This window comes from Carex rostrata, chromosome 11 (assembly GCF_964058835.1).
Source record: "Carex rostrata chromosome 11, lpCarRost1.2, whole genome shotgun sequence".
Classification (NCBI taxonomy): Eukaryota; Viridiplantae; Streptophyta; class Magnoliopsida; order Poales; family Cyperaceae; genus Carex; species Carex rostrata.
Window position 1 is genome coordinate 12,869,225 of NC_135928.1, and position 72,089 is coordinate 12,941,313.

Consider the following 72,089-nt stretch of genomic DNA (forward strand, 5'->3'; position numbering starts at 1 on the left):
TGAGCCAAAATTGACAATCCGAATACCTACAAGAAATAAGATAGGAAATTTCATCAAAATCGGGACAGCTGAACTGATCCTAAGGGTTTTCTCCACAAATTAAAAGATAAGGAAAGAGAAGTGAAGGGGATGGAAGGAGTAAACGGAAGAACTATCTTCCAAATCGGGGGTAAAGACTAGAGAGAGACTATTCATTTTGTATCTTGGTTTCTTTTTTCTCTTTGGATCTCCTTTAAAATTTTAGTTTGTGAAACTAATAAATTTGTTTGAACAATCCGATCAGCCCTTCTCTCCTTCTCCTCCCCTTCTCTCACACCCTAAATAGATCGAAGAGTAAAACTGACCATTTTTTTAAAATATATCTAGGCATAGGGATTTAAACAGTCAATCCTTGGCGTATTGTGACTATTATCCATCGTTTAATAGATTTACACTCGTCTGATAAAAAAGAAAAAGAAATGTTGTTCTTCTAACCAAAAAATAGAAAGAAATTTATATGCAATTTCAAACTGCGGATATTCAATTTTAGTCTGTCGTTTGAAACTGCAGACATAGTGAAAATATATAAAATTGCAGATACTTAATTTGGTCCTTAGTTTGAAACTGTGAACATACTGAAAATAGAAATTTTTGACAAAATCGTGATTATTTGATTTATCTTATTTTTTTAATATACAATAAAAATAAAAATTTCGGTGATGTATACCCGAAACCCAAATTAAGGATGTACTTATATGATTTGAGGACGTACATATATGATGATTGTGAAGTTGACGCTACGTAGGAATGCATTGATGACAAAGGAGAAAGGATGAGATGCCTTGATTCGCTCCAAGCCTGTATCTTATACTTCCTTTGTAAAGGTTAAAAGGTACATGGGCAAAAGCTGAAGAGCATAACGTGCCAAAAAAATTAAAGATTCTCCTCCTTTTTAAGTTCCCATATCCCCATGAATATGAATCGGCTATTCTTAGGAGTTTCTTACTTTCTTGTAATGGTTTTCCGTCCTTGGTTCGAGTTTTGCCTGAAACTTCGATTCGATCTGTTGGTTTGAAAAAATTCGAACGGGTCAGGCCCGACCCGTTCCGACTCTAGTTAGATGACTTAGATCTCTGGATCGATCCGGACTAACTTTAGGGTTGAGTCTAGCAAGAATTTGGATCAGTTTTTTAAACTAGATCCCTGTAAACCCGATCCGCACAAACTCCTGATCGGACTAGCCCTAGCTCAGATCAAATCTGACCCGCCCTAGCTCAGATCAGATCAAATCAGTATAAAGTACTTTGTGATTTACCTCAGATGCATATAATTATTGGATAAAATTATCTGGTCCCAAAGTTTTAGGGTCATATATATTATTCTTATAAATTTAGACATAAGTAGGTGGAAACAATTAATATGCTTGATCAATATGTCGTGGCACAAATTTTCAAGCTAAGAGCTGTGGTCAGACCTAATTTAATTAGGCGTAGGTTGTTCAGGGTTAGGCACAGCAGCTCAAATGCTGTATTAAATAATCTCTACTTGAGTAGTACGGTAGTACCATTAGCTGCTGAGAAATTGTTTTGTTAGTGGTCCATCCGACAAAACAATGCAATACTTGTTGCATTTTACATGGAATTTTTTTATAAACCATAATTAGAAAAAAGATTCTTATGGAGATAAAATCAATAGAGAACATATGAATCTATATATGATTATTATTTTTTTTTTTTAAATCGTAAGGGCTGAAATGTCATTTCAGTTATGAATTTTTTTCTTTTTTTGGACTGAAATGGCAATTCAGTCCTAATTGTTTTTACAAATTTTCAACGTATTTTTTTCTCGAAATATGTGAGAATTCCACGTTCCTCCATCGGAGAGCTACTTTTTATCATAAAAGGTTGAAGAAAAAAGAAAGCATGAGAAGAGTTAAACATTTTTTATTTGCAATTATCAATTTTTTAATTGCGAGAAAAACAAAAGGTCAAACTGTGAAGGATAAATCTAACACATTAAAAATTTTATGTGCATTATATTATGTCATAACATGTATTCTGGCTAAACTTCAATTTTGAATTTTTTTATACAATTAGTGACTTTTCTTTAGTTTGCATTTAGTTTTTGTTCTCTACTTGTACAATTTATACAAGTACAAAAATATATCAATATCTGTGATGGTAAAAAGTGATTATTGCCGAATGATACATCTAGTGGTGGATGTAGGTTGAATGATATTTTTTTTATTTTATATATAATTTTATATTAATTTATAGTAAAACATCACGAATACTATAAAATTGACTCTCATCTTAACATGAATATTATATATATTTAATCTCCATATTTTGAAAGTATGACTCTGCCCTGAGCACACCTACAAAAATTACTATTTTTGAGTGTATCAATTTCACTGATAGAAGTATCTGCGAAGATACTGTCACTAAAAAGCGCTCTTATCTTTGCAGATAGTAATTGATTTTTTTGTAGTATACTACTATTGATACCAAGTACCAACAGACCAATGTTCTTGTAAAACTCTCTTGGTTCAGTTAATTAGGTGAGTTTTCCCGCTTTTATACAAAAAAAGTTGCGAACAAGAAAATGCAATGTTATCAGAACCGGACCGGACGTCAACCCGGTAAAGCTTCGGGTCAAAGGTTCATTGGTCGAACCGGTGGGTCAATCGGTTCGACCGCTGGTTTTTTAAAACATATATAACTTATTATCCGAGAGCTAAAATAGCTATTTACTTTTATCTCTATGTATATATTTGATTAAACAAAACATATATATAATTCTAACAAAGAATAACATCTCTAAAACAATAGATAAAAATCATAAAATAGAAAAAAAAAAAAATAATAGAAGTTTAATATTTTGATAGCACTGTTGACACATTCCATATTAAAAAGAAATTCATATTCATGATTCTGTTGATGAGTAAAAGGAATTCAAAATTCAACTTTAGCTATATTGCTTTATTTAAAATAATTATAAATATCAATAAAGAAAGTGTTATCTATTTCACAATTCAATTTTGAACGGGGTATGATACATTAGTCTAATTGATCATGCTTGAACAATGATGTACCAGTACCATCACATGATATTTTTTTTCCAGTATATGCTTCTTTTTTATTTCTCATACAAATTTACCAAACCCATACCTTCACTGTCCTTATCTCTATCTAATCTACTGTCAAGTTCACAAATCAATTTGGTACTAACCGAGTGCAATTTGGTACTGGACCAAAATGCTCTTTGGTTTGAGCATTTCATCAAACATCTTATATGCATGAAACTATTCAATAAAATTGACTCAAAGTTTTTCATAAAATTACTTACTGTTCTTGATTGCAGCAGCTTCTTTGTGATTCGGATTCAATCGAAGTCTGGAAAACAATATTAATCCACCACCAAATTGACAATAGAGAGGAGGTCAAAGTAGAAGGAGATTTGAATGAGATTTCAGAAAAATAACTTTCCATCTCTATCAACGAGAGAAGGCAAGAAATCATAGGAGAATTAGAGAAAGATTTGAGAAATCACAAGAGAAAAGAAGTAGGCAAGAAAGATTTCAAAAATCACACGAGAAGATACGAAGAAGAAATATGTTTTGAACCGGGGTTTTACGCTGGTTGAAATCAATGATCTTATTGACGAACCGGGCAGTTTAACCTCTTATTAACGATTCACTGCCTAAAACGATCCAATTGACGAACCGAACCGGACAGGTGACCGGGTCCAACTTTTTCCGGTTGAACTGCCCGGTCCGGTCCGGTTCTGATAACACTGAGAAAACGAGTTCATAAAAATTATTTAATATATCTCTAAATTTATGGTGCATTAATTTGATATTTTGAAATTACTAAAAAAAATTATATTATTAGAAATTGAAATCGTTAGCCTTTCTCAAACAATTTTAATATTTTTTAATCGTTAGCTACTTAGCTTTTCCGATTTTTTTATATATATATCCAAAAAATAAATAAAATTTAAAAAAATAACCAACTAGCTATTAAAATTGCAAAACTATCCAAACCGGTTAACCGGTAACCGGACTCAAATCAAATTTCCGATTAACCATTTCCCGGACCTGTTGAAATAGTCCGGTTAACCATTAACCGGAAATTTGATTTGAGTCTGGTTATTGGTTAACCGGATTTGTGCATTTTGCTTCTTTTTTTTTTTGAAAACAGAATTTTTTTTTGTATTAAAATATTAGAAATGTTGAATATATTTCTTTGAAAATAGATGGAATACAATATAATTTGATTTATTAGAAAGACTGCAACAAATAACCCGGATCAATATTTTTCAGGCCGAATTTTTCGCGGCTGTAAGAAAAATTAATATATTTCTTTATGTGTTATTGGAAAAAAAATAAAAATGTTTAGATTCTGAGTTATTGATCCCGGTTCAAAAGTCACTTCTATGCTAGGTAATCCAATTAATAGTGTTGTGAAAACGGGTCGGGTCGGATTTCCCCGGTCCGAATCTATTTGGGCTACGAGTTTTGCGGTCCTTGGGTCCGGCGGGTCCCATTGGGGGGAGTTGGACCAAATCCGTGCTAGATCATTGGTCCAAAATTAACAATTGATTAAGAAAGCGCACCTAGTGAACATAGTCACAAGATGTGCGGATTATTCACGAATTAAACCGGAATAATTTGTTTTTTTGGTAATGTCAAACTGAACGCCGAATTAAACTTAAATAATTCACAAATTTTACGAATTTTTTCCAAAACAATTTTTTTTTGGTTTTTTTTTTCTCTCTTGCAGGACTGAAATTTATGATCCTAATAATTCTGAATCATTCTCAAATTATACCGGAATTATTTTCAAATCAAAAATTTTTTTCTTCGCTGAACAAAACTCAAATAATTCATTTGTAACTGTGCTAGTGAAAAAGACAAATTTCTATTCATCACCAGTGAACATTAATTGGCAATCCCAAGCCGCTGTGGCGCTGTGTTGTGCATGGCCCCATATATAAATTTATTTATATATTATGCGCACTACTACTATTGCTATTGTCCTTGTCTATTGTGAGTTGGATTCTTGCCATCATTTTTCTTTTGTTGGAACAGCTGCTTGTCTCAATCTAACCCCAAACGGGGCCCCCCAATTACTTTATTTACCCTTTTCCCAACTAATTCTTGTTTTTTTTTTTATATTCTTCCATGCTTTCTTTTTCTCATGGAGGAGAAAGGACCACAACGAAACAAGACCTTTTAGAATTGTCACTACCTATAAGCTAGGACTGCTAATGAGTCGAACCGGCTTGCGAATCAATGAGTTGAGCGGCTCAATAAATCAATGAGTTAAGCCACTTTAAAAATCGCTGATTTTATATTTTCTAGATCATTGGATCAGCGATTTTCAAAGTGACTTAATAAATAGTAAAAAAATTCCAAAAAATGTAAAATTTGGTCTCCAAGCACATCTTAATATATATATCGCATCTAACGGTTCGGATTGACTATTCAGACTTCAAAAACGGAGATAAAGAATAAGGTGCATTTGGGTGCACAAAAATTTGGATGCATTTGAACCCTTCTCATATATATATATATGAGTAAAGCTAATATGCACTTAAGTGTACCGTACACTTAACCTTAGGACCATCAGATTTCTTTAAAAGTTGTGCTACCACGACTTTTAAAGAAATCTGATGGTCATAAAGTTAAGTGTACAGTACACTTAAGTGTATATTAGCTTTACTCTCTCTCTCTCTCTCTATATATATATAGAGAGAGAAGTAAAACTAAGGTATTTCTTAAGCTCACCAAGGTGATTGATGAGTTTAACTCCAAAATATATTATATCAGTTTCAAATAACAAATGTAAGTCTTTGAAATCCATCTATTTCACAAGTGATAAATTGTCATGCAAAGATTTAAGTTTTCAAATTATTTTCATATAAAGTCAAGTGGTCAAAATTAGAAGGTTTATAAATTAATTTTACTGCATTCTTTTTTTTAACACTTTTTTACCACTTGATTTTATACAAAATTAATTTGAAATTCTAAAAACTTTACATATAAATTCATCACTCGTGGAGTAAATCGGTTTCAACAGTTTGGATTTGTTGTTTGAAGCTAATCTAATAGATTTCGGAGTTAAGCTCACTAAATACCTTGGTGAGCTTAAGAACACCCTAGTTAGGAGTGTCAATAACAACCTTTTATCCGTTTACCCAATCCGTATCGTATATGAAAAGACAAGTAAGATTTTTTTGGTCAACTTATCAGGTACGGGTAAGGGTAACAATTTTTATTTATTTATTTTACCCGTCATCTTATAAGATAATTTTTAAAAATAAAATTATATATAAATATATATTTGTATGAAAATAATACATGATACAATAAAATTGTATTTTACTAAACTTTCATTATACAAATTACTTGTATACATTGTTTTTTTTTTCTTTCTTGTTTTAAAAATGATTTATCAAAAACACAAATTGAGATGTCAATGACACTTTTTTATCCGTTTATCCGATTCGTATAATATTCGAAAAAGCGTATATGAGTAAAGATTTTTTTTTTTTCATTATCATAATGGATACATATATAAAAGTATCTTCATCCGACCCATATCATACCCGTTGACACCCCTATGTCCGATGTTCGACCCGTGCCGTTTAATTCGTGTGAAAAAATAAAACTATAAATTGTCCCACATATAAACCGAATGTGTAAATTAATTTCACTCCCATTAAATTTTTATTGGAAACATGATCATATCAGTCTATCATTGTGCTTCTATTGAGCATGTATTTTACACTGTTCACAAACTACAATACAAACTCCTCAAGATGATTACAATTATTATTTCTGCATATTTCACCCTACAATTCAAGTTACTGTTTTCAGTATTTTTTTTGTTTTTTTTTTCCCACCGTAAGTTATAAATAAGAATTTTTTTCATAAACCATAATTGAAAAATGGATTCTTAGGGAACCAATATGATTACAACTTTTTTTTCAAAAACCATAAGAACCGTGGGAACCTCACGGTCTGGCATTTTTTTTTTTTCCAGACCGTGTGCTTCTCACGGTCTTGCCAAATTTTTTTTTTTTTTTTTTTTTAAAAAAAACATATTTTTTTTTCAGACCGTGGGGTTCCCACGGTCTCAATTTTTTTTTTTTTTTTTTTTTTTATAAAACAGAATTTTTTTTAATTTTTTAATTTTTTGTATTAAAATATTAGAAATGTTGAATATGTTTCTTTGAAAATAGATGAAATACAATATAATTTGATTTATTAGAAATACTGCAATAAATAACCCGGATCAATATTTTTCGCGGCTGTAAGAAAAATTAATATATTTATTTATGTGTTATTAGAAAAAAATAAAAATGCTTAGATTCTGAGTTATTGATCCCGGTTCAAAAGTCATTTCTAGGTAATCTATAAAATATTGTGATCTTTCTAGTAAATTTAATTTATGAAAAGTTGTATATATTTTTGAAAATAATAATAACTTTTAAGTTATTTAATAATTGTTATTCAAAAAGAATTCTCAAAATAGATATAACTTTTTATAAATTAAATGTCCTAGAGGGATCACAATATTTTCTGGATTACCTAGAAGTGACTTTTGAACCGGGATCAATAACTCAGAATCTAAGCATTTTTATTTTTTTCTAATAACACATAAATAAATATATTAATTTTTCTTACAGCCGCAAAAAATCCGACCTGAAAAATATTGATCCGGGTTATTTATTGCAGTATTTCTAATAAATCAAATTATATTGTATTTCATCTATTTTCAAAGAAACATATTCAACATTTCTAATATTTTAATACAAAAAATTAAAAAATTAAAAAAAATTCTGTTTTATAAAAAAAAAAAAAAAAAACCGTGGGAACCCCACGGTCTGAAAAAAAATCTGTTTTTAAAAAAAAAAAAAAAAAATTTGGCAAGACCGTGAGAAGCACACGGTCTGGAAAAAAAAAATGCCAGACCGTGACGTTCCCACGGTTCTTATGGTTTTTGAAAAAAAAGTTGTAATCATATTGGTTCCCTAAGAATCCATTTTTCAATTATGGTTTATGAAAAAAATTCTATAAATAAGGCTTCGGCTTTTAACGAGAGAAGCCGACCTAACTGTTTATAATTCTAACTATCAAGTGAGGATTTTTTTCAGAAACCATAATTAAAAAAATAATTTTTAGGGAACCAATAAGATTACTTTTTTTTTTTTCAAAAACCATAAGAACCGTGGGAACGTCACGGTCTGGCTTTTTTTTTTTTTTCAGACCGTGTGCTTCTCACGGTCTTGCGAAATTTTTTTTTTATTTTTTTATTTTTTTTATTTGTCCACACTTGCACGAAAATTGCCACAGAAGATCCGAAATGAAATTCAAGACCGTGTGCATCGAACGGTCTTAGGAATACCAATCTCAAGACCGTGTGCATCCCACGGTCCGGCGTTAAATTCTCAAGACCGTGTGCTTCCCACGGTCTGGCCTTCAGTTTTAATCCCCCACGAGCCAGAGCCCTTTCTTCCCCACGCACCCTTCTCCATTTTTTTTCTTCCTCTTCTTTCTTCCTCTCTTCCATCAGATTTTTTTTTTTTTGTACTATCATAATTAGAGTAATTTTTATTTTAATTACATAAGTTGATATATTTTTGAGAGAGGAACAAAAAGAGCTTCAGATCTACAAATTTCGTTAGGTATGTGTTTAATTCTTTTATTTTTGATAAATAATTCATAATTATGAATAAATAAGTAGAATAGATTGTTTATGTAGTATAAATGGTTTATGTAGTAATTGTAGTATAAATAAATGGTTTAAGTATAATTTTAGTGTAGATGAATGTAGTAATTGTATGGTGATATGTCTATTTGCATATTTTATGTGCATGTAATTTTTTTTAGTTTAGATGCATGATGCATGTAGTTTTTTTTAGTGTAGATTAATGTAGTAATTTTTGGATTATTTATTTGTGGTTTATGTAGTAATTTATTTGCATGTAGGTTTTTTTAGTATGCATGTAGTAATTGTTGGATGATTTATTTATTTGCATGTTTTATGTGCATGTATTTTTTTTTAGTTTAGATGCATGATGCATGTAGTTTTTTTTAGTGTAGATTAATGTAGTAATTTTTGGATTATTTATTTGTGGTTTATGTAGTAATTTATTTGCATGTAGGTTTTTTTAGTATGCATGTAGTAATTGTTGGGTGATTTATTTATTTGCATGTTTTATGTGCATGTAATTTTTTTTAGTTTAGATGCATGATGCATGTAGTTTTTTTTAGTGTAGATGAATATAGTAATTTTTGGATTATTTATTTGTGGTTTATGTAGTAATTTATTTGCATGTAAGTTTTTTAGTATGCATGTAGTAATTGTTGGGTGATTTAATTATTTGCATGTTTTATGTGCATGTAATTTTTTTTAGTGTAGATGCATGATGCATGTAGTTTTTTTTAGTGTAGATGAATATAGTAATTTTTGGATTATTTATTTGTGGTTTATGTAGTAATTTATTTGCATGTAAGTTTTTTAGTATGCATGTAGTAATTGTTGGGTGATTTAATTATTTGCATGTTTTATGTGCATGTAATTTTTTTTAGTGTAGATGCATGATGCATGTAGTTTTTTTTAGTGTAGATGAATATAGTAATTTTTGGATTATTTATTTGTGGTTTATGTAGTAATTTATTTGCATGTAAGTTTTTTAGTATGCATGTAGTAATTGTTGGGTGATTTAATTATTTGCATGTTTTATGTAGATGCATGGTTTATGTGCATGTAATTTTTTTTAGTGTAGATGCATGGTTTATGTGCATGTAATTTTTTTTAGTGTAGATGCATGATGCATGTAGTTTTTTTTAGTGTAGATGAATGTAGTAATTTTTGGGTTATTTATTTGTGGTTTATGTAGTAATTATAGTATAAATAAATTGTTTATGTAGGAATTTTTTTGCATGTAGGTTTTTTTGAGTATGCATGTAGTGATTGAGTTTGCATGTTATGCATGTCAATATTGAATGTTAATTTTTTTTGTATGTATTTATTTATATTGCAGTGAAAAATGCAAGGAAGTGAAGAATCTTTATTGCAGTTGCCTCATGCACAACATCAATCACATGTGTCACACCCCAAATCCACCGGGTCTGACAGCCTGCCGCGTGTATAAATCAAGCGTCACACATACACGCAAGGCAGTGGATCTTTTATATGCATTGCCAATATCCTCATCTGCTGCGTCCGAGTAACAACCTGAAAATAATCGGGGAGAGGGGGTGAGAATAAATTCTCAGTGCGAAATTTGCCACAGTTGAATTATTGGACTTGCAATCAAACTCTATATTCAAAAATGAAACCCAAACCAATAACAGTTCAAACAGATATATATTCGTAAACATAAATAACAGAATGCCAATGCACGACAACAGTTAAATCAACCTGCAACACAGTTTACGGAATTTCCAAGATGAATTTCAAACACAACATATACTTTGGCTTAACTCGATTCATAACTCAGTTCATTAGGGCTTGTAGCAATTACAGATGTTCTTTCGAGCTGAACCTTTATCAAACCCACATCTGTAGGGTTACTGACACCTACAGATGGCCAACCGCTGGACCCTTTATCTGACACCCATCTGCAATCGCTTGGCTTAACAGTTTATTAAGGTCTGGTTCGAATCATATAAAGAAAATCCACTTTGGAATCATTTCCAATATTCGTCATATTCAATCGACCGTTCAAATGCATTAACACGTAGGAAAATGCCACCGAGCCATAGACGTTACACATGTCACCCACGATTTCCAATCACACATCTCATAACATAATCACCCTCCCTCGTCCCAACCGGTACTGGGAATATCGAGGGCCGTTCACCTAAGGCCATTTAGGATCCTGGGAATCCAAGTCAGCATACAGCCCGACTTGGCAAATTCATTGGATCCAAGTGCTTAACTTCGTAAATCCATTCACATACATATCAAATCAAATCAAATCAATCGTGGTGACTTTCAATCAAATCAGATCATAATAGATCGACACAACCTACAACCATACCAGCATGCAAATCACTCAAGTCATATCAATTCGAGTTTAATTTGATTGGGCTATGCAAATGCTCTACACAATTCAATGATGCAATCAATGATATTCAACATGACAAACAAATACACAGTTTAATTCCTGAAAATAAAGTATCAAACAAGTCCAAGAATCCCGCACCTGAGTATGACGAGCGTACCGCTTAATTTAAGGATCAGACGTCTCGTATTGTCTCGCAAGTTCTTGCTCGACCGAGCCTATACCTATATTATACGTATACTTGGTTTAACATTGGTTCACTATTGGAAACATTTACTCGAGTTACATCAGGCTTACACCTTAATCAATTTCCTATCCTTTGGTACCAATCCGTTCAATTCCTGATTTCTTACTTACAACCTTTCAAATCACACCATTTACCTCGGGTTCCTTCAAACCCTACACAATTATAATTAGGTAACCATTCAGTCACAGTTTCACTACTTTGGTTCTCGGTTCATTTCAATTTACCGTTTGGTTAACCCTAATTTGGTCAAAACCTCAAATCAGCCGTTAAATGTTCTAAAAATTCACGATCAAGAGGCAACCCTACCGATTACAAGTCTAATTGGTCGGGTTAAACAAATCAAATCACGATTATGCCAACTTTCATTTTTGGCACGAAACCCTAGAAATCAGATTTCACAAATCGGAGGAAATCGGGAAAAAGATTGACAAATAAACAACCAAGGAGTGTAGAGGAACTAGTCCTCGAGAAATTCGAACACAAATCTCGAGTTTAAAACGAAAACCAGAGAAATCGAGAAATCGTAGATTTTAGAGAGAAACAAAAAGAGAAAAGAATACCGAATAGGAGAGTTAGAAGAGATCCACGGGCGTTTACTTGGTTCCGGTTTCGATTTCTCGCAACAATCGGGGGTTTGAGAGGAACGGGAAACTCTCTCGCTCTTTTTCTTCTCTCTTGGCAGAAATTTCACTTAAAATTGTAAAGGAATGAAGTGGGAGAGAGAGAGAGAGCAGGAATTATGCAAATAAGCCCTTGGAATCACCCAGTGCGGATCACTCACCCGCACTGGATCTGAGTGCGGACGCACTCGACAGTTTGTAGGTCCTTCCAGCACTTTCCAGTGCAAAAATCGGTGTCGGTGCGGGTCCTCCACCCGCAGTGCGGGTCACTTCACCCGCACTCAGCACTTAGTCAGTTTTCAGCATGAATTTTAATACAGAAATCACCCGCAGTGCGGGTGGCTTCACCCGCAGTCAGAACTTAGTAGATTTTTGGAATGAATTTCAGAAAAAGTCCGAGCGTAATGCGGACGCACTGACCCGCAGTGCGGGTGGCCTCACCCGCACTCAGTACTTAGCCAATTTCAGTTCAACACAGAAAATCATGAGTGCGGCCGCACCCACCTGCAGTGCGGGTGGCCTCACCCGCACTCACAGAAATTTCAAAGGCAATTTAAGGGAAACAGAAGTCAGTGCGGGTCAGTCACCCGCAGTCACCTACCAGTGCGGACGCAGTGAGCCTGTAAAGTCTCAAATTCTCGAAATTTCGACGCGGTTTCGATTCACACTTAACTTACTTAATTAGAGGAACCTAAATTAAGGTTTTAACTTCCATTTTGTTAATACAATTCTCGATTCTTGCTTTTAAATCAATTCAAAATTAATTATTAGAATTTCGGAATGTAACAACATGCGGCATCTGTAAAGGTGTTTGTTCAATATTGGTTTGGATTTAAATTTACTTATTAAATTTTTGAATTGAAATTTAATTTTTGGTTAAACTTTTTTTGCATTAAAATTATTGTTCCAGCCTGATCATGCACTGCGTCCTGGAGCTTTGCAAATGCACATTGACTATCATGAAACTATGAAAGAAGGTTTGAAGAATCTAGGATTGTATCAGATGGTCGAAGTCCACCACTGCCAAGTTGATAGAGAGTTGATCACTGCTCTCGTGGAGAGGTGGAGGCCCGAGACAAATAGTTTTCATCTTCCGGTAGGGGAGTGCACGGTGACATTGGAAGATGTCAGCTGTTTGTTCCTGGGGTAGACATCTGGATTGCACCGAGCAAGGAAGGTAGCAGTTCGTAGGCTTTTTCCCAAGAACCAAATAAATCAGCAATAGCCAACTCCCTCCCTCTCCAAATCTTGTTGTATGAAGGCTCAACCATTTTGTATATATTTCTAACTGCAAATCGACATGCTTTAATTGACATCTCCAGGTCCTCCTTTAGACCAGGTCTGATTACATCTGCAATCATCCTGGCAGTCAGCTGACGACTGTCTACTTTACAAGCAATACTGTAACAATTGTGCTCGTCTGGGTTTGTTGTAATTGTCCAATTTCCCGTCTCAGTGGTTTTTGCGTACACCCTCCATGGACACCCCTCTGCTCTACATACAACTACATAACCAGTACGATTGGTATATTGTTGTTGTAATTCTAAGTTATTATTTAGGGCAAATGCACCCAACTGGGATTTAAGATCGGCTTTGGAGTCAAACATCTGTCCCACTGAAAATTGACCGTCAATTCTGGGTGGATAACCAAAAAATGCTTCATCCTTGTACGGCATCGGCACATCGTCATTAAATGCCGGAAAAGGATGCTGCAATCCTCGATTAATAAAGGGAATATAATTTACCCACTCCTTCATTACATCTTGCATTCTAATTTGATCCTCCATTTCAGCCATATCATCTTCCCCGACAGCTGAGCCACCAAGGTCAGAGTTTGTGTCTGAGCTAGAGTTTGTGTCTGAGCTAGTATTATTATTCATCTCGTTAAAACGAGTTACCAAATCATCCACTATCGGTATTTCGGGTGGGTCATCACAATATATGGGTGAATCAGACACCGTTGTGTCTCTACTACTTCCAGGTACACTACCCGGATATGGGTCATAATTGGTATGACTATCAACTGGTACTGACTCAACCACTAAATCAAGAAGTTTAAAATTCAGTACCGGAGTGGCATATTCAAGCATCATGTGCCATATCGTTTCCTCGTCTACGCTAAATAACTGGTATTTTTCTGCTGAGCCAGGTGGTGCCGTGTTCAAACGAGCCTTGATTGTCAGATCGAACTGACTAGGGAGCAAATGAATGCTAACATATATATGTTTTCTTAGCTCATGAAGACTGGTTGAATTAGTAACAGGAAATGTGCAGGTCGGTGCGTCTGAAATTTCGCGTCCATAATAAACATTTATTATCACTTGAGACATTATCTGAACAAAAAACATTTATAATCAATAATCGATATCATTTTCAATTTTACAACCTAAAATATGATCGTCATTGAAAAAATAAACTTACTACAATTACTTATACTACAAAAAGAAAAAAATTATATATAAACCATTTATTTATACTACAATTACTACATAAATCATAAATAAATAATCCAAAAATTACTACATTCATCTACACTAAAAAAAACTACATCCATATACACTAAAAAAAACTACATGGACATAAACCATGCATCTACATAAAACATGCAAATAAATAAATCATCCAACAATTGCTACAATTACACTAAAGAAACCTACATGCAAATAAATTACTACATAAACTATTTTTTTATACTAGAATTACAACATAAACCATTTATACTAATAAAAAAAATACACATAAACTATTTATACTACAAAAAAGAAAAAAAATATACATAAACCATTTATTTATACTACAATTACTACATAAACCATTTATACTACATAAACAATTTATTCTACTCATTTATTCATAATTGCATATTATTTATCAAAAATAAAAGAATCAAATACATACCTAACGAAATTTGTAGATCTGAAGCTCTTTTTGTTCCTCTTTCAAAAATATACAAACTTATGTAATTAAAAAAAATAAACACACTAATTATGAGAGTACAAAAAAAAATTTTAACTGAAGGAAGGAAGGAAGAAAGAAAAGAGAGAGAAGATGAAAAAAATGGGGAAGAGATGCACTGACTCGACAAGGAAGAAGCAGTGAAACAAATAGGGACCGGACCGTGGGGTTCCCACGGTCTTGAGATATATTCATCAAGACCGGACCGTTCCCACGGTCTTGATTTCAATTTAGGTGGACCGTGGGAGCCACACGGTCTGGAAATCAAAAAAGAAAAAATTGCGGATCTTCTGTGACAATTTTCGTGCAGGTGTGAAGAAATAAAAAAAAACAAAAAAAATTTTCAAGACCGTGAGAAGCACACGGTCTGGAAAAAAAAAAAATGCCAGACCGTGAGGTTCCCACGGTTCTTATGGTTTTTGAAAAAAAAAAGTAATCTTATTGGTTCCCTAAAAATTATTTTTTTAATTATGGTTTCTGAAAAAAATCCATCAAGTGAATCCGAATCCTCTGCATTAACATACTGTTTGAGTTAATTTATGTACGGTGTGATCAAAATTCGGATCAATATAATGCACGGGTGCCTTTAATAGTTGTTCGGATCTCAATCGGATGGTCTTGTTTTTAACTCAAAATTTAAGTTAACGCAGAGTATACGAATTCCTAAAAAGTGTACTCTTTTTGCATCAAACATCTCAATTTGTGTAAATTCTAATCAAACAGTCTGATTTTAAATTCAAAATTTAAAATACATTAGGTGATCCGAATTTGAGGGGTAGGGGATGAATCTCCCGGAACTTTATTTTGCAAGAGGGTCGAAATACGACATATATCAGTTAAATTATAAATTATATTACATCTATTTTATTTAACACGGATAATTTTGTAACTAATTACATATATCTGCTTTCTTCTAATTTATATATATGCGAATTACCAAATTTGAATCTAAATAAAGAAAAGGATAATATCTAGTATGTTTGCATTTTAAAAGTAATTTCGTTCTGAAATTATCACATATATATGATATTTTTGGCCCCAAAACAACTTTAACAATTATTCTCCAATTAATTTTATATTATCATAGTGTCAAAGATTTAAATAATATTTATCGTAACAGAACCTTAAAAAAAAAACGCTATACCATTAGTGTGCCGCCATAGCATGCCATAACATAATACTAAAATATATATATATTTTTTTTATCGAGAATTATTGTCTCGAAAAAAACAGCAAGATATGATAAAATGTTGACGAAAATATAATTTTTACGAAAGAGCACAAATTAAATCATGTACTAGAAAATATCGCTATATCTAGGGGTGGCAACGAATTGAACCGAATCGAACTTATTCTAAGTTTGAGTTTAATTTGAATAAGATTCGAACCGAACCTGGTTTAATTCGTTTCGAATCGAATTAATTGCGAACTACACATTTTTCGAATCGAACCCGAATCGAATCACGAACTAAATTATTTTTTAGCAGCCCTAGTTATACCGGTTGTTTATACATTAATTTTTTCTCGCAAGACAAAATTCACATGGCTTCCTTTTACCAGTATGAAATGAGTGTTTTTAAGTTGAAAAATTATTCATGAAAAAATACATCACAACAAATAATCGTAAAAAGAGGATTAACTTCAAGAACTGAAATATGCAGGAAAACAAGTAATCGTACTTCGAGTGCTCACTCGATCAAACCCTCGATCGAACCATCTAATGAAGTGAGAATCTGAAAGGTAGAGAAGGCGGAGAAGAGACGACCGAAGAGAGAGGAGAGACAGCCTAGGCTGGAGAGAGGAGTGACGGCCGGAGAGATAGCCAGTCACCGAGAACATCGGCTAGGTTTTAGAGCGAGAGGGAGAGTGTGTTGGGTTTTCGTGAACGGTTCAAACCCATTTAATTAGCTTAAGCTGCGGAAAGAGTAAAACAAAAATTTTTACATCTAACTTAAGCTACGGATTAAATGAATCAAGAAGATTCGTTTAATCCTATTTACAGATCTACTCCATAATTGATTTCCTAAAGCATTAAATCTATTTACAAATTAAATAGATTAATATAACAATTTATACCTTGATTCCAAATCTCAGTTGGAATGCAGACCGAGCGAGTAGAGCCTCACCAGGGATGGAATCGACTCGCAGTATCACACGTGTGATACCTCTATTGGTTATCCACCAGGACTAACCGGAGAGCGATTTACTTCTTTTGCCAGAAATACCGTAAACCGCGGAATTCTGCAGAAACACTATTCACCGAAAAAGAGACAGATTAAATATATTTAAGAATGCAAGTTATTCCGTTTTACTAATAAAGCAAAACATGAAATACCGCAGAATCTAAAAATATATTTTTCCGAATCTCGTAATAACCGAAATCAGGGAAGAGAGGGAAAACCGATTAACGAAGTAATCAGATTAACACGTGAATTAGTAAGTCTTTCTCTCTACCCCTACCCCTCTATTTATAGACTTTTGAGGAGGTTGGCAAAAGACCAAAATACCCCTCAAAACAAATCTATTTACCAAAAGCCCTTGACACCTCATCCTTTTATCATGTGAAATGACCAAAATACCCTTGCCACCTCACATGACACATGTCAACACAAGGGAAGTCGGCATAGGGTGGAAATGACCAAAATACCCTTGGCCCATTAAGGCATGAATAGTGTTGGGCTTTGATTTTGGGCTTTTGACTTTGGGCCTTTAATTTTAATTAAGGCTTTGATTATTTTGGGCTTTTAAATCCATAATTCAAGCCCATAATTAACAATTAAAATTCCAAATCATATATATATAATTGTCATGTACAATTATATTTCTTTTCGGTTATTGTTCGGTAACTTTTATACAACGTAACGTGTACGTTTATAAATTAACTGTTGTTTCTGCTTGTCATTCTAAATGACATTTATAATTTAATTATATCACGTATAATTAATTATAACCATCTTAATATTAATTATAATCAATTTATAATTAATCAGTAAGATTCTCCGAGTAGCTCCTATATGGTCTGACCCAATAGGATCTGTGTTATGTTGGTAAACAGAGTTAAAACTGTTTTAACTTCTGTTAGTCATGGGTGGCATCTGGCAACACATCATGACCATCCAATTACACAGATGATGCTGTACTGTACAATATCACGATCCAGTAAACAATTTACTCGTGTCAGTTCTTCTGTCTCATAGCTATCAGATCAGTTTCAAGGTAGATGTGTGTCATCCTTGGTAACTGTATCTTTTCTTGATCTTGAGTAGATTATCAAATATAATTACTCTTGTAATTATACCGCATGCAGATAATCTAACTCTATCAAGGGGCCCAGTGATGCTATAGCTCGTATAGAGATACGAGGGACAAATAGTATTCTTGGCAGACTATCACTTCCTCAGCTAAGTTATATATATGGAAATGCTACCGTTATGGCTGCTTTTTACGGACAACGTTAGATAACACTTACTCATATATATTTCTTAGTGGGAACGATAAATACCTCATACTGTAGAACTTTGACACTGAATGAAAACATTAATGACACGAACACAATTCTATTTAATGTTTCATTCGGGGTCTGTCAAATACCATGTTCCTAGAACATGTATCTATGTGATTAAAATGACATCTCGTGTCAAGTGGTTTGTAAAACTTAACCATCTTTTAATCCACATACTAACCTTATAGCGGTAATTAGTGTTCCTGCTAATTACCTTGGTTAGTGACCTTTTAAGAGTATATATCATCTATATTATGGAGTTTCACAATTTCAGTCATGAACTCGAAATGATCCATAAATGCAATAATACTCACGGCAACAAAATGATATAAATAAACATTCAATTCATGAACAAAGCTTTATGATTAACTTATCGTATTATTGACTTCTAGATTATTACAAACTAACAGAGTGAGTTAGGGAGAGGCGGAGAAAGAACTAGGTTATTGAGATTAGAGAGCGATGGAGCGTCGGCTAAGTTAAATTATGACTCTCTATCTTGAATTTTAATTTCATCAAGTAAATGAACGGTCGATGTTGTTATGAGATTCGAACCATAAAAGTTCGCGAACCCATTTCGATTGAACCAGGCTAGGTTTGAGTTTGGTTGGAATTAATTTCGAATCGAACCTGATTTGGTTCGTTTCAATTCGAATCGAATTAAACTCGAATCAAACCTGAATTAAACCCGAATCGAATCACGAACTACGAATTTTTTTGCCAGCCCAGCTATATCACTAGGGTGGCGCTATAGCATGCCTCGAGATTTTTAAAAATATCCAAAAAAAAATTATTTTATTAAAAATAAACAGTTTCTAGCCAGAATTTTAAAAATACTTAGACCGCGGAAAAAATCCTCGCCCCGAATTTTTTTATTTTTTTTTAGAGTTTGGAGAAAGAAAATATCCATGGTTTGGTTGTTTTTTTTATAAACTCATTTTTTTATAATATATGTATATGTATCTATAATATAATATATGTATAATATATGTATAATATATATATATATATATATATATATATATATATAGAGAGATGGGCTATGGTGCATTGCAATGCATAGGCACTCTTGTGCATTGGACCATAAATCACCGATTCAAAGTCCAAATGACTGATCCAAGCCGTTCATCTTGTTCTCCATATTAATATGTGCTTGGAGACCAAATTTTACATTTTTTGGAATTTTTTTACTATTTTTTTAGATTTATTGAAAATCTAAAAATCTGGTTGAACAGTAAAAATAGTAAAAATTTCTAGATCACCGGATCAACAATTTTCAAAGTGGCTTAATAAATAGTAAACAAAATTTTAAAAATGTAAAATTTGGTCTCCAAGCACATATTAATATGGAGAACAAGATGAACGGTTTGGATCGGTCATTTGGACTTCGAATCGGTGATTTATGGTCCAATGCACAAGGGTGCATATGCATTGCAATGCACCATAGCCCATCTCTCTCTCTCTCTCTCTCTTATATATATATATATATATATATATATATTAGAGAGAGAGAGAGATGAGCTATGGTGCATTGCAATGCATGGAGGGGTTTGTGCATTGGACCATAAATCTAAAATTCAAAATCCAAATGACCAATCCAAACCGTTCATCTTGTTCTCCATATTAATATGTGCTTGGAGACCAAATTTTACATTTTTCTGAATTTTTTTTACTATTTATTAAGTATTTTACAAAATTGTTGATCCAACGATGGCTACTGATTTTACTGTTTTGTTAAGTCACCGTTGGATCAACAATTTTGTAAAATACTTAATAAATAGTAAAAAAATTCAGAAAAATGTAAAATTTGGTCTCCAAGCACATATTAATATAGAGAACAAGATGAACGGTTTGGATCGGTCATTTGGATTTTGAATTTTAGATTTATGGTCCAATGCACAAACCCCTACATGCATTGCAATGCACCATAGCCCATCTCTATATATAATATGTATAATATAATATATGTATATGTATATAGAGATGGGCTATGGTGCATTGCAATGCATAGGCCATGGTGTGCATTGGAGAACAAGATGAACGGTTTGGATCGGTCATTTGAACTTTGAATCGGTAATTTATGGTCCAATGCACACCATGGCCTATGCATTGCAATGCACCATAGCCCATCTCATGTATATATTATATTTATATATAATATAATTACATATAATTATATATAATTAAGGTTTTTATATAATTATATAATATAATATAATTATAAAAAACCTAAATTACTCTACATGCAAACTAAAAAATTTTACAATTAATAATTACACTACAAAAACTTAAATTATACTAAACAAAATACCAATCGTTGTACGCCTACCGTCGTACAAAAACTTAAATTGCATTTTGAGGCACTAAACGATATTTTTTGAAATTATGATGCTTCCGATACGACAATGCCCAGTATATCACTTAGGCAAAATCGGATCCGTCTCGTCCTCCCCTTTTCGAAAAGTCATCATACGCGCAAATTCAACTTTCTTAGCCAAAGTTATGGCTGTTTAAAGTTTTTTCGAACGATAGAACTTTGAAAATTCATAACTAATTGTAGAAAAATTCAAATAAATTAAAATTTGTATCAATTATGTGTATTTTTTAATGTTTTACATGCTGGTGTAATCACTTTTTCAGTTTGGTCCCTGTATCAGTCCAGACTTGCAGATTTACCAGCAGAGATCAAATTTGATATACATATACATATATTATAAAAAAAATGAGTTTATAAAAAAAAAAAACCAAACCATTGATATTTTCTTTCTCCAAACTCTAAAAAAAAAAAAATATATTTCGGGGCGCGGATTTTTTCCGCAGTCTGGGTATTTTTAAAATTCTGGCTGGAACCTGGTTATTTTTAATAAAATAAATTTTTTTTTGGATATTTTTAAAAATCTCGCTAGCATGCCATAACGTCATACTAAATTTTTTTTTTTTTTTTTATCGAGAATTATTGTTTCAGAAAAAGCGGTAAAATATGATAAAATGTCGGCGAAGATAGATCTCGTTCGTACGAGCGCAAATTAGATCACGTAGCACATAAAAGCGTCGAAACAAAAGTCTATGGTTAATTGGTTAATGGGGCACATGTGGACCATTATCTCAACTAAATTGGAGGTGTGAACACTGTGACCCGTATGGCCGTATCTAATTTCTGGCATTCTTCCACACATTAACCCTTTTTCAATCATGACCTTCTTCTTTTGCTTTTAGGGATTACATTTGTAAAAGTTTTTTCTTAATAGATATTATTTAATGATAATATATGAAATTGTATGGAGTGCAAGGGAATCTTGGTTTTGTAGAAAGAACTTAATTAATGATTTATTTAGGCAGAGTGGAGTAGTGAATTGAAAACGGGTCGGGTCGGTCCAGTCCAGATCCGGCCGGTCCATGGTTCTCATGTCCAGGGGTCGTACGGGTTAGCACGGATCGGGTCCGGCGAGTTTAATTTGGAGGAGTTGTTCTAAACTTGTGCTAGAACCATGGTCCAAATTCACACAGATCGGTCTGGTCCACGGTCCGAATCGGGTTCTGGTCAGGCTCCGGTTCGGATCTTTTTTTTTTTTTTCAAATAGTGGACTATTTATGGCTGAAACATGTCTGTTTCTGTTTAGTCCAGTCAGGTCCGGATTTGGTCCGGTCCTGGTCTAGGCGGGTCTCGGGTTAGCGCGGGATGGGTTTGGGCGGGTCTAGTGGAAAAATCCGACCCAAACCCTTGCTAGACTCGTCCCTTGAGTTAGTCTGGTCTGAAAGTCTAGCAAAGATCGAGTCAGTCCAGATTCGGTCCACGGTTCCGCCGGTTCGGGTCTGGACCCCCAAGTTTTTCCAATACACTATAGTGAAGAGCCCGATTTTTAAATTATGGAAATTAAACGCATATTATTATGAGTTTTATACTTTATTTCTTAATATATAAAATATACAATTCTTCTTCAGGTAATATTCAACTTTTGTTGTTCCTGGGTAACATCGTAATAATAACTATGAAAAGGAAAACAGATTAATGCGCATTAGGAGCTGCACATTAAGCTAATTAGACTTGTTTATTTATAAAGCTAGGTTCAAAACAATGTGATATTTACTTCTATAGTCTCTTTATTGCCATTGAATGTTACCTAACTGTCAATCCCACACAATTAACCAAAGTTTAGAGGACTGATAAAATAATGAGAAGATTTTCCAAAAAGAAAATATTAATGAGTAAAGTTCACAAGCATGATAGAACAAAAAGCGATAATCGATGGCTTTCCTACTGCCACTTGATAAAGTAAAATAATATATTACACAAAATAAATAAGAAAGAAGCTTTGAGCCTAGAGGAACCCAAAACCGAATTTTTTTTTATTTTTTTATTAAAGCCCTAAAAAAATAACAGATATGGCCTCAGTTGTTCAAAATTCGAAATATACCCTGACCGCTCCACTGTGAGGCAGTTGGCTATTATTTTTTAATATTATTTTTAGAGTTGTTTAGTGTGTATAAAATGAATGTTTTACGTATAGATACTAACCGTAATTTGATCTCACTGCTATTATGTTTTTTCTTTTCTTTTTGGATACTCATATTTTTTCTTTTGTAAATAAAATATATGACAAAGAAAATATATATGTGCGAAACTAGAGCTGAACCTAACCTTACATATTGTATATAACCCATGTACCAAGAAAATATATTCTCGTTTTCTTTCATAAAATATTATCAATTTTCTTTTATTTTGAAGTTTGAGCTACTTATACGATAGAGTTTTTGACTTACTATTATTTTTCAAAAACTTCAATTGTAATTTTGAGGTCCTAAATGGTGTTTATTTTTTGCAATTCGGAGTGTGTAAACTTTAATTTAAAATTTAGGATTTAGGATTTAGTGTTTAGGGCATTAATAAAAAAATCGGAACCCAAGATATACAAAAGATACATAGGAATTCTTTGGTCCTTCAGACCTTCATACATACCAAACTCTTTTGCTTTTCTGAGAAATTTGAAAATATAATCTTAGATTTATTCCCGTCCTTGAAATTATCATTGGACATTTATAAAAACCATTAATTATAATTTAGAATGGATGATTGCCAGTTATTATACTGAATTGTCAATTGGCATATACCTGCCATGCGTACGTGTTTTTCATTTTTCTGATTTTATTTTTTATTTTTACTAGCACAATTTTTTTTCTCTTTTATTTTTAAATGATGCGTGTATTTCTAACATTATTATACATATATTTTTTTTTGCATGAATTTCATTATATTTTTTTTTAACTTTTATTGTACTAAATTTAATGTCAAATCCAAATTTCTTAATTATTACAACCTTATATTATAATAATAATCTTTTATACAATTCAACAAATAGCATTTTTAAAACAAAAATGAGAAGGCTTTGAGGGGCGGACCCACATGGTCCAACGGGGAGCAACCGTCTTTCTTGGATTTTGAGTTTTGGTGGTGATCTATTAGTTCTGATCGACTTTGTTCCCCCTGAATTTTTTTTTGCCTCTTTGAATGTTTTATATGTAATTAGGGTTAAATTTAGTATTAAATCAATTTTTTTTTAATTATGATTGATAATTAGAATTATAAGTTAGAGCATTAGAAATTATAAATCAAAGTATTAGAAAGTATAAGTCAAAGCATTGTTTTTTATCGAGTAGCTAATTAGTTAATGTGAATTAAATCCGATTAGCTATTTAAATATTTTTTTGCTCCTCCGACAAAAATCATAGATCTGCCCCTAAAGGCTTTTACACTTTTCTGTGAGAGTACGTTTGGATTGAGAGTGAGGTTATTGAGAATAGCGTGCTAACTCAAATTTGGAATAGTCGCTAACCCAACAAAATATTGAGTTAGCGGAATAGCACACTAACTTGAGCTAACCCAAGTATTGAAAATAGCTACTTTTTCATTCAAACATGAAATAGTCGCTAACTCAACTAACCCTGCTATTCCTTAGACAACCAAATGCACCCTCAATTTTTAGAATTCACATCCTCTCCAATATACGATAAGTAGATCTGGACCGCTCTTTTTAACTTGTATGAATCTCAAAGCCCAATAATACTACCCCTATGACAGCCCGAATTCCAAATCGGTTGAAATTTATCTCAATTCTCAAACCATAAAGTGAGGGTAATCCTCCCACAAAAAATTATAAATTCGATGTACATAGAATCCGATCTCAATTATAAAAGAGTATGGGCCACAAGATTTATGGGGGTATTATGGGCAATTTGGAAGCAGCGAAATGAATTCATTTTCAGAAGCAAAAGAATGTCCCCTTGGTTGCTAGCGAGAACAATTCATGCAGAAACAAAACTGTGGATTCGATGCCTTGGAGGAAAGAATATGTTGCAGTATTGAGTTTCTTTTTATTTTGAGTTCTTAGTTTTGAGAGGTTGAATAATGATGTTGTAAACAAATTTATTTATTGTAAACTTGGTAGCCACTGTCAAGCAATTTCAAAAAAAAGAAAGATAAATAATAACTATCAATATAAGTTATTAAAAGCAGTAAGAGACAAGGTGCTTCTGAGTACTCAGCAAATTATTTCACATGCAACATGCGAGTAAAGTCGATTAGTCAACATTATCAAGTTTAAGTAAAATAATTAACTAAGAGCATGTTATTATCTTTCTAGTTTCGACGTGCTTGTCAGACTTTCAATATCGATAGCGAACCTAGATATCGACCACATGCAATCAAACTTGTACATCGATTTAAGAAATTACGCTGCACCAAGCCAAGTGCATAAATATGTATTTTATTTACAAAACAAGGATAAATAGAACTGAAATTCGTGTTTAAGTAGCATTCACTGTGAAGAGTGGAGACCACCCCAAAAGTCCAACCATGATTCCCCCAAGAGAAATGTACGAGTGCCAGAATTCATAGCTGGACTTGGTCTACGGGTTATTCTGTAAACTTTTGCTTTTTTTTTTTTTTTTAAAGGGTGTGCTCCAGACTGGTAGAACCGAGGAGAGGGGAAGAGAGAAACACGGGCGGAGGGGAGATTTCGTCAGGTCCGTGGATCCACCTTGCTTCAAAAGAGATGAAATAAAAAGAGAGCGAAGGAGAATGCTCCAGTACAAAGGAAAATACTTTGTGAAGTTTTGACGAAATCCATCACTCCTAAATCGGTGTGAAGATGAGATGAAATGGCGTCGTTCTTTTCCCTTTCTCTTTCCATTAATGACAATTCTTCTCGTTGTTGTGAAACACAGCTTTACTTGAATTCATCTCTACAACTCCGTTTTATTTACTTACAAAAATTTATTATAATTTATTTCATACTATTTCGTGTATCTTAATTAATTTCATTGCAAAACAATAATGACTTAAGATGAATTATAACATCATACAAATATTTTCATTTGTAACCACGGATTAAAAAAAGAATGTTGGCTGCACTTATAATTGTTGCAATCACTTGTAGACCGCGTCCACTGATATTATGCTGCAGAGAATGACACTTTCTCAGCTCTTTTTAATTCTTGGAAAACACCTCGTTTCGTTCTCTTTTGTACACACCATTAACCTTTTCCTTCTCCTTCAAAGGAGAGAGAGAGAGAGAGAGAGAGAGAGTAAACAGAAGCTCTTTTCCTTTCTTTTTCATGGGTTACTTTCTAGTACACTCCTTTCTCATTCTCACTTCTCTACTCTGCTCCTCCGCTTACGCCAACCCAGAGCTGAGAGCTCTAATGGAGCTGAAAACCTCTCTAGACCCAGATGGTAGAATCCTGAGCTCATGGTCAAGCAATGGCGATCCATGCAAGATGGATTTCGAAGGGGTAGCTTGCAATGAGCATGGCAAAGTTGCTAATATCTCTTTACAAGGGAAAGGTTTAATGGGTTCTCTCTCTCCAGCCTTGTCACACCTCAAGTGCTTGAATGGGTTGTATCTCCATTACAATAGCTTGAAAGGGGAGATACCAAGAGAGATCACCAATTTGACCGAGCTTGTTGATTTATATCTTAATCAGAATAATCTCACTGGAACTATTCCTTCAGAGATCGGAAATATGGCTAGTTTACAAGGTTTTTTTTGTTTCAAGTCAACTAATCAATTGATTTTTGGTATTTAAAATTTATTACAAGTTAGCCTAATAGTAGCCTTTTGACTTTTGTTCTACCTTTACTATTCCACTTTTTAATGATGCACTTTTAAGATCATGTTTTTTTTTTTTTTTTGGGTACTGATAATAACACAATTTTCTAGTTATTCATAATCATAAGTTTTGTCTTCTTCTTTTGTTATTTTGGTTTATTTGGGAGTTGGAAGCTCAGTGCGAAAAGCAAAGAAATTTGATAACCACGGTAAAAATTGATTTACCGTTTGTCGATCACATAAGTTTCAGGTTTCTTACATTTACCTACTAGATTCTCATTTATTATTCTGCTCTGTCTACAACGACCTCTTCACTCACATATTTACATATGTCCACTATTTTTTGGAAATTGGTAGTTGTAAAAATAATCACAAATATATGTTTTCAATTGCTTGTATTTCTTCCTTTTTTTTTGTCCTTGCACAACATTTCCTATTTTTATCCTTTGAGACAAAATAATATTAAAAAAACATCTGCATTGTGCCAAAACTGAAAAGAACTCCTTATATTAAAATGTCATATATAACATACTGTTGAAAACATAAAATCAGAAATTCAGAATATCTTAAAAATAAATAGTTTTGTTCTAAAATTGCATAGGAGCATTTACTATTGGGGTAAATATCATAGGAGGCCTCCAAACTTTTGTTTAGTGACAAGTTAGCCACTACCTCCCAAGGCAGTTAATTTACTATTTATTGCTCAATCTAAGTATGAAATGACCAAAATATTCTTGATAAATTTATCTTTGTTTATATATTTTTATTACTTGTAATCTTTGTAAGTTTCAATATCAATCGTAAATTAATAATAATTTGTAATTTTATAATGTCTGCTATTTTACAGGTATAGAAAATGCAATGCTTAAAATAAAAATGAAACATTAAACAATTATAGATATTAAGGAAATATAAAGTTCATCTCACATTTTTCCCCATTTATATAATGTAGTGATGCAGTTGTGCTACAACCAGCTAACAGGGAGCATTCCCACACAAATTGGTTCATTGAAGAGACTGAATGTGCTTGCCTTGCAATCTAATTGGTTAAGTAGTGCAATCCCGGCTAGTCTTGGTGACTTGACTGAGTTGACTCGACTCGATTTGAGCTTTAACCGGCTTTTTGGCTCTATACCGGTTCGTCTGGCTCAGTTGCCTCGATTGGTGGTTCTTGATGTGAGAAATAATTCTCTTTCTGGCAGTGTTCCACCTGGTATTTCCTCTTCCTTTTGTCTAAACTCTGGTTGTTATTGCTGTAAATACATGCTACCTTGCTTGTACTTACCTGTATCACTGTGGAAGTGTCTATCGAACCAGCTACGCATGTTTTGTTATATAAGAGAGTTTTCCAAACAAACTCTTCTTGTATCTTTTAACATTCCAATCGATATCGAACTTGTCAAGTCTGGCATGAGGAAGAACTTGCTTACATGTTTCTAAGGTAGTGGCGGAAAAATTGCTAGACCGGGACAAAATAAAAAAAGTACTCTTAAATTTCATCAGTAATTCACTGCATTTTCTCATATAAAAGATACGTTACCTCTAAAACGCAACTTAAATCATTAGGTTAGTGATACTTGATGCATTATTTTTTTTTACAAGCATATTTTATTTTTTGTTAGAAGCATATTTTTTTTTTAAATTACCCTAGCATTAGAATTTAACTACAATTATACTTTCTACTTGGCTCGGCACTGCATGTTTTTTTTTGGTTGAATTTACTTTCTTTGCTTCTAACTAGTATTTTTAAATGGTCTACACAGAATTCTTGAGATTACAACAGGGGTTCAAATATGAAAACAACACTGGTCTATGCAGCAATAGTTTCTCTACACTCCGAGTCTGCACGGAAGCTGACCTGACAAGCCATAATGGACCCAAACCATTCAGTGCAGGATTGACACCCAATAACACCTCTGTCTCATCTGAACTCAACGCTAAGTGCACCAAACCACATTGCAAAAGCAATTCCTTAAGTTCCTCCTCGGTAGTTGCAATTGCCACTGTACTGATATTCTTTGCTGTAAGTGTACTTGCTGGCCTCTTTATCTTCACTTGGTACCGGTACCGATACAATAAAAACAAGGCCAATGAATCCACCAAACCAAATGGATCCCTACAAAGGAGCCCTAGTTCTCTTATTAGTATCGAATACAGTTCTTGCTGGGACCCATTATCCAGTGAAAAAGCTGTTTCACAGAGTTTCAAGTTCAACTTAGAGGAGGTGCAGTGTGCCACACAGTACTTTTCAGAAACAAATTTACTGGGAAAGAGAGGAGGTCAGTTTGGTTTTACCACAAGTTACAAGGGGACACTAAGAGATGGTACTAATGTAGTGGTAAAAAGAATTAATCAAACCAGTTGCAAGCAAGAGGAGGCTGAGTTCCTGAAGGGTTTGATACTGGTATTGGGGTTAAAGCATGAGAATGTAGTTGGCGTGAGGGGTTTCTGTTGCTCAAGTGGAAGAGGAGAATGCTTCTTGGTGTATGATTTTGTGCCAAATGGGAGTTTGGTTAAGTATCTGGATTTGGATGGCGAGAGAGATGTATGTGTTATTGATTGGTCAACTAGGGTGTCTATTATCAAGGGAATTGCTAAAGGTAAACTCTTTTTATTTCTTAAAAAAATCTGCTTACACACACAATAAATTTATTCAAAAACATATAAGAAAAAGTTATATTTAAATTCATTTGTGCTGCCTACATGCAAGTATGTAAAAAACAGAAGACAAACAATGACGTGTATAAATGTACATGACATACATAGTACCTTTGCATCAGCAAACACTAATGTAACACAAAACATGGTTTAATTTCAATTTGCTTGGACACACTTATAACAAGGAAAGTCAATTTAGAATAGTTATTAGTTAGGTAGTGTTTTTGAACTCCCCATCTAGGTACTTGTACGGACCCTTCGAATTTTACTTTTGTTTATTTAGGCCAATTTTCATGGATATGGATATGAATGTTAATTTTGTTTCTTTCCGTGAAATCCTCTAGATAAAACCTGCGTCTTTTGGTATTTTCAAAGCAGTGTAGTTTTCATTCATTTATGAAGAATCTGCACAGTAGGTCGGAGAATCTGCACAGTAGGTCACGTGTAGTTATATTGCCATAATTAAGGACACCGATCCCTACCAATTGTGACACTGATGGAAAAAGTCAATTCTCAGGGGACCCTGTTGTAAATAGTATCCAAGGCCATAAAATTTACAAACTTTTAGATGTCTTCACAAATTTCCTTCTACTAAGAGTCTAAGACTAACAAGCTCTCTCTCTCTCTCTCTCTCTCTCTATTCCAGGGATAGCATATTTGCATAGCACTAAGCCAAATAAACCATCTTTAGTGCATCAAGCCATATCAGCAGAAAAAATTCTACTAGATTATGCTTACAGGCCGTTGATTTCCGGGTCGGGTCTGCACAAACTCTTAGCTGATGATGTGGTCTTTTCATCCTTAAAAGCAAGTGCAGCAATGGGATATCTAGCACCAGAATACACAACGACTGGTCGGTTCACTGAAAAAAGTGACGTGTATGCATTCGGAGTGGTGATAATGCAAATACTTAGTGGTAGGAGAAATGTGTCCCATCTAAGGCTTGTCCCTGAGTTGGGTGGTTTTGAAGATTTTATTGACAGGAATTTGAAGGGCAATTATGGAAAGAACGAGGCAGCTAATTTGGTGAATATTGCATTGAAATGTACAAATGAGGTGCCAAGTCAGCGACCTTCAATTGAGGCTTTGCTTCAAGAACTATAATAATTGAGGCTGATGCTGATGGATTTTGCTTTATGCATCTTCATAGTACATATTTGTGCATGTCCATGTGTAAAATTATCGAATAACCTTTCAAAAAGGATGTGTGGTTCTAGATTGTTCTTGAAAATTGGTGGGGAATTATAATGGTCACTGATCATTGACTGTAGTTGTCTAGGGTTTTCGAGGTCTAGTTAATGTAATAAAGCTGAGTACTAGTTGAGTTCATCTAACCATGTAAACTTTACTTTTGTAATTGATTATGATATTTTTTTTTTCTTTTTATAAAAGTGGAATATATCCACCAATTTCATATTGAAACCAACTTGCAATGTTTTTGTTTGGTAATTGGTACCAAACGACTGGTACAGCATACAAAATAAGAAAGTTTCACAACCTGAATAACAAAATATAAGTGTCTAGAAACAAAACAGACAACTAAAGATCAAAACAGAAAACAGCAACATTATCTGAAACAACTTGAGATATAAACCAAACGAACTTTTCTAATAAATTAAGACATTGTAAATTTTATTTTGTGGTACACTGGTAGTTAATTGTTCCCCACCCAACCGGTATCTTTCTAATATCATTTTGGTTTCCTTCCATTGAAGAATCAGCACGCAAAAAACTGATTGGTTAAATCATTCTACAGTTAATACCGATAAGAAAGGGCCTAGTCTGGCACTATTTGGTTGCTTTATTCTACTGTACAATCTGTCATGTAATGAAGTTGAGATAACATGTGAACTTGATAGGGAGAATGCACAAAACAGGGGCCTAACTAACCAACAGAGCGCAAATAGGGGACCAGTTGGTATATATTGTACTATTGTATCGAGTCGTTGTCACGCTTGAGCCAAAAGTGTACCAGTGTGCTGGTACTAGCCTACGCTGTGATTGAAGAATAAATCCATATGGGCAAAGACACGATGCTTCTTTGGATCAACATAACATATGACTTTAATTCCCTAGGCTATTCTTTTGATTCAACACGTGAGCCTCATATTGCTATACTTTTCTGTAGCTGTTGTGCATGACTTAAGCCAAGCGCCTGAGGCCAGATTGTACAGAGTGTTGGTGCATTTCGACTGTGATTGAAGAATGAATCCATAGAGGCAAAAACATTTTTGGTTCATCATGTGAGTTGAAAATTATAGCTAATTTGTCCTTTTGCTACTTTGGTTTCAGAATTCAGAATAGATGATAATGAATAACAACCAATTAAGCACAAATACAATATATAATAGTATAAGATAACAATGTGACTACTAAATTCACTTAATTTGTAATAATTTTCGTTGCTTTCTCTAAAGAATCTACTTAATTAGTTAATGAGAGATCCAATGTTTAATTAATAGGTTAAAAGTGAAAAGGGATGACCGGATATATGAGTCAACTTTTATTAAAGGCTTTCTAAAGTAATAAGACTGAAAAATAATTACTTTATCTCTTAAATTAAATCTTCCTTATTTTTGCTAAAAGTAACATATCACTGTAATCTGTGCATGTGTGATCTTTTTTCTTTTGATTGGAGCATGTCATGTGTGATCTATATTAACTAGAGAGCAGGAGAGCAGGAGAGCGAGAGCAGAGGTAACCGCCAGGCACATAAATTTGCTGTATTTCCACTTAGAACAAACAATACTCTTTCCGTATGAACAAAATCTAGTGAGCCAATGAACAATCTCAGTTATTGCATATTTGGTTATAATCTATATCCTCTCATCAGCTACATAATAATGAGTAGAACTAGGGTGTTCTTAAGTTCACCAGATTCAGCTTTTCTGTGAATTCAACCCTAAAATTTATGAGAATGACTTCAAATAACAAATTCAAATCATTTGAAACACCTTAGTTCTACACATTCACTGCTATAAATATAATATTTAGGAGAGAAGACAAAGAGCAGCAACCCAAGAGATTTTAAGCAACATGTGCCGACATTTTTATTTTTACCCAATTAAAAAAATAATTTAATAATAATAACCATGATCCAAAAACATTTTTAAAACTACCCAAGCCGTGGAATTTTTTCACGGTCCCAACTTTTTTTTTTTTTTACAAAACATAATTATTTATTTATTTTTTATTTTTTGAATTGAAATATTAGAAATGTTGAATATATTTCTTTAAAAATAGATGAAATACAATATAATTTGATTTATTAGAAAGACTCTAACAAATAACCCGGATCAACATTTTTCAGGTCGAATTTTTCGCGGCTGTAAGAAAAATTAATATATTTCATTATGTGTTATTATAAAAAAATTAAAATGCTTGGATTCTGAGTTATTGATCCCGATTCAAAAGTCACTTCTAGGTAATACAGAAAATATTGTCATCCTTCCAGTACATTTAATTTCTAAGAAGTTGTATCTATTTTGAGAATTCTTTTTGAATAACAATCATTAAATAACTTAAAATTTTTATTTTTTTTCAAAAATAGATACAACTTTTTAGAAATGAAATGTACTAGGAGGATGAAAATATTTTCTGTATTACCTAGAAATGACTTTTGAACCGGGATCAATAACTCAGAATCTAAGCATTTTAATTTTTTTTTATAATAACACATAATGAAATATATTAATTTTTCTTACAGCCGCGAAAAATTCGACCTGAAAAATGTTGATCCGGGTTATTTGTTAGAGTCTTTCTAATAAATCAAATTATATTGTATTTCATCTATTTTTAAAGAAATATATTCAACATTTCTAATATTTCAATTCAAAAAATAAATTCTGTTTTGTAAAAAAGAAGAAGTTGGGACCGTGGAATTTTTCCACGGCTTGGGTAGTTTTAAAATTGTTCCTGGATCAAGGTTATTATTATTAAATTATTTTTTAAATTGGGTAAAAATAAAAATGTCGGCAACATGTGAGTTCTTAAAAGGATATTTCTTTTGTCATGCATATGCCTATAAAAGAGACTTCTTTTGCTTGGTGTATGCTAGTGAGGTAAAGTCTGTACAAAATTAATTTGTGTGTGTGGGGTAACTGTTAAGCCTCATTTTCCGAATAGGGGTCAGAGTGCACATGATATACATATACATAGACGTTGGCTAATATTAAATTGATTATTTCTAAAGTTCTGTGCAACTAAGTTGTTTTTAAATTTTGAAGATCTAAACTGTTAGATGTAATATTTATATTAAAATGTGTTTGGAGAACAAATTTTATAATTTTTGAATTATTTTACTATTTATTAAGCCACATTGAAAATTATTGATTTAATAGTTCAGTCTAATTTTACTGTTTTATTACGCCACCATTGAATCAACTTTTATTAAAGGGATCCATTCAGAATGAACCAGATGTGGTAATGTCCTTTATAACAACTTAAAGGGATTCATTCAAAATTATGCTATTAAGCAAGTTGTTATTTTACTGTTTTATTACGCCACCTTGAGAAAGGGGAGGTAGCACAATTGGCTAGAAAAATGTCCTAGAGTTGTTATATTAAAAGGTCGAGAGTTTGATTCCCCTTCACGAACCTTGGTAGCTACTACCAAGTTTTCAAAAAAAAAAGAATGTTGCGGTGAATATTTTTATCTTGTGTTGAATAAATATTGTTTGTGGTGAACATATTTTTTGTGTGATGATGGATGTATGTATAGATTTAGCAATTTTAGAGTATACATGGTATTATTTTATGGTTTATATTTTGCAATTTTAACAGATTAATACTCCATATCGCCTCTCTATCATCTATTTTCTCTAGATTTTCACAAGATGAATACTGTAAAATGACAAGATGAATACTGTAAAATTAACGGGGCAATACAATAAAATTAACAGATCAATACTCCATATTGCCTCTCTATCATCTCTTTCCTCCAGATTTCATTTGAAATGCTAGATCTGTTACTGCATACAACAAAAACAACAAATTCAATAGAAATAACTTACTAGATTTGAATTTTGCCGTGCTCTTCAACAAAAACAACTTCTATTCGATCGCGCTCCACGATTGAAGGTTCCATTGCGATCATGTATAAAAAACGAGATCGAGTCAGTAATCTCAATTAAAATCGACATTGCAAAGGAAAACTGTATCAGAGAAGGTAAATACAAAAAAACAACAATTACGATTTCATTGCCGTCGAAATATGATCTCTTGTAATCCAGTATTCATCTTCCGATCGGATCCGATCCGATCATCTCTTGTAATCCAGTATTCATCTTGTAGAAATCTGGAAGAAAGAGATCTCTATCAACAATTACGGTCATAATTGTTAATTGTTGATAGAGATCTAGTATTCATCTTCGCGTCGAAAATATTCATCTTTTGTGTACATCTCTCATTCTAACGTAATTAACAGATCTCTCATTGTTGACACAAAATTAACGGATCTCTCATTTTGACGCGAATATGCGGCCGTAATTGTTAATTGTTAATAGAGATGAACATCTTGTAATTCAGTATTCATCTTCCAGATCTCTATCAACAATTACAGCCGATTCGAGTCAGTAATCCAGTTTTGTTTTGTGCTAAAAAAGAGATGAGAAAGAGAAAAGGAGAGATCGGAATGAGAGATCAGAAAGAGAGAAAGAAGAGAGAAAGAGAGATCAGAGCTTTGATTTGTTTGAGACTGAACGGATTCAAAGAGAAGAGACCGATCTGATTCAAAGAGAAGAGAAGATGAGGCGATTAGTTTTGAGAATTCTAATTTGAGGGATCGGGTGTTTAAATAGCAAGACGAGGTGGAGACCGACAGTTAGAACGGGAGTTGGATAAGGTTGTGGACAGATGGTGGACAAAACCCAGTGGACAGAAACCTTTTCTCTAAAAAGAAAGACAAAATCACAAAATAATGCATCAGAACAAGTTAATGAGTTTGTGGGCCTCCACATTAATAAGTGGCGAAGGTAGAGCAGTCGCCAAAATAATGGACCTTGTATATCCATGTAATTTAATTTGTCTATCTCAGTCCAGAGTCCAGACTAAAAGATAATCACAACTTAAGAAAAGTTCTGGTTATTTTATTTTGTCTATCTCAGTCCAGACTAAATCTCAGTTGAAAAATTGAAAAATTGCATATGCATAAATACACAACTTAAGAAAGAAAAGGGTAAGAGAAGTAAATGAAGAATTCTGGTTAATACATGAACTAACGGAAAAATGAGAATTAGGAGACTGTTATCCATAATACAAAATTTTGAAACTTCCCCAATTTTCTACTCCAATTGAATAACATGGTAGCTAGAGTAATTAATTTATTGGAAGAGCAAATACAATTTTATTTTTATTTTTGTTATCGTTGCTACGACTACTTTTGTTGTTTGACATCTGACAAGTCATCCAATACACAAGTATTTAGAATGAATCTTCTAAATGACAGTTAGCGTGCTAGATTTACTACATAATGTTATGACATTTATATCATCAAGACCTTCAGATATGATTTACTTGTACCCGTGCACTACATTAATTACAATAATGATCAGCTTAGCTCATCAGCAAAAATAATAATAACAAAAAAAGGTGATCAGCTCATTAGAACGTGTGCTACAAACATCATGTACAATGGCACCTTAAAGGGACCACAACTCCCTCTGGCCGCCTCTTCTCTCTCAGAATCGCCTGCCTCACATTAGCCACTTTCTGGTACACCATCTCCCATATATGATTCACCGCACCATCTCTCAACACCGGGCCCACCCCACCAGGAAACCCGTTGTCAAACTTAAAATGACTCTGCACCCTCGCCATATTAGCCCTCAACCTCTCCTTCCTTTTCTCCGAAATACTCCTCAGATAAGTCACCAAATAGTTCTTCTGTAATGCTTGGTTTTCCGATATGAAAAGGGCGAATTGTGAATAATCAATGATTCCCTCAAATGGAAGGGGGATGTTATCAGATACAATGACGGGGATGCAGAGGCTTGCGACTGCATCGAAGAGGCGGCAAGAGGTGGGGGTGTCACCAGCCGGATGGAGGCAGAACTGGGATGAACGCATACCTTTGATTGATTGAGAGCGGCCTGTTGAGTTCGGGAAGCCTTCCTCCATTACCACATCTGGTTCATTTTGTAGTATGTCCCATAGTTTTTCCCGGACTAAACCTCCCTGTAAGTCAACAGATCAAGGTTGTTTGAGAATTATACCCAATGTTCTACCATCTTTGCATATAGTCCAATGACCTATAGAAGCTGCAGATTTAGTCAATTCTGACCTAGATCTGATCAGAAACAGCCTGGGCTTGCCTCACAGCACATATTAATTTTACTTGTACAAAAAATACAGATATACTGATATAAACATATACTAAAATAAAACTAAGACAGCTATAATTTCTTTGGGTGTGTGTGTGCTTGTGTGTTGTATACTTGTGTTTGATAAATTTTAGATCCAAAATGTACAGTTGAACAAACTGTATTGGATACTCACATTTGTCTATTTTCCTAATCAAGATAAAACTGGCATTGTTCCCGCACACCAGCAAATTAACAGAAAGTCAGAAACAGATGCATCCATTGTGATACACACACTTGATCTCCTAATTGTACCATACCAAACAGTGTATGTGGTATTACCAATGAAAAATGTGATACTTAGTGAGCTGCTTTTGTTTGTGTGTCCTCTCACGCTTGTGGCTATGCATATAAGTTTTGCCTATTCTAGACTGATGTACTCTAATTGTAAGGACAGAGCACAAAAACCAGTACCTAAAAATAGTCATACTTCATTTACTTTTGGTACAAGATAACTAATGTAAGTTCAAGTAAAGGGAGACAAACCCGATGACGGTGCTTTGCTCCTTTGAAGTATAACAATATATGGCGAGTCACTGTGTTTTCCGAAATAGGTAGAGTAGGCAATAGATGTGTGTAAGGTACAATAACATCCTTGATCAAAGATACTTGCGTGTGTTGAATCCTTTCTGGAACCGTACCATTTTTCATGGATTGAGAGTCGAGCTTGTACCAGCCACCGAAATCAACAACTAAAAGAATGGCTGGTGCTATATCAGCCTTCACATGCCACATGGCCACTGGGTCTGAGCTGTCAACAACATCCAATGCAAGATTTAATACAGAAAAATAATAATGGCCTTTATTATACAAGTAGGGACTGTCTTTAGGTCAAGCATTTCAATCATCAATAAAGCCAGACTGTACCAATCTGATGTTGCTATTACAGAATTGTTTAGTTGGTACCTTTGTTTTTCCTTTTTCCTTCTACTTTTTTCTCAATATTGTTTTAGTAGTTTATATGAAGCTGCTTAAAATTCTTAAAAGAGTAACTTGGTGCTGGTATGGATAAGCATTAATGCAATTCCTTGTCTAACCGACATTCTTACGAAAGTGGTACATCTAGGTTCTTGTTATAACTAGTAGTTTCGGCACAGTCTACTGCATCTAAGTGCCACTTAGGCTGTCGTAGTACTGGCAAGTATCGGCTAAAGGTCTAATGAATACCAGTCGGTACAACTAACTAGTCTGATATATCACTTTGTTGTTAAAATATGTAACTTATTATATATGCAATTTAAAATTGTTTCATACAAGAGCAGATCAGGAATCCTCTATCTTACCAGTTAATACAAAAACATGATCTCTACCACCTGAACGTTTCCACGCTTCTGATCGCTTAATCCTCTCCACAACCTCCTTTTGCCTCTTATAATCCAAGTTGGAGCTCTCATCCTTCTTCAAAAAATACCCTTTTTTGCCCCATCCGAGCTGCAATTCTGCACTCAAAGTTGCAAAAAACGGTACGAAAACCACATCCGATTCCTTGAAATCATAAACCCTAACAGCAGCTGAATCCCTCGCCCGCAAATCTGGAGGCGTCTCGAGATCACCAAGAAGCCAGTACTCCGCTGAGTACTGTTGAATTAATGGATTATCGGGGTATGGTGGGTAACTTGGGTCAGGAATAATCGGTTTCGGGTTCGGGTCGGAGCTAGGATATGCAATGCGGGAATCAGGGGTGGAGAGAGACCAGAATTGATCGAGGAGGCCATAGTTGAAGGAGCGAGGGAGGTCGGCGACATATACCTTGAGAGGGTGGTGGTGGAGTATAGGGATAGGGATAGGGATAGAGTTTGGAGAAGAGAGGGGGTAAGAGGAGAAGAAAAATAGACAGAGGAGAGAGAAGGCGAGAAAGATGGCGATGGGAAGAGAGAGAGATCTCCACTTCATCTTCATCGCTCACTGAAAGAGGAGAGCAAAACAGAGATCTCTCTCTCCGCCGCGATCAGATCTCTCCTCTCTGTCTCTCTCTCCGCGATTTAGAAGATAGCGGGTTGGGTTGGTTAATGGTTAGCGGTTTGGAAAGGGTAGCGGGCCGGGTAGGGCATATTAGAAGTTATGGGCCGAAAAATAATTAACAGAATAGAAGTCTAGGCTGGGCTGCTGGCTGGGATTTAGTCATTTGGAATTGGGCTGGGCTGGGCTGGTCAGAGGTAGGCAGATTTAGTTTCAGGATAAGCGAGGCCCGTTTTTGAACCTTGTCCGAATTAGATATTCATCGGTTTGAGCTGTTAATAACACTTATTTTATTAGTAATTGCTTGCCTTCCAACTTGGAATATGTCACAGTTGACAACACAATATTTAAAAAAAAAACTACGATCAATTTTAATTCTCTTTAAATATGTGTCTCTTTCAAAAAAAGTATAATAATCTAAAAGCTCATGGAAAACAATATGATGGTTAATTCTCTTTTAATGTAACAAGCATTTTATTTTTAGTACAACCCTTGGCTGCTGCAGTCAGGATTATATTAAAAAAAATATGATTTTTTTTTGTAGGTTATCATTTCACTACATTAATGAGGAAATATATTAATTAGCTATCATTAACTTAGAGAGATTTTTTTTCAATATGATATTGAGAAAGTTTGTATGATATTTTATCAATTTAAATTAGTGCAGACAATTTATTAACTGTAGTATGACCGATGTATACTTTATTATATCGTAGTGTTATGTGATACTGTCATATTTTTTAATTATAAGTTGTTTGTCAAGAATATTCATGATATATTTGCAATTAGTATTTTTTTCCTAATCGATTCACTTTTAAATTCCATAAGTAATCATATCATATTCTTTAGTAATTTTTGTCAAAAATAAAGATAAAATGTTAATAGCCAATAGTAACCTTTAAAAAAAATTGTCAATTAAATTTGTAGAGATGCGTAAAATAGATCGATGTATACAATATTGACATATTGTTTATAATATAATTTAATCTTTCATTCTTGTAACATCGTTTAAAATCTTAAAGATGTGACAAAATATAAATTATGAATAAGATATTGATTTATTTTATAAACCTATCTCTTAAGAAAATAAATCATACAATAATACATAAGAGAAATAATTTTAAACAAAATAACTTATTTTAAACAAAATAATTTTAAACATAATAAATTACATATTCATATGGAGATCACATTGAACGGTTTAAATTATTTGACCGTTAGAACTTTTAAAATGAAAATTTGAAACCATAGCAAGAATCAATATGTGCAATGCATGCATATAGTACCATAGCCTCACTTGAGTGAATAAGTTGACTTAAACCACCTGTTTTGGTTTTATCCAAAGTCTTTGAACTAATTTTATCCAAACTCGAGGATAAATCGTTTGATCCGTGTTACATTCGTGCAAACAGATTTATATAAGATTTAAAAAAAAATTAAACAGTTCGCATGAATTTTCAAGCAAATCATATAATTTAGGTTTGACTTTGAATAAGACTGTACAAAATCCTTTTTAACAAAACCCCCCACCCAAATAAGTACCACCTTGTCTTATCAAGTTGACTTAAAAAGGCACTCTGTTTACAATAATATACAGGTATATATAGCTGTGTACAAATTTTACGTGAATGATACATATATATACTAGTATAGTGCCCGTGCGTTGCAACGGGGACATTATAGGAGGGAAAAAATTGTGATACAAAATGATATATTTTCATAAAAAAACCTACTAATAAAAATAAGATTTATTAAAAAATTGAGAGACATGCTAATATAATGCAGTGTTATGTTTGAATTCTTAATTATTTACGGTATCCAAGTTTAAAAGCTTTCTAGTATGTCGTAAGAATGTTTTAAATCAGTGATATGTTGGCTATGTTTTAAATCAATGTTATGTTGATAGCCAGTATATAAAACAGATGACCATTTTATGCTGATAAATTAAAATTTAGATATCAAATTCGTAATATAAAAATAAATTTTAAGATGCTAATTTACCCTAATAAATTAAAAATTTAGACATAAAATTATAATGGTAAAATAAAATAAATGATCATTTATTTATTTGTGGCTAGATGTCTTAATCAAAAGTGCAACAATACATAACTACACTGATTTTTCCTAAATATATAACTTTGACTAATTTGGTCCTAAACAAATATCATGACCATTATATTTGTAAATATTGTACCTCAATTTATCTTAAATGTGATTACTTCACTGTAAAAGTATTAGAGACTCATATTGTAAATTCACATCCTCTATATTACATAACCAAAAGATTTTAACCATTAAATCTGAAGAAACAAATGGTAAGAAAAGTTGATACATTGTAATAAAACTATTGCATGCAGTGGCAGTAGTTCCCACAAAATTGCACTCGTGCACCAAATTTGCAAATGTATGTTTGTACTTATCTTAGAAGATTGTAGTCTTACCACTGAAACAAGATGCAAAAATAATTAGAAACATTAACAAGTGGAAATTTATGAAGATTTCAAGTCTGAATGTAAGTGGTGATGCCAGAAAAAAAAAAGAAAAAGAAAAAAAAGATAACTTTTGCCTACTTGTTGAGTGATTCTGCACTACTCGTGCATACTGCCCTTTTTAATTTTTATTGTTCTTATTATGCTTATTTATTGATTCGGTAGAATTGTGGTTGGAAGCTAGCTCAATCAATCTGTGGAGATTGTTAATTATCCATTGAAATAAAAAATAGGATGGGAAAATCATAATATTTTGTGTGAAAGGGACGAAAAATTTATGAATTTATTTATGCAAAACTGTTGAATATAAAAGCATCAATTAGGAACCTCTATCTAATTCAACTAATTTCTAGTGGTGATCCTAGAGGTTGCTTGGCGGTTAGGGCAGGCCCCAACAACAAGAATGAGACACCTTTCGCGAGGATAAAAAAGTGACTTTTTGCGACGGACTACTCTCATTCTTCAGCTTTTTCTTTTTGCGACGGTACTTTTCGCGAGGGAGTACCGTCATAAATTTGTTTTTTCTCTCGCAAAAAGTATCTACATTGTTGTAGTGATATATATCGATCGTACGTACCCCCAGGTTCTTCCTGTAAGTTATCAAGTAATGATTTGATATTTAACAAGTAAAAATAACTTATTTGAGCATGAGAAAACACATCTACTATTTATTAAGCCTTCTCATCATTAAAAAAAAAATGAAAATAAAGATAACACATGATATCCTTATTTTATTCTAAGAGCATAAAACTAAAATTCTTTCTGAAATCCCATGCCTTACCTAATTGATTACTGCTGTAAACACAACATTATATCTAAAGTATCATGCCCATTCACATGATGACTATTTCTTAACTAATGTTTCAATAATAACATAGTTATCTCAAGACCATCTGCTATGTTTAATTTAAATCTATTAAATGATTGCATGCTTCAAAATCGTAGGCAACAAATGAACATCTGAGCGAATAATGTCAGAATATACTAAAGTATCGATAAATATATTACACAAGGGAGTAATCTAATCGTTAACTTTAATCTTCTAAAGGAAAAATGATGAACACATTAGCATTATTACCTGCAGCGGACCAGGGCGAACAATTGTATAACTAAGGCCCGATCTTCTCAAAGCATCTTCTCCTGACTAAATTTAATAGAATTTAACAAAAAAAATCAATCGTTCAATGATCACTAATAAAAAAAAAACTAAAAGAGCACAAAAATAAGGAGAAAGAGAAAGCAACATTTAATTCCTGGTAAATAAAGAAAGTACCCTCTTGGCTATCTTCTGGTTGGTTCTATGGCAGAGCCTGTGCATGAAACCAATATAAAATATGTTTCTTGCCCCGTCTGAAATTGGTAAAACAAAATTATTTGCATTATGAGGACCATAGAATGTCAATTTGATACAAAGTGAAAGTTAATGATGACAAGGAGAAGCAGCAAACTCACAGGTAAAGCTTTAATGAACTCCATTATCAATTTGAAATTTCTTGGATCCTATTGCCTGTTTTCAATTATTTCCCCTGGTTTCTGAACCATGAATTAATGAATCAATAATTAGTATATTTAAAATATAATTACTCCTATCTTTAAGAAAATGAGTATAGCATACGATGGCCATATAGGCTATATAGCTTATATAGCCCAGAATTGATAATTACAATGTAGGCTATATAGCTTATATGATTCCTGATTAGGTATATTAAAGAATAAAAATTCAATATAAGCTCACTTAAAACAGGGAATTAGATTTGGTCATTTAGTAACTTCAATTTGTTTGGTTGCGGAAAGCTACTTAATTAAAACAGGGAATTACATTTAGTCATTTAGTAACTTCAATTTTGTTTGGTTGCGGAAAGCTACTTGATTAACATATATGCCAAACAACCAAGCTTTGTTTCACAGCCTTTTCCCAGTATTTCAAATTATCAAGCTATGTATGGAGGTAAGTGGTAATTTTAACCCATTAACATGCATTTAGGGCATGTTTGATATTACATGTAAATCAGGAGAGAAACTAACTTGAAAAACAAGATTTTCCAAGAAGACGTAAACTACAGCCGTGGATACTGATATAGTAGGTTGATAGGGATCCAGTTGTGTATCAAGTGTATCATAAACAATACCAGAACATAGTTTTGGTGGTGTCAGGTTTATTCAAACAAAATATTCCAAGGCATATTCCAAACAACAACCTCATGACATAATTAAAATTTAATCTATTTCTCCAATTGCAAATCTGCAACAAGAATTCTCGTAGGGAATTGGACAAAGGCTAAAAATGTAATTCAAAAATCTTAGCAAAAATATTAAAAAGAGAAGTGCTGTACCTGCTGTATCTGGTAGAGAAGGGGTCTTTAAGATGTATAGACCCAATATACTATTTCTCCTTCAGGCTATTGAAGAAATAAGAAAACAATCTATATCAAAAATGGAAACCTAATTCAGGAACATAGAAACAATAACAAATAAAAAACATAAAATCACTGTCTTTAGATCACAGAATTGCCAAAGGATTACAATCTTAAAATTTGGTGCAGTCTAAGTCCCTGTAAGATCTATGAGCCCTACTCAAACCAGTAAGAATTTGGCTTATTTACTTCTGTTTCAAAACAAAAGTCACAAAATCTAGCCTATTTGAATCAATACCTTGGCAGAAACAATTACAGAAAAAGCTTCTGTTTTGGTTGAAGAAAACTCGTACAAGACCATTCAGATCAAATAATTACAGAAACATCATTATTCCATTGTACCAATACCATCTTCAAAAACGAAAGGGATCCAACGAACTGGACGAAATTCGGATGAAATATAACAAAATTCAGTAGGAGAAAAATTTACAATAAATTGGAGGGAGACAATCTTACCAAGGAGAGAGGAGAGCTTGACGCGACAGAGAGAGGGGAGGGGTGCACAGACGGTGAAGAGAGAGATACCAACAGAAGGTGTTTTGATTTCCATTGCCATCGAAAGAAATGAAAACAAAGAAACAAATTAGATTGAGAGAAATAGGGAAAGAAGTAAATAAGGAAACAGTATAGTATAATTTTCTTCAAAGAATTAAATTGTAAATTTCTCTAAAGAATGCAATGTAATAATTGGAGATTTAATTTTGATTTCTTTCCTAATCATTGGTCATAAAATAAATAGTTATCATTAAAAGCAATATAAAGGAAATAAAATAAACTTGGCCAAATCCGTAATTTAGGAAACAGATGAACAACGCCTTCTTTGAGAATATAATTTTTTGTGTGGCGGTACGTGTAGCGAGTATGTTTTGAGTTAAATTTAGACTTCTACACATTATTCAGATGCATTTAATCAAAAGAAGGCAGATTATGTGATTGGAGGGCTGAGATTGAATCCGAAATTTGAACTTTCAATCGTAGCCGTTGGCGGATCGGACACCCAACGTGCTTAATAATAGAATAGAGATATGTTTTGAAGAGATGAGAGAATAGTGCTGTTCTGGCTTAGCACACTATTTTTTTCACTATTCTTCATTTGGATCACAAAAAAATAGTGCTAATCCGAGGAACAACGTTGTTCTTGTTAATCCATCCAAAAAATATTTTAGCACTAACTCCAGGTTAGCGTTGTTCCTGCTATTTATGCCGTTGCATCCAAATGCACCCCAATGCTAATCGGATTACAAGATACATTCATTGAACGAACTTTTATTTGCCATACTAAAAATGTATATAATAATGAGTTCAAATACAAATATCAGTGATATATACTTCATATATCCACAAATACACTTGCACTTCTATTAATTGGTTAAAAATATGAAAAATCAGAATCAATGATGCATTGATCCAGCAAATGTATAAATGTAAATCAATCACAACTTGTTAGTTTGGGAGTGTGTGAATAGAGGATCATATTTTGTAAGGCTTGCAGAATATCAACAGCTAAATCTTCAAACTTCTCAACTCCAAAACTAAACCTCACCAAATTATATCCTTGATTCCAATCTTAGCTCTCTCAGCAGCACTGTAATCCCTGTTTAATTAGTTTAAAAAAGTTATTCCTCTATATAAGATATAAATACTTCAAAGTTTAAGCACATCAAGGAATTGTACTCCATAAAATCAGTTTATCACAAAATTGTTTATTGCAAATGGCAATTTATACTTGGTCATTCACTCATTTGTATCTGTTATTAATTGACTTTAACATTTCTATTAACAAAGATTTCAATTTATCATTTATACACAATTGACCTTTCTTACCAGAAAGACATAACAGCAGGCTGTTGCACTAGACTCTCACAGCCTCCAAACGAGGTGGCAATATAGGGTAACTTTAGCGAATCAACGAACTTCATAGTAGTATGCAAGTCCCCAGCCACCTATGTAAAAAGTATCAAATTTGAACTTTTCTGGTTAAAATACAGGGAGATGGAAACAATAGTCATAGAGGCTTGGAATGCAATACCAAACCAAAGAAACGCGGTAAAAACCATGAAGCAGAGACTGACAAATACCCAGAAAGAACTCAGGAAATGGGCTCTGATACGATTCAAATCGAAGGAAACCTTTCTCACCAGATCCAAATGGCTGCTTCAGAAACTGGATAGAGTAGAGGAACTCAGATCATTGAGTACGCATGAATTTCAACTCAGAATTCGACTAAGAGAGCACATATTCCGACTAGCAGGAGAAAAAGAGGCTAGATGGAAACAAAGATCGGGTTGTGCATGGCTGAAATTGGGTGACAAAAACACCAAATTCTTTCATGCTATAGCAAATAGCAGGAAGAACCTCAATTTGATAACCAGTCTCCAGTCAGAAAACGGCGACAGCGTGCGGCAAGAACAGATAGCACCTTATTTATTGCAATACTACAAAAACCTCCTCGGCACTAAGCATAATAGGAACATGCCATTTGATCTGACAGGAAAGGTGGGACCAGGGTTTCAAGATGAGCTCAGACATCTGGATGATCAGATTTCAGAAACAGAGACTCTGGCGGCTCTCACAAGTATGCCGAAAAACAAAGCAAGTGGGCCGGATAGATTCCCAACTGAGTTCTACCAACACTTTTGGGGACTGGTCAAGGGTGACATTATGGCAGTAATAAAGGCCTTCCAGGAGCATGGATGCAGTCTAGCCCCACTAAACCAAGCCGCCATTACTCTCATTCCGAAGAAACCAGACCCAACCAGCCCCACAGATTACAGGCCCATCAGTGTCATCAACACGATAGTGAAAATCATCACAAAGATACTGGCAAATAGATTAGCACCAAAACTTGCTAGGTTGATTGCGCCTAATCAAACTGCATTCGTCAAGGGGAGATCGATGACAGAATCATTTATAGTGGCCAGAGAGCTCTTGAATTTCTACACTAATGAGAAGGTGCCCGCAATCCTGTACAAGGTAGATTTTGAAAAGGCATTCGACACGGTCGATTGGTGCTTTGCGATTAATCTGATGATTGAGCGGGGGTTCCCACCAAAATGGATATCATCAGTGTTACAGATATGGCAGTCAGCATCGTCAGCAATTAAAGTAAACGACAACCTAACAACTTTTTTCAAACATCAGAGAGGAGTCCCACAGGGGGACCCGCTATCGCCTTTGATCTTTATCATAGTGGCAGATTCGCTAACGAGATTCATCTCGAGCGCCTCAGATGTGATGCCAAACCCAGTCTTCATGCCACCACAACCAATCCAATTCGCAGATGACACGGTTATCATCAGTGAATCACACCCAACCACCCTCAAAGTGTTGGGGTTTCGGGGTGGTATAACCAAAACCCCTTTTAGGCTTAAGTTGCGGAATGACCGTAGAACAAAAATTTCTACGGCCAACTTAAGCTCAGGATTAAACGGGGTATGTCAGGAAACTTTCCAAGGCGGTCCACCTTCAGTATTCCTTTGGCATCAAAACCCAATTTAATCCTTTTACAGATCTACTCCATGATTGATTTCTAAAACTTTAATCTACTTACAAATTAAATAGATTAATATAACATATTTATACCTTGTTTCCAAATCACAGTTGGAATGCAGACCGAGCGAGTAGAGCCTCACCAGGGAAGGAATCGACTCGGAGTATCACACGTGTGATACCTCTATCGGTTATCCACCAGGACTAACCGGAGAGCGGTTTATTTCTTCTGCCAGAAATACCGTAAACCGCGGAATTCTGCAAAAACACTATTCACAGGGAAAAGACGAAAACCCGTAAACACGAATTTTCGGTTGCTCAGTTTCATCAATATGCAAAACTGACATACCGCTAAATTCGGTAAAACACTATTCATCAATCCCATAAATATTCTCCACAACAACCCGCAAGATTATACGTCAACTACGTATAACTTTCTTTTCTCAACCGAAACACTATTTGGGAGAGAAACCGAGAAAGAGAGAAAATACCGATTCGTTTCTGCACGAAAAGATACATGTGAATGTGCATATGTATATATGTGAATATATGTTTCTCTCTCTACCCCTCCACCCCTATTTATAGTGTTTAGATTCGGTTGCAAAAGACCAAAATGCCCTCCAAGTTCGGCCTATTTACAAGATATGCCATTGACACCTCATCCTTTTATATGTGAAATGACCAAAATACCCCTTCCACACCCTTCCACATTCTTCTCCATGCTTCTACACATGCAAGGTGGCATAGGTGTGAAATGACCATTTTGCCCTTGTGGATAGGATTGATGACATGTCATCTGGATAGGATCAATGACGTGTCATGCGGATAAGCACGAATCTGAAAAGACCCGAATGCCCTCGGCCCGAACACAAATAATATTCGTATAATTATTCTGAACAATTATATATATATTTTTCTTTCGGTTATTTGTTTCGGTATCGATGACGTGTCATCTGGATAGGATCGATGACGTGTCATGCGGATAAGGACGAATCTGAAAAGACTCGAATGCCCTCGGCCCGAACACAAATAATATTCGTATAATTATTCTGAATAATTATATATATTTTTCTTGCGGTTATTTGTTGTTTCGATAATTTATACAATGTGTCCTGCACATTTATAAATTAACCGGTTAACTTTTATACAACGTGTCATACACGTTTATAAATTAACCAATGTTTTTGCTTGTTATTTTTACATAACATTTATAATTTAATTATAACACGTATAATTAATTATAACCATCTTAATATTAATTATAATCAATTTATAATTAATCAGTAAGATTCTCCGAGTAGCTCATATATGGTGTGACCCAATAGGATCTGTGTTATGTTGGTAAACATAGTTAAAACTATTTTAACTTCTGTTAGTCATGGGTGGCATCTGGCAACACATCATGACCATCCAATTACACAGATGATGCTGTACTGTACAATATCACGATCCAGTAAACAATTTACTTGTGTCTGTTCTTCTGTCTCATAGCTATCAGATTAGTTTCAAGATAGATGTGTGTCATCCTTGCTAACTGAATCTTTTCTTGATCTTGAGCAGATTATCAAATATAATTACTCTTGTAATTATACCGCTAGCAGATAATCTAACTCTATCAAGGGGCCCAGTGATGCTATAGCTCGTATAGAGATACGAGGGACAAATAGTATTCTTGGTAAACTATCACTTCCTCAGCTAAGCTATACATATGGAAAAGCTACCGTTATGACTGCTTTTTACGGACAGCGGTGGATAACAATCACACATACATATTTCTCAGTGGGAACGATAAATACCTCATACTGTAGAACGTGACACTGAATGAAAACATAAATGACACGAACACAATTCTATTTAATGTTTCATTCGGGGTCTGTCAAATACCATGTTCCTAGAACATGTATCTATGTGATTAAAATGACATCTCGTGTCAGGTGGTTTGTAAAACTTAACCATCTTTTAATCCACATACTAACCTTATCGCGGTAATTAGTGTTCCTGCTAATTACCTTGGTCAGTGACCTTTTAAGAGTATATATCATCTATATTATGGAGTTTCACAATTTCAGTCATGAACTCGAAATGATCCATAAATTCAATAATACTCAAGGCAACAAAATGATATATAAATAAACATTCAATTCATGAACAAAGCTTTATGATAAACTATCGTATTATTGACTTCTAGATTATTACAAACTAACAATCTCCCACTTAAGCTAGGAGCCAATCATCGTAGGCCCTACTTATATACAAAATTCTTTATTCTCTAAGATCTCGTAGATCCTGAGAAAATCACACAGCCAATCTTCTATGTGTTCCAGACCCATAGAAGCATTAAGCATCTCGTGCTTGGCTTGAGGAAGAGATTTTGTGAGTGGATCAGCTGTGTTGCTGACTGTGTCAACTCTACTTATCTTTACATCACCTTTATATTAATTATATCTTTTATAATTAATTATAAGCATCTTATGATGTTTACGATCTCTCGTATTAGGTGATAACGTTGTAGACGAGAAACATATCCTTAGTTCTCCTCAAGAACTTAAGGATATTTTTTACAGCATTCCAGTGCTTTATGCCTGGATTAGCCTGATATCTACTCGTCACACTCAAAGCATACGAGACATCTGGGCGAGTGCACAACATGGCGCATATGATAGAGCCAATAGCCGAAGCGTATGGTACTCTACTCATAGTGCTTTGCTCATCAGTTGTTGAAGGACACTGAGTCTTGCTAAGCAGTGCACCATGATTCATTGGCAGGAATCCTCTCTTAGAATCCTGCATGCTGAACCGATTCAGCACTTTGTCAATGTACGTGCTTTGACTTAATCCTATAAGTCTCTTTGATCTACCTCGGTAGATCTTTATGCCTAGTATATAGACATCCTCGCCCAAGTCCTTCATCGAGAAAACTTTTCTTTAATGAAGACTTGGCTAATTGCAATAGAGGAATATCGTTTCCTATTAAGAGTATGTCATCTACATATAAGATTAAGAAAGGCGATGGCACTCCCACTAGTTTTTCTGTACACATAAGATTCTTTTTCGCATCTGACGAAGTCAAGCTTTTTGACTTCTTCGCCAAATCGAAGATTCCAACTCTGTGATGCATGCTTCAATCCATAAATGGATTCAAGAAGCTTGCATACCTTCCCAGCATTCTCTGGATCTTCAAAACCCGTAGGCTGTGTCATGTACACATCCTCTTCTTAAATTTTCATTTAAGAATGCGGTTTTGACATCCATTTGCCATATTTCATCATCATGAAATGCGGCAATTGCTAGGAGTATCCGAATTGACTTAAACATAGCCACGGGTGAAAAAGTTTCATCAATTCCCAGAATTTGTTTGAAACCTTTTCGCTACTAGCCGTGCTTTGTAAATAGTCATATTGTCATCCATGTCTATTTTCTTTTGAAAACCCACTTGTTAGCTATGGGTTTCACCTCATCAAGTGGTACAACTAGGTTCCAGACCGTGTTGTCATACATGGACTGTATTTCGGATCTCATGGCCTCCAGCCATTTATCAGAGTCGGGTCTATCCATTGCTTCCGCATAGGTCAGAGGATCTTCAGTGTCAAAACTGAGACCTCGTGCAGTCCCAAGTACCTCTCGGGTGCATGGACTGTTCTCATTGACCTACGTAGCACTTGTTCTTCAGGCTGTCGAACTTGATCCACAACTGTCTGCGGATCCAGTTCTACTTCAACTTGCGTTGAAGCACTTGAGCTCGAGACTAGAACCTCATCCACAACTATTTGTGGACTTGGTACTTCCAGATGCTCATCAGCCAAAAAATCAAGAGGTGGGTTAATCTGATCTAGTTCAGATATTGTATTGTGTGATGTATCTTGAATTTCTTCAAGTATTACATTACTCCCACTACTTCCTTTTGCAAGAAACTTGTTCTCCAAAAGTATACCATGACGAGCAACAACTAATTTGTTCTCGGATTGGTAATAGAAGTAATATCCTTTCGTTTTCTTAGGATACTCTACGAAAAAGCACTTGTCAGATTTGGGACCAAGTTTGTCAGACGTCAGACGTTTGACAAATACTTCGCAACCCCATTTTTAAGATAAGACATATTTGGGATTTCCCAAACCATAACTCGTATGGAGTCTTTTCAACTGACTTGGATGGAACCATATTTATCGTTAGTGCGGCAGTATCTAGTGCGTGTCCCCAAAATGATTTTGGAAGGGTGGCGTCACTCATCATGGAACGAATCATGTCCAACATGGTTTGTTTCATTTTCTTGGCAACACCGTAACATTGCGATGTCCCTAGAGGTGTGAGTTGTGAGATTATCTCACATTCCTTTAAGTACATTTTGAAAACCATAACTCAAGTATTCGCCTCCACGGTCCTACCGTAATGCCTTAATACTTTTGTTCAGTTGATTTTCTACTTTAGTCTTAAATTCCTTGAACTCGTCAAAGGATTCAGACTTATGTCTCATGTAAGTCAATACTTTCATGAAACGTTTTGAGTCTTTTGTTATTGATGTTAAACACGGAGTTTTCCATTTCTAGCATATAAAGACCATTTAACAAGTAAGATGATCCATAATATGTCTCATTTTTATAAATAGAACATCTATTGTCCTTTATAACAAACGAGAAACCATTCATCTCTAAACACGAGATTGATATGATATTTCTAGAAATGGTAGGAACAAAATAGACATTTTCTAGTTCCAGAATAAACCCGCTAGGCAAGTACAATTCTATCCTACCGACTGTAACGGCTGCAACTTGTGCTCCGTTTCCAACTCGGAGTTGTACTTCCTTATTGCGTAACTTCCTCTTAGTGCGTGCATATTCGTGCAAATATGAGCACATGATCCGGTATCCAGTACCCAATCATTAAGAGAGGTCGCAACATTAATTTCAATAACATAAATACTCGAGACTGAGACTTTTTATACATTCTCAAACTTCATATCTCCAAGATACTCCGGGCAGTTTCTCTTCCAGTGACCTTTGCTATTGCTAAAATAGCAGTCAAAGTTAGCAGAAACATTTATCTTGGGAGAGTTCGTTCCTGGAACCAACTTCCCTTTGTCTTTGTACTTAATAGCCATTTTTCCCTTTTGCTTTCTTGATCTTCCTCCCACCTTCTTGGATCATGAGGACATGAGAGCTATTCTCGATGTCTTTATCAGTGATCCTCAGCATCCCTTGAGGCTCCTGCAAGCTCTTATCCAACTCTTGCTTATGGGAGTTCACAATGAACTCCGAATAGCTGAGAGGAAATGAGTTCAGGATAACTTCCTTGGCCAACTCGTGGCTCAACGGACAGTTAAGCTTTTACAGTTTCTCATCATCGCTTGTCATACGAAGCGTGTGAGTACTGACAAAGCTGCTCTCTACTATTTCAGCAGGGACCGGTGTATTTATGATATATTCTTTTTTCTCACGTATGTCTACCTTTTCGAGTAGGGAGCGTAAAGAGAAAGACGTTTCTTTAGCCATATTTCTACAACATTTAAAGTAAAGATTTTAGCTTTGTTCATGTAATGTTTTATTCCAATAATAAAACTCCCACTGCAAATTTGTTCTATTCCCGTTTGCAGTAGGACCAAGATCCATGTTTTCACCAATAACCAAGGCAGTGTATGCATATCATGGCTATCAGTTATCTTAGGTAAGCAAACATGCTAATCACATCTCTTTGTGATTCTTGGTTTCGTTAAAACATCACGTGTATTTAACGAAGACTTTGCCCCGAGCCCAAAACTGTTTTGGAAATCATCGGTAAGTAACCTCACTCTATTTGGTTTGATATGTCGGACATAACCCTCGACCACCAAAGGTAAAAGGCGATGTCTACTGAGTAGTTTAATCATCAACCAATGAACAATGGTTTGAGGAGGATAGAGTGGGAAGGGCATACTACTTAATATTTAATGGGTTGGTGTTTATGCTTAACAGTGATAGCAATATCCAAAGGAGTATGTCAGAAAGAACGACTAATGTGATTCTATTCGTATCTTTATAGCGACTTCTTTCATATGCTTCATTAAGCAATTATGGAAAGAAAGTCTTGAATACGGAATGTGATCTCCATTTCTTTTCTTATCTTATGTCAGAAAGAACGATTAATGTGATTCTATTCGTATCTTTATAGCGACCTCTTTCATATGCTTCATTAAGCAGTCGTGGAAAGGAAGTCTAAAATATCGAATGTGATCCCCATTACTTTCTTTTCTCAGCATATGTAAGAATGACTAAATGTGATTCTATTCGTATCTTTATAACGACCTCTTTCATATGCTTCATTAAGCAGTCGTGGAAAGGAAGTCTTGAATACGAAATGTGATCTCCATTAGTTTCTGTTCTTATCAGTACCTCTTTGATACGCTTAGCTTTGTTAAGCAGTCAGTTCTTGTAACTGACTTTAGCTACCGTCTATCTTGTAGAGGTAGTTTATATGGTTTCTTATAAAAACGGTAAATCTAATCTATACGTTTTTATATGATAGCAGTAAATCTGATTTACTTATATATGTGATCGAGTCACGTATATTTCTTTCAGTTCGTAATGTTGACCTTGGTCAGCGTTACGGACACGTGAAAGTTGCTTCTCAGAAAAAAAACGATTGTGATTCAATTCATATCTTCCTGAGAGACCTCTTTCATATGCTTCAGTAAGCAGTCGTGGAAAGGAAGTCAGACAGAAAGAATAGTGAATATGATCGCATTTTCATTTTCTTAAAAGACCTCTTTCATATGCTTCATTAAGCAGTCGTGGAAAGGAAGTCAGAAAGAAAACAATGCCAAATGTGATCCCACATTCGTATTTTTCTTCAAAGAAATTTTTTTTTCACGGTTCCTTGGAAAGACGGTAAATCTAGTTTTACCCATTTTCATTTTAAAGCAGTAAATCTAATTTACTCTAAGCTATAAATCTAATTTACTTATATACGGACCAAGTCGGGTATATAATCTATCAGTTACCAATTCTTTATTTTGCAGCTATGCTCAGTTCTTATTTATACCATTTAAAGCACATAAACAATTTATATGTTTTAAAATCAGATATTCTTTTCGGTCCATAAAGCAATTTGGTAATGTGACAAAGTTCCTTTTGGGCCAGTCATTAGGACACGTGAAAGGGGTTCCCAGGAAAGATTGGGGTCACGAGGACCGCTTAGACTCAATATTTCCTAGACAGAACCATCTCTTTCTTGTGTGGAAATGACAGCTCTTACTCAGGTACTTTATTGCTTCATCACATTCTTCGATGAACTTTACTTATCCGAAGGTTTTCAAAAAGGCGAAAAACTTACACTAAATTTTGCCATTTCAAAAGCGTAAGAGTAATTTGGTAACGTGACAAAGTCCCCTTTGGGCCAGCTATCAGGACACGTAAAACGAGGGTTAGACGAAAAGTCGAGACTTTTCTTGTCATTAACCTTGTCGTTTACGGGTGGAGATTAGCAGTTCTTACTTGGGTACTTTATTGCTTCATCACATTCTTAGATATACTCAAACGCAGTTGAAAGTTTTGAAAACGAAAACATAAAGAAAGCATAAAATCCTATTTTATCTTTCTTGGTCGGAAAACCGATCCAAGAAATGTAAAAGTTTACATTTCATAAGAAAGCATAAAGAAAGATTAAATCTAATTTAACTTTCTTAGTCGGTAGAACCGATCCAAGAAAATCTCATTTCTAATCGGTTTTGGACTTAAGCTGCAAATGTAAGAATTAAACTGATATGTGGTATATGCACCTAATTTGCATAAGTTATAACTTTTAGAAAATCAATCAGCGGGAGAGCCTTGTGCTCTGATACCACTGTTGGGTTTTCCGCGGTGTGCTAACCGGAAACCCGTTTAGGCTTAAGTTGCGGAATGACCGTAGAACAAAAATTTCTACGGCCAACTTAAGCTCAGGATTAAACGGGGTATGTCAGGAAACTTTCCAAGGCGGTCCACCTTCAGTATTCCTTTGGCATCAAAACCCAATTTAATCCTTTTACAGATCTACTCCATGATTGATTTCTAAAACTTTAATCTACTTACAAATTAAATAGATTAATATAACATATTTATACCTTGTTTCCAAATCACAGTTGGAATGCAGACCGAGCGAGTAGAGCCTCACCAGGGAAGGAATCGACTCGGAGTATCACACGTGTGATACCTCTATCGGTTATCCACCAGGACTAACCGGAGAGCGGTTTATTTCTTCTGCCAGAAATACCGTAAACCGCGGAATTCTGCAAAAACACTATTCACAGGGAAAAGACGAAAACCCGTAAACACGAATTTTCGGTTGCTCAGTTTCATCAATATGCAAAACTGACATACCGCTAAATTCGGTAAAACACTATTCATCAATCCCATAAATATTCTCCACAACAACCCGCAAGATTATACGTCAACTACGTATAACTTTCTTTTCTCAACCGAAACACTATTTGGGAGAGAAACCGAGAAAGAGAGAAAATACCGATTCGTTTCTGCACGAAAAGATACATGTGAATGTGCATATGTATATATGTGAATATATGTTTCTCTCTCTACCCCTCCACCCCTATTTATAGTGTTTAGATTCGGTTGCAAAAGACCAAAATGCCCTCCAAGTTCGGCCTATTTACAAGATATGCCATTGACACCTCATCCTTTTATATGTGAAATGACCAAAATACCCCTTCCACACCCTTCCACATTCTTCTCCATGCTTCTACACATGCAAGGTGGCATAGGTGTGAAATGACCATTTTGCCCTTGTGGATAGGATTGATGACATGTCATCTGGATAGGATCAATGACGTGTCATGCGGATAAGCACGAATCTGAAAAGACCCGAATGCCCTCGGCCCGAACACAAATAATATTCGTATAATTATTCTGAACAATTATATATATATTTTTCTTTCGGTTATTTGTTTCGGTATCGATGACGTGTCATCTGGATAGGATCGATGACGTGTCATGCGGATAAGGACGAATCTGAAAAGACTCGAATGCCCTCGGCCCGAACACAAATAATATTCGTATAATTATTCTGAATAATTATATATATTTTTCTTGCGGTTATTTGTTGTTTCGATAATTTATACAATGTGTCCTGCACATTTATAAATTAACCGGTTAACTTTTATACAACGTGTCATACACGTTTATAAATTAACCAATGTTTTTGCTTGTTATTTTTACATAACATTTATAATTTAATTATAACACGTATAATTAATTATAACCATCTTAATATTAATTATAATCAATTTATAATTAATCAGTAAGATTCTCCGAGTAGCTCATATATGGTGTGACCCAATAGGATCTGTGTTATGTTGGTAAACATAGTTAAAACTATTTTAACTTCTGTTAGTCATGGGTGGCATCTGGCAACACATCATGACCATCCAATTACACAGATGATGCTGTACTGTACAATATCACGATCCAGTAAACAATTTACTTGTGTCTGTTCTTCTGTCTCATAGCTATCAGATTAGTTTCAAGATAGATGTGTGTCATCCTTGCTAACTGAATCTTTTCTTGATCTTGAGCAGATTATCAAATATAATTACTCTTGTAATTATACCGCTAGCAGATAATCTAACTCTATCAAGGGGCCCAGTGATGCTATAGCTCGTATAGAGATACGAGGGACAAATAGTATTCTTGGTAAACTATCACTTCCTCAGCTAAGCTATACATATGGAAAAGCTACCGTTATGACTGCTTTTTACGGACAGCGGTGGATAACAATCACACATACATATTTCTCAGTGGGAACGATAAATACCTCATACTGTAGAACGTGACACTGAATGAAAACATAAATGACACGAACACAATTCTATTTAATGTTTCATTCGGGGTCTGTCAAATACCATGTTCCTAGAACATGTATCTATGTGATTAAAATGACATCTCGTGTCAGGTGGTTTGTAAAACTTAACCATCTTTTAATCCACATACTAACCTTATCGCGGTAATTAGTGTTCCTGCTAATTACCTTGGTCAGTGACCTTTTAAGAGTATATATCATCTATATTATGGAGTTTCACAATTTCAGTCATGAACTCGAAATGATCCATAAATTCAATAATACTCAAGGCAACAAAATGATATATAAATAAACATTCAATTCATGAACAAAGCTTTATGATAAACTATCGTATTATTGACTTCTAGATTATTACAAACTAACACAAAGTCCTAGCAAGGATTTTAAAGGTCTATGAAGAACTATCAGGGTTGAAAATAAACAAAAACAAGAGTACTTTTATCCCAATCGCTACACCCCAAAACAAAATACCATTAATCCAAAACATTCTGGATTGCCAATCCTCCCAATTGCCTCTCAAATACCTAGGGTTACCATTAACAATCAGGAAGCCAAGAAAGGTAGACCTGCAACCGATGATCAATGCGGTACAACGACGCCTAGAAGGATGGAAGTCCAACCTTTTGTCGTATGGAGGGAGAGTCACACTGGTGAAAGCAGTATTGTCGGCCATGCCTATACATTATATGCAGGTACTCACTATACCAAAAGGGGTACTCAAGCATATTGATCAAATGAGGAGGAATTTCCTATGGAAAGGAAACGAGACTTGCCGAGGAATCAACTGCCTGGTAAACTGGGAAACGGTATGCACACTGACAAAGAATGGGGGCATGGGTATTATTGATCTGGCTACACAAAACGAAGCTCTGCTCATCAAGTGGATATGGAAGTTAGAAAAAAACCCAAACAGTCAATGGGCACAGACAATACAGAAAATTTATGGCAGAGACGAGGCTTTTTGGGAAGTAGAAGGCCGATCTTTCTTCTCAAAGGATCTTGAGAGAAGCTTAAACTTCTATCAAGTCTCAACTGAGCTAGACCTGGTGAATGGAGGGAAGGTATGGAGATGGACGAGGAATGGCCAATACTCATGTTCATCGGCATATCAGGCCGTACATGATAGGGGTACCAGATGTCTATATTCCAAACTGCTGTGGAAACTGAGAATCCCAACTAAGGTAAAGATCTTCATTTGGTTGACATCTCAAAACAGCTTGCTTACACAGGAAGTCCTGATAACAAGAGGGTGCAACGTATCGCAAGGTTGTGTACTATGTAGTTCCAACGAGATAGAAACCAGTGGACACATGCTGTGGGAATGTCACTATGTAAGGTCCTTCTGGAGAGGGATCATGGGGGAATTCAATATCAGATTCCAAACAATTAGAGGCAAATCTTTACCGGATATATGGATCCAAATCAGATCAGGTTTGAATGGGAGGCATAAACATAACTGGGATATAGTATGGGCTGCAGGCGCATGGGCAATATGGAGGGAAAGGAACAAAAGATTGTTTACTCAGAAAAATAGACCAGTGGGAATGGTCATTGCGAGCATGGTATTAGAAATCAATGATTGGATACAAAATGCATAAAAATTGGGAAGCAAAAGAGAGGGGTAGCAGTAGGGGATATGCGAGTGCATATAGCCTAATGCTACAGGCAAGTTTCGACAAATAGAATTAGATGGGTAGGCAAACAGGGTAGATGACCGCAAAGGTCAGTGTATAAATTTAAGGATTGTAAATAAACTTTTCTTATAATACATTTGTTAGATTGGCACTTTGCCAACTAACCTTCAAAAAAAAAAAATGACCATTATAGCTATAATAATGCAAATAGAGACAATTATAGTCAGTAGCACCTGAATCAACAATCCATAATGGTCTTGATGCTACAAAACAATTGGAGATCATACCTAAGTGGGCTAAAGTAGCTCTTGGAATCTGTGTCTGAGAGGTCATGTCGGCACGAGTGAAATCCAACTGCTCAAGTCGCTGAACAATTGTAGTAACTTCATCTAAAATGGAGCGTTCGCAGGGTGATTGATTGACAGAGGCCACCTGAGCACGAGGAGGGAGTGGAGAACCCTTGAGGCGCTTCACCCACTTCAAGTGACCCCACTCTTTGCAATAATGACACTGCACATTCTTCAAGCACCTAAAACCTGGATCAATCTCCATTAGAATCTAGAGTCTGAGAGTGATGTGAGAGAGCGGTCTTTGTGTGGTCAAATCGGATCACACAACTTAATTACGAATCAGATTGAAAACAACAAGTACAACAACTTGGGCTAATTAGAGCTACAGTAACGCGCAGTGCTACAGTGACGGAACAGTACGACAGATGAACAGTTCTCTACAGAACAGAATAGTCAGCTACAGGGCAAAATAGTGCGGTGCTACAGGATGCTGCTACAGTGCATCGCTACAAGACAACGACGGCTAGGATTTGGTCCGGACTATGATACCATGAAAGTGGAAATTTCTCTATGTCCCAATAAACAATCTGTACAATTAAATATATAAACAAAAAAAAATATGAAATAGAAAATAAACTATTATTTCTTACTGAGAGTTAATAAAATTCGCCCCTTTCTTCTATTCAATTCGTGTTTTTTCTATCTTAATTCAAATTCTTTGTTCTTGTTCGAGTTGAGGGTCGTTACAACTGGTATCAGAGCCAAAAAGATTGCATCTGGGAAGGATAATTGGCACATCTGACTATTGAAGAAGAGACGACCAGCAATGCCGATATCAACTCGCAGCAGCACTAGCAACGAAGACTCAACCATGGACTTGGCGACATTAGCAGCGAAATTTTCGCAGTCAGAGCAGTCTAGATTACAGTCAGAGATAGTGCAACAGGATCGATTAACTCACATCGAGAGTCAGTTGGAAGCACAGCGACAACAACTCAATGCCTGTACTCAATCTGCCAGCAACAATACTCATGCTATTGCCAAATTGGAGTTAACAGTAGATAAAAAGTTAGATGAGATGACTCAAGCGTTCTCCCACCAATTCAGAGATCTGATAGCAGCAATTCACACGACTAGAGAGGTTGGTCCTGTACCTGACAGACCAGGAAGCAGTCATAATGGCATTCGTACGGTAGTTCAGCCAGAAGTGTCCGGCAATCAGCGAGGCGGAGAAATTCCTTTCCAAGAAGTAATCTTGCAACCAGAACAACCAAGGAGGAATGACATACGTCACGAAGGAAGGCATACTGAACAAAGACTGAACCTACCTCGAATGGATTTTCCTAGCTTTTCTGGAGTCAAACCGACATCTTGGGTGGAATGTTGCAATTTCTACTTCGACATGTATCAAATTCCGGAAGAATATAAATCAAGGATGGCAACTATGCACTTCACCGGGCCAGCTGAAGATTGGTATAGATGTTTCAAAATTGCAAATCCAACCTCTCCACCTTGGGCTATTCTGGTAGAGGAGGTTCTCAGCTTCTTCTCGCAACAAGATGGAAATGCTGTTGATGAATTTAAGAGGGTGCATCAATCTGGATAACTAGAAGATTACATCACCAATTTCTTACAAGCAAGGGCTCGACTAACCCATAAAAGAAGAATTACCAGGGAAGATTTCTATGTTGAGGGTTTTATTAGTGGTTTAAAAGATGAACTCAGACATACAATAGAATTGTTTAATCATAGTACGGTTAATGATGCTATTAGATATGCTAGTCAAATTGAGTTATCTCTTGATAGTACCATTAGGAAGGTTAGTGCAGTAATTAGACCAAATCAGCACCAAAACAGGGTTCCAAATCAAATTACAGCCAATGACACTAGGTGGAGAGATAACAGACAGATTATGACAAGACCAAATGCAAGACCTGAATTACCTAAACTCATGAACAAACCTAATAATAACTTGAACTTAGATCAGAAAAGACAATTAGGATTATGTTTTAAATGTAATGAGAAATGGTACCAGGGGCATAAATGTAATTCTAGGGTTATTCATACCATAGAAGCTGAAGAGGATATGAAATCTGACTCGGAACAAGTAGAACAATTAGAAGAACCTACTCAAGGTGAATTTGCTGATTATGTAGAATTTGAAGAAGGGGAAACAACTTTTATTAGTCTTTGTGAGGGACAATACAACACATCCATGAAATTCAAAGGAAAAATCGGTTCAATTCCTATATGTGCGTTTATGGATAATGGTAGCACCCATTCTTTTATCCATCCTGACATTATAGTCAACTTAGGCATGACAGTAGACACAACCAAACCATTAACAGTTAAGGTGGCAAATGGAAATAGAATGCAAACTAATATGTTGTGCAGAAATTTTAAGTTTTCTTTGCAGAACCATGAATTTAGCACAGATTTACGAGTGTTGGACGTGCAAGGCCATGATCTGCTGTTAGGTATGGATTGGTTGACAAAACTAGGCCTCACATTGGTTGACTGGAACAAAGGCACCATGAAACTGAAAAAAGATGGCAAATTCATCAAGCTTGAAAATGAGGATATAGAGGCAGGATTGACAATGCTTACTGTGGTTGAACAAACATCTAGCATGATGAAAGAAACATATGAAGAAGGTCATATTTTGTTGGCACAGATTTTCAAAATAGATGATAAGGTAAAAGAACAGGTACATCCCTACTTAATACCAGTTTTAGAGGAATTTTCTGAGTTGTTTGCTGAACCATCTGTATTGCCACCAAAGAGGGACATAGATCACATGATACTTTTAAAACCAGAATCCAAACCGGTAAATCTAAGACCTTATAGGTTCTCTCATTACCAAAAGCTAGAAATTGATAAAATAATTGAAGAATTGCTCAAGAATTCCTTTATTCAACCCTCCTGCAGTCCCTACTCATCCCCTATTCTCTTAGTAAAAAAGAAAGATAACTCTTGGAGGATGTGTGTTGATTATAGGAAATTAAATGAGAATACCATAAAGAATAAATATCCAATACCTATAATTGATGACTTATTGGATGAATTGAAGCATGCTAAGGTGTTCACTAAATTGGATTTAAGGTCGGGATATCATCAAATTAGAATGCATGAAAATGACATATTTAAGACAGCATTTCATACTCATGATGGCCTTTACGAGTTTAAGGTTATGCCTTTTGGTCTTACAAATGCCCCTGCAACTTTCCAAGCACTGATGAACTCAATCTTTAAACCTTACCTTAGAAAGTTTGTGTTAGTATTTTTTGATGACATTATTGTTTTCAGTCAAGACATTGAGTCTCATGTAGAACATGTTAGAAAAACCTTTGCATTACTAGCACAAAACCAATTGCTCCTAAAAAGAAGTAAGTGTGATATAGCTGCTGATCAAATAGAATACTTGGGACACATTATCTCAAAAGATGGAGTGGCAATTGACCCGAGAAAAATTGAGGCCATGAGGGATTGGCCAGTACCCAAAACTGTGAAGGCATTGAGAGGGTTTCTAGGACTTACCGGGTATTATCGTAAATTTATCAAAAGTTATGGTGTGATATCTAAACCTCTTATAGACCTACTAAAAAAAGATGCCTTTAAATGGACCATGGAGGCACAAACTGCCTTTGAGACACTAAAAACTGCTATGACCCAGGCCCCAATACTTGTCTTACCAGACTTCACACAAGGTTTTGTAATTGAAACTGATGCCTCTAAGGATGGTATAGGTGCTGTCTTAATTCAAAATAAAAGGCCTATTGCATTTTTGAGTAAAAAGTTGGGAGTTAAGAATCAATTACTCTCAACTTATGAGAAAGAATTTCTAGCTCTTCTCACAGCCATAACTAAATGGAGGCATTACATCATGGGGAGTAAGTTTATAATCAGAACTGACCACATTAGTCTTAAGTACTTGTTAGAGCAAAGGATTAATACAGCAAGCCAACATAAAGGACTTAGCAAGTTACTTGGTTTAGATTACACCATAGAGTATAAGAAAGGAGTGAAAAATACTGTTGCTGATGCCTTATCCAGACAGGAAGGGAATTTTGTTGAATGTGCAGGTTTAAACATGGTGAGTGAGATCATACCTCAATGGACCGTTGATATTCTAAACAGCTATGAAGAAGATCCATGGATTGCAGACCTAAATGAGAAGATGAAGAATCAAACTGAATCTGAAACAAACCACCTCTCAGAACACCAACAACTGATTAGATACAAACAAAGGATCTGTGTAGGAAGTGGTGGCAATTGGAGAAGGATCATAATTAGAGAATTACATGCATCTAACCAAGGAGGGCATTCAGGAATCACTGCAACTTACCATAGAATTAAAAGATCTTTTTTTTGGCCTAAGATGAAGCAAGATGTTCATCACTTCATTCAAGAGTGTGAAGTTTGCCAAATGAATAAGCCCGAGCACAACCACCCTCCTGGCCTACTTCAACCTTTTCCCATACCTAAAGAAGCCTGGTCTAGTGTAGGTTTAGACTTTATCACTGGATTACCAAGATCTGAGGGCAAAGAGGTAATTTTCGTAGTAGTGGATAGGCTGACAAAGTATGCTCATTTCATTGCTTTAGCACACCCCTACACAGCAACTATTGTAGCTCAAGCATTCTTCGATCATGTCTATAAGCATCATGGATTGCCTCATGACATCATTTCGGATCGTGACCCCATTTTCACAAGCCAGTTTTGGAGGGAATTGATGTCTAAACTAGGGGTAGAATTAAAGATGAGTACTTCATACCATCCTCAAACCGATGGGCAAACGGAGCGTGTTAATCAATGTCTAGAAACCTACCTGAGGTGTATGACATTCGAAAAACAGAAGAACTGGAACAAGTACCTCACCTTAGCTCAATGGTGGTATAATACCTCGTATCACAGTGCAATAAAAATGACGCCTTTTGAAGCGTTGTATGGATATGCTCCACCGCAATTGGCACTTGGTAGTACATCTCGCAGCCAAGTAGATGTTGTAGATGCTGTTTTAAGAGATAGACAATTGACAATGCAACAGTTAAAGGCGAATCTAGTCAAAGCTCAAAACCGAATGAAACAGCATGCAGACTCAAAGAGGAGCGAGAGAAAATTCAATCTAGGTGATTGGGTGTATTTAAAGCTGCAACCATATAGGCAGATCACGGTGGCAGGATTTAGAAACCAGAAATTGAGCCCTAGGTTTTATGGCCCTTATGAGGTAATACAGAAGGTCGGGACCATGGCATATCGTCTCAACTTACCTGATGGATCAGCAATACACCCGGTTTTCCATGTCTCACAGCTCAAATCTCGCATAGGAGACTCAAAGGCCATCTCTCCTAACTTACCTGTCTTAGGGCCAAGTGGCAATTTACATCCAAATCCAATTGCTATACTGGCAAGACGAATGGTGAAGAAGCGCAATGCAGCTGAGCCACAAGTTTTGATTCAATGGTCCCACCAATCGACTAACGATGCCACATGGGAAGACTATAAGGAAATCGCACATAGGTTCCCTGAATTTATTCTCGAGGCCGAGAAATCTTTGAAGAGAGGGGGAGTGTCAGAATCCGGCAAGGAATTGAGGCTAATCCAATTTGATGGGGACTCAGTTAAGACAAAGGAAGAAGGAATTTGAGGGTGACCTAAATACACGGTTTTTTCATGTTATTGCCTCTGCCAAGAAAAAAAAGGAATTTTATTTTTTCTCTAGAAATTAATGGTCAACTCTGTTTTGACCCTTCTCTCTTGCGTGCTCATGTCACTTCTTTCTATAAGAACCTGTTAGGTTCAACCACAGTTAGAGATATTTCACTTAATCCTGATTTGTGGTCTTCTTCAGAGAAGCTCACAGTTTCTCAATGTATTAGTCTTGAGGCCCCATTTACAATAGAAGAAATTAAATTGACCTTATTTACTTGTAACCCTAATAAGTCTCCTGGCCCGGATGGTCTTTCATTTCTCTTTTACCAAACATTTTGGGATACAGTTCAATATGACTTATTTCATCTATTTCAAGCTTTTTTTCTCAAATTCCCTTGATCTTTCTAAGCTGAACCTTGCCTCTATTTGCCTCATCCCCAAAAAGGATGATCCCAAATTAGTGTCTAATTATAGGCCAATTAGCCTTATCAATTGCTGTTTCAAATTGATTACTAAAGTCCTCACTGACAGATTAGGCAGAGTTATGTCATCCCTGATTGATGACTCACAATTAGCTTTTATCAAGGGTCGATTAATTACAGATCATATTGCAACGGCCCATGAGGTTTTACATCACATACACCAAAAGAAGTTAAAATGTCTTCTTTTTAAACTTGATTATGAGAAGGCATTTGATAGGGTTAATTGGGATTTTTTACTTGAAATTCTTAAAGCAAGGGGATTTGGTAATTTTTTTATTACTTGGATAAAATCTATCCTATATAGTGGTCAAACATGTATCAACTTTAATGGTGTCTTGGGACCATATTTTAAATGTCAGCGAGGTTTGAGACAAGGTGATCCCTTGTCTCCATTATTATTTAATTTAGTGGCTGATGTACTTAATAAGTCATTACAACAAATCCAATCTGCTGGATTTATTTCTGGTGTAGGTAATTTCGCATCTGTCGGACCAGTTCTGAATTTGCAATTTGCAGATGATACCCTTTTATTTATCCAAGCTGATCCCAAAATGGTTGTCTCTCTTAAATTGCATTTAACTGCTTTTGAAAATCTTTCGGGTATGAAAATTAACTATGCCAAATCTGAAATGGTACCATTAAATTTATCTGCACATGAAGGGTATCAGTTGGCTCAGATTTTTGGTTGTAAGGTGACTCATTTACCTATTACCTATCTTGGATTACCTTTACACTATAAAAAACCAAGCCTTTTTGACTGGCAAACAGTTATTGATAAAATTGAATCTCGAATTCAAGGTTGGAAAGGTAAACTCCTTTCTTATGGTGGTAGGGTTACCCTCTTGAACTCAGTTTTGTCCGCCATACCAATCTATTGGCTATCTGTGTTTGTTATGCCAGCTAAGATTAGAATGCGAATCGACCAATTACGTCGAAGATTTTTATGGTTTGGTGGCACTACTGTAAGGAAGAAATATTGTTTGGTTTCATGGGACACGGTGTGTAAAAGTAAAAGTCAAGGCGGTTTAGGTCTTTTAGATTTAAAAAGACTTAATCAAGCCTTATTGGCCAAGTGGTGGGTTCGATTTCAGGATCCCCATGTCGTTGGCAAATGGAAGTCTATTATTCTGGTTAAATATGGTCCTTCTGGATTTTCTTCCACATGTTCTTCCTTTTGGAAGGGTATTCTTAAGGGCTCATCTGTTGTCGAGATTGGCTTTTCTAGGAAATTGGGTAATGGATCAACTATCCATTTTTGGCATGATAGGTGGATTTCTGAACTTACTCTTGCTAGTTTATTTCCTAATTTATTTAATATTTCAATTGATCCTGACTTGCTTGTTATTGAAGCCTTTTCACAAGGCTCCTTACACCTTTCTTTTACTAGACAGCTCACAGGTGTGTTACTTACTGATTGGCATACATTATCTTCTTTATTGCATGATTGCACTCCTAATCCTAACTTAGCAGATTCACTGTTATGGAGATGATCCTCTCAAGGGACATTCAATGTGCATTCCTATTATCTTTGGCTTGAGTATGGTGGGTTGGTTAATACTGAATTTACAGCTATCTGGTTTTCTAAAATCCCCCTAAAAATTAAGATTTTCCTTTATTTATTAAAACGGAATAGAATTTTAACTAAGGAAAATCTTATCTCAAAAGGGTGGAATGGGGATACCTCGTGTGTTTTCTGTGGGGCTTTTGAATCTACTGACCATCTTTTTGTTCATTGCCCTTTCACCATTCAAATTTGGCGATGGATTTCAGCACATAATAACTTTATTTTTAATGGTTCTACAATGGACGATGTTTGGTTTATTAATGCAGTTATCCCTCTCAAGAACAAGCCTTTAGTAGAGCTTGTTAGAGGGGCTGTACTATGGTGTATATGGATTGAGCGAAATAAAATATGTTTTCAAAATGGTTCTATTCCATCTTTGCATGTGGTGGGTTCTAAAATTATCTCTTTAGCTACCTTTTGGTGTAAAACATTGTATGATGATTCTTTATTACTTCTATCTTTAATTTTGCCATTAAATACTAATGACATTCCCTGTCAGGACATATTCCCATTAGTGGAAGAGGTGGTTTCATTAGAGGAGGATACCATCGAGGTGGATACCATCGAGGTGGATACCATCGAGATGGATTCGATAGAAGATATAACCCCTATGCTTGGGTCAGAGATCCCAATTAGGCGATTGAGCTAATGGTAGCTGATGGTTGTTTAGCTTGCTTATTATCTGTTGGAGTTTTGGTCTTGCATGCTTAGTATCTGTTTGGTCTTTTAGGGATTGATTTTTGGCTGGTTTGTTATGTGTACCAGTACGTTATGGTTTGGTTCAACTGAGGCATTGTGGTACTGCTTTCAGTTTGTGTCCTGATTTGCTTTCGTTTTTGTAGCTGTGCTAGTTCCAGTTTTTTGGAACTGGTTATAGTAAAACAATTTGATTTCTAATGAAATCGGTGGAAAAAACCCACTTTTTCAAAAAAAAAAAAAAAAAACAATTCTTATATCAAAATAAAATAAATTAAACCTCAAAAGTCAAAACCCATGTTACTGACCAAGTAGCTAGTTTCACAGATGCATGCATGCACTGAAACGTGTTCTTGATACGAAGAACAAGAATATATAGTAAAGAAATATAATGTTTATGATCATGGATTTGCTGAGGGCGAGGAGAATGTACCTCATATATATTATGCTGCGAATTGATCATTGCAGCTAGTGAATGAACCAGCTGACATTAGAACAATTGTATGCATGGGCCTAGCTAGGCACACACATATATATGTATGTTACAGACCCTTGCACTATCATATGTACCGACGTGCCTATATATGATGTGTTATTGAAAGTGCATGCTAGAGGAATCAGACTATATAATTAAGGAGTAGATACTGGGTTTATTATATTGCACCCCTTCAATACCCTTGCACGTATACGTATCATACGTACGTACCGATGTGCCTATATGATGTGTTATTGAAAGTACGTGCATGCATGCTAGAGGAATCAGACTATTTTTTTTCTCAGTTTTCTTTTATTTGAATTTAAATAGGCGGGATAGGGAATTAATAGGCTTCAAATTTTGAAATTATCATTCTTTTTCCAAATTTTTGTCATATTTCCAGACATTTTCGATTATCACTAAACAAGTTTTTTTTTAGAAAAATAGAAACACTTTCAAATTGTGCCGACCCATATACAGTTTTCGTATTTTTTTTAACACGTCACTTGTAACTTGTAGCACGTGTTTGCACAACATAACACATTTGACAAGTATTTTTGTATACACGACACGACACATCCATAACACACTTATTACGACTAAGAAGTTCCACTATATATATTGGGGTGGAACCAGAATTTAAATTGGAGGGCCGAAATTTTTTGGGGTGCTAATCGGTATGCATCTGTAAACAACTGTGTATAAATGGTTGATGCATGTATATATAGTTTCAATATTCATAGTTTGATGGGGGGGGGGGGGGGGGGGGGGGGGGGGGGGGGGGGGGGTACCTGGTCCCTGCTTGCATCCCCAGTTCCGCCCCTGTGTGTGTGTGTATATATATATATATGATATATTTTGATCGCATAATTAGTAGCCTCTTCAATTAATAGTTCTATTTTATCTGGAATGGGAGATACAAAAATAAACAGTGACCGAACTTAACGAGTTCATCTGAAGTCATTTGATCCCACAAAATTCAAAAATAATTCCTTAAAATTGTAAGTTTTAAATTTTAATCAACAAAATAATTTAAGCATCACTGGCAGATAAAAATATTTAATTTGATATGAATCTCAAAGTGGACCCTTATATATAATTTTCATAGGCAATTAGGCATTGGATTAAGTTTAACATCTTATTGGAATTAATTTAGACTGTGTCGTCGTTTATTATTAATTGCACCCCCTCAATACCTGAGAGGACAAGCACACACGTGAGCCCATCGGGTTCACCTTTCGCCACACCACACGTATAAATCAAGTTGCTTTAATTAAGTTCCACACCGAACAATAAATTAACTACTTGCATGTTTATTATTTTATATGTACGCGCGCGGTAATTAATTATATGATAATGATGTAATTCCATGCGTATTTGGTACTGGGTTTCAAACTGAATGGTTGATATATATTATCCTTAGCAGTCATATTTTATTAATCAGTTGATTTATTCCTTTACCCGGGATTGCAAATCAAGGCGGCAAGAAAAACGGGCGAGTAATAATTTAAGTCAGGACTCAGGACTATCACTTTTCTCCAAAAAAAAAAAAAAAAATTAAGTCAAGTCAAAATCACTCCGTAATCTATTTTGAAAATTGAAATATAGAAATATTGTCTAGTTTTAAGTTGCTTTAGTTCATTTAGTTTCGTATGCGTATTTTAGAGCATTTACATCTCTGATACTATATATTAGAGTTTCTAATATGAGGTGACAGTTTTTAATGAATGTGGAATAATTTCTTATTTAGAAACTATGCATGATAATTTATAAACTTTACGTTGCTCAAATAATTAGCTCAAATTATTTCTCCATGCATTTTAATTTATTGTTGACGTGACTTAATAGAAAATCTAAAATTAATGTTAGAGATGCGAGAGTTTAAAAATTTTAGAGACTTTAATTTCTACAAAATAATTAATATTTATTTAGAAACTCATTTAAGTTGCTGAAAATCTAGGATGTAGATGCTCTCATTACATAATATGTTATTTGTTTTAAGTATAAATATAATTTTTAAATTTTATTATAAAATAAATAAAATATTAGTAAATGAAGAAATATAATCTACAAATATAAAATTAACTATTTTAGGTTGCGGTTCAAAACCATCTCTGTAAAAACAATGAAGAGGAAGGGAGGACAAGACTAACAGTAAAAGTTCACATTCTTTGCACTCTGAAAAAAATCGCTGAGTTTATAAATACACACAGTTCATTTCCTCTCGTCTCTTCTCCCTCTCAAAATTTGAAATTTTGGAGCAACTAAACCTATCCAGCTGGGTCAAGTCGAGACAGCCAGCCGCAGCGCCGTTCCCCTCAGACCCCTCCCCCATGCATCCATTACACGTCCTTAATGAGAGGTCCGGTGTTCACCTTAAGTGTGCAGCTTGCATCCATTATTCGACACATATATATAATTAATTTAAGTTTCTTTTAACACAAAGTTGCATGTTTTAACTATAATAATTATAATTATCATCAATGACTGTGTATCATTAAATATATTGAATGACATATATACTTTTACAGATATATATATCGTTCTTCTAAATACTTAAGAATTTTTTTAAATATATAATTACGAGTAAAACTAGGGTGTTCTTAAGTTCACCAAGTCCATTGGTAAACTTAAGTCTAAAACTCATCGAATTGGCTTCAAATGATGAATCCGAACCGTTGAAACCCGCCTACCTTACGAGTGATGCGTCTATATGTGAAAAAATTTAAACATTCAAATTAATTTAGTATAAAATCCAGCGGTCAAAATTAGAATGTTAATATATTAATTTTAATGCATTCATTTTTTGAATCTTTTTTGACTAGATGACTCTATACAAAATTAATTTTAAAATTATTATTTTTTACATGTAAACGCATCACTCATAAAATAAGTGAATACACATATAAATAAAGAACACATACACTGTCCCTTCTTCTTCTTATGTGGATATATGTGTATCCACTTATTTTATGAGTGATCTCATAAAATTAATATAATCTGATCTCATAAGCGCGTGATCAAGAACACATACACGAATAAATGGAAAAAAAGAAGATGAAAATTGGTAGGTAGGATTAGCATAAACTTCTATAAATCAAGGAAGCATCTAATTGTTCACAATTAGTTGTCCACAGTTTTTTTAAAAAACAAAAAAAAATATCATTTGACTTGCGTGAATCCTGTAAAATTTCAATTCTGTTTTGTAATCTCATGTAACTAATCATATACAAAATACACTTTAAAATTCTAACATCCAGGAGACTATTTTGTGTATTTGCAACTTGCACAACTTGCACAACTTGCCAAACTAATTGTACTTGCTGCAGGACCACTTGTTGTATTTCTCTAATTTACAGTTAATGACAATTTTAAAACTTTCTAGAACATTTCAAAACTGAACCACTTCTAAAACTTGCAGTTTTTTCAAAATAACCCCGAAAATTATGCAAAATTATTATTATTTGCATCAATTAATTTTTTGAATCAATTTTTTTCTTCAATTATTAATATTTATATATGCATCTATATCCTGTAAATTAACACTACATATATTGTAAAATATATAGATGCAAACTATAGAACTTTAATACTGTAAAATTTTCAAATGTAAACTATAAAATTAACAGATGCAAACTATAAAACTATAAATCTGAAACCTAAAATACTATAAAACTGAGATAAACACACTACAAACTTCAATACTACAAATTTAAAAGTTATAAACAGTAAAACTAACAGATGCAAACTATAGAACATCATTACATCAACTATTCACAACCACATTGTTAAACATTAGTAACTGTTCACAAGCATAAACTGTCATTATTGAAAACATCACTATTCAACAGTAGAAAAAACAAACAATAATATTCTAAACACAAATTCATATATTCCACACAAGCATATTATTCAACATACAAAAACTTTTACTTCATAACCCTTGGTTAGTATTGTTTGGATGAGTTAGAAGCCTCATCACTAGAACAATGCGTTATTTAGAAATATCATCCTGCAAAAAAAAGTAAAACAAATAAGATTATAAAACTGTGAACTATATCCTGTAAAACAGTCTACATATCCTGTAAAACTGTAAACTATATCTTATAAAATTGTAAACTACATACTGTAAATATCTAAACATCAATAATAATAGATACTGTAAAATGATGCATATATCATGTAAAACTGTGAACTATATCCGGTAAAATAAATTCATATATCCTGTAAAACACTCTATAGATCTTGTAAATCTATTAGAAAAATACTGAAAATTTAAATCGGTAAAAGTATTAGAGGAGGGTTCAAATGCACCCAAATTTTTGTGCACCCAAATGCACCCTATCTTTCAAATCATTTTTCTCCGTTTTCAAAGTCCGAATAGTCAATCTGAACCGTTAGATGCGATCTATATATTAAGATGTGCTTGGAGACCAAATTTTACATTTTTTAGAATTTTTTTACTATTTATTAAGCCACTTTGAAAATCGCTGATTTTACATTTTCTGGACCATTGGATCAGCGATTTTCAAAGTGGCTTAATAAATAGTAAAATAATTCCAAAAAATGTAAAATTTGGTCTCCAAGCACATCTTAATATATAGATCACATCTAACGGTT

General features: G+C 34.6%; 2 protein-coding genes and 1 long non-coding RNA gene across 3 annotated transcripts; 1 reads left to right on the top strand and 2 right to left on the bottom strand.

Annotated features, from left to right (window-relative positions):
* The first annotated feature begins 25,893 nt into the window (after window positions 1-25,893).
* On the top strand, window positions 25,894-30,522 carry LOC144562334 (Leucine-rich repeat protein kinase family protein). Its single transcript, XM_078311543.1, has 4 exons — window positions 25,894-26,420; window positions 27,443-27,703; window positions 28,254-29,090; window positions 29,795-30,522. The coding sequence occupies exons 1-4, from the start codon at window positions 25,997-25,999 to the stop codon at window positions 30,250-30,252; spliced, it is 1,980 nt and encodes a 659-aa protein (XP_078167669.1). The 5' UTR covers window positions 25,894-25,996; the 3' UTR covers window positions 30,253-30,522.
* A 5,106-nt stretch (window positions 30,523-35,628) lies between these two features.
* LOC144562346 (Exostosin family protein) lies at window positions 35,629-38,451 on the bottom strand. Its single transcript, XM_078311559.1, has 3 exons — window positions 37,790-38,451; window positions 36,993-37,252; window positions 35,629-36,321 (listed from the first exon to the last, which is right to left on the bottom strand). The coding sequence occupies exons 1-3, from the start codon at window positions 38,403-38,405 to the stop codon at window positions 35,770-35,772; spliced, it is 1,428 nt and encodes a 475-aa protein (XP_078167685.1). The 5' UTR covers window positions 38,406-38,451; the 3' UTR covers window positions 35,629-35,769.
* A 2,202-nt stretch (window positions 38,452-40,653) lies between these two features.
* LOC144561940 (uncharacterized) lies at window positions 40,654-41,350 on the bottom strand. The gene is made up of 2 exons (XR_013513944.1): window positions 41,282-41,350; window positions 40,654-40,908 (listed from the first exon to the last, which is right to left on the bottom strand). It is a non-coding gene; the product is annotated as an uncharacterized LOC144561940 (long non-coding RNA).
* Between the last annotated feature and the right edge of the window lie 30,739 nt (window positions 41,351-72,089).

Excerpts from the sequence above, each read along its gene's own strand:
- LOC144562334 (XM_078311543.1), top strand. The coding sequence starts at position 25,997 with ATGGGTTACTTTCTAGTACACTCCTTTCTCATTCTCACTTCTCTACTC. Across the intron at positions 27,704-28,253 it reads TTCTGGCAGTGTTCCACCTG|AATTCTTGAGATTACAACAG; the intron begins GTATTTCCTCTT and ends TGGTCTACACAG. Across the intron at positions 29,091-29,794 it reads TATCAAGGGAATTGCTAAAG|GGATAGCATATTTGCATAGC; the intron begins GTAAACTCTTTT and ends TCTCTATTCCAG.
- LOC144562346 (XM_078311559.1), bottom strand. The coding sequence starts at position 38,405 with ATGAAGATGAAGTGGAGATCTCTCTCTCTTCCCATCGCCATCTTTCTC. Across the intron at positions 37,253-37,789 it reads TCATGTTTTTGTATTAACTG|ACCCAGTGGCCATGTGGCAT; the intron begins GTAAGATAGAGG and ends TTGACAGCTCAG. Across the intron at positions 36,322-36,992 it reads GAGCAAAGCACCGTCATCGG|GGAGGTTTAGTCCGGGAAAA; the intron begins GTTTGTCTCCCT and ends GTTGACTTACAG.